At 35.4% G+C, this 72,089-nt stretch overlaps 2 protein-coding genes across 2 annotated transcripts; one reads left to right on the plus strand and one right to left on the minus strand.

Annotated features, from left to right (window-relative positions):
* Positions 1-27,955: 27,955 nt before the first annotated feature.
* LOC149564239 (U-box domain-containing protein 33-like) lies at positions 27,956-31,087 on the minus strand. The gene is made up of 5 exons (XM_089828314.1): positions 30,921-31,087; positions 30,391-30,531; positions 29,644-30,192; positions 28,754-29,524; positions 27,956-28,607 (listed from the first exon to the last, which is right to left on the minus strand). The coding sequence occupies exons 1-5, from the start codon at positions 31,047-31,049 to the stop codon at positions 28,395-28,397; spliced, it is 1,803 nt and encodes a 600-aa protein (XP_089684440.1). The 5' UTR covers positions 31,050-31,087; the 3' UTR covers positions 27,956-28,394.
* A 44-nt stretch (positions 31,088-31,131) lies between these two features.
* On the plus strand, positions 31,132-39,220 carry LOC149564240 (putative 12-oxophytodienoate reductase 11). Its single transcript, XM_089828315.1, has 4 exons — positions 31,132-31,195; positions 32,179-32,358; positions 32,441-32,871; positions 39,098-39,220. The coding sequence occupies exons 1-4, from the start codon at positions 31,132-31,134 to the stop codon at positions 39,218-39,220; spliced, it is 798 nt and encodes a 265-aa protein (XP_089684441.1).
* Positions 39,221-72,089: the final 32,869 nt, after the last annotated feature.

The raw sequence follows: 72,089 nt of genomic DNA on the forward strand, positions 1-72,089 counted from the left end.
CTATTAGGAATGATGAAATGGTAAGTTCACTTGAGCATAACCATTTATCGGATCTTCTTCAGCTAGGACATGTCTTTGTATTGGTTGCACCAAAGGGGAATGATGAGAAATTAGATTATTGGTTAGTACATTGTGTAAGAGGTAAAAAAAAGCTTTCACAACTGATCATAGACAATGATGGATTCACATATCCTACTAGTTCAGTTGTTGTTGTTGGAACATGGCTACGGATATACATGCTTAGAAGGAACAAAATTCTTGCATTCAAAGACTATCAGAAGCATAAATTAATTTCCATATATTCATCTCTTATTATAGAAACAAATGTGAAGTTGTTGAAGCATCAAGGAAGACCAAAGTAAAATTTTTTTTTACTATTACTAATGTTGATCATGAAGCCATATTGGAGACCCTAAAATAGAGAGAGGACCCTACAGGAACACTTGACTAGGTATATTTACTTCTTATGTTCTTTTGTTCATAATGATTTGGTGAATTGATGATTATCTTGTTTAATACAATAAGTTACTAATATTTTTTATGATATTGGAATGTAGGTACATCATGAAGAGTAGTCATACATGAAGATAGACAAGTAAATAAGGAGTAGAATGAAACAAATTCTATTCTATTTTTGACACTATGATTTTTGATAGTTGTGTATTGATGTAATAATGATGAAACACTTGAGATATTGTAAATGTAAACTTGTTGATTTAATGTAAGAAACAAAGATGATTTTATTTAATTCAATTTATGTAGAGGGACCTAAAAAATGATGATTTTAATACGTACCAACACCAAACTTGCACTGTGCCCAATGCCAAAAACTTGAGAGAGCTAAAAAATAATGTTTTTACTTAATACTAACCCAAGTGACACCCTTGTTCCAATCATGGAGAGCCTCCATTGTTCGCGGCCACCTTATACAAAAAATTCTCCAAGGTGGTCTAGGTGCATTTCAAGGTCAATCTTCTGAGGGTTGTAACTTAGAGCTTATTGGGGCTATCAATGAAACATTGGATGCTACAAGATGTTCATGCCAAGGTATACAATAATCTATATTAGTTCTAAGAGATCACATTCCATTTGGATTTGGCACAATCATTTCATTTGATATCAAAACTTGTAGTGTGCCTCAGTTTATAGGTGCATCATAGCGTAACTTTGAAATTGCTGATCTTGGAATTGAATTATCAGTGCCATTAGCTCTAGATGGATGGGTGAACCTTAGTTACACCCTTGTTTTTGCCATAGAGATCCTCCATCATTTGTTGCCACCCATATCGAAGAGTCTCCAAGGTGCTTTAAGTGTGTTTCAAGGTTGATCTTCTAAGGGTCGTAACTCAAAGCTTGTGGTGGCTATTGATGGAACATTGAATGCTATAGGATACTCATGTCAAGGCATACATAACCTATCTAATTTTTGAGATATTGCATTTTATTTGGATTTAGCACAACAATCTCGCTCGATGCCAAAACTCATAGTGTGCCTCAGTTATAGGTGCATCACAACGTAACTTTGAAGCTACTAATCTTGGCATTGAATCATTAGTTCCATTAGCTCTGGATGGGTGAGTGAACCCTAGTGACACCCTTGATCTATCCACGAAGAGCCTCCATTATTCCTATCCACCCTATATTGAAGAGTCTCCAAAGGGCTCTAAGTGCATTTCAATGTCGATCTTCTAAGGATCATACCTTAGAGCTCATGGAGGCTATCGATGAAATTTTGAATGATACAAGATGGTCATTTGGGGCCTACAATAACCTAACTCATTTTGGAGAGATCAGATTCTATTTGGATTCGGTACAATGATCTTATTCAAAGCCAAAACTCATAGTGTGCCTCAATTCATAGGTACATCATAGTGTAAATTTTAAACTACTGGTCTTGGCTTCAAATCATCAATGTCACAGCTCTAGATAGGTGGTTAAACCCCAGTGACACCCTTTTTCTAGCTAAAAAGAGCCTCCATCATTCATGACAACCCCATACCAAAGAGTCTCCAAGGTGCTCTAAGTGCATTTTGAGGTTGATCTTTCGAGGGTCATAACTCGAAGCTCATGGGGGCTATCAATGAAACATTGAATGCTATAGGATGGTCATGTTGAGGCCTACAATAATATATCTCATTTTGAGAGATCACATTCAATTTGGAATTGGCACAATGATCTCCCTCAATGCCAAAACTTGCAGTGTGCCTTAGTTCATAGGTGCATCACATCGTAGCTTTGAAACTATTGATCTTTGCATTGAAAAATCGGTACCATTAGCCCTAAATATGTAGGTGAACCCTAGTGAAACCCTTGTTCTAGCCACAAAGAGCCTCCATCATTTGCGGCCACCCTATACCGAAGAGTCTCCAATTTGCTCTAAGTGTGTTTTGAGGTCAATCTTCTAAGGGTCATAACTCGAAGCTCATAGTGGATATCAATGAAACATTGAATGCTATAGGATGGTCATGCTGAGGTGTATAATAACCTATCTCATTTTTGAGATATCACATTCCATTTGGATTTGGCATAGTGATCTCACTCGATGCCAAAACTTATAGTGTGCCTTAGTTCATAGTGTATCACTATGTACCTTTGAAACTGCCAACCTTGGGATCAAATCATTAGTGCCATTAGCTTCGGATGGGTAGATGAACCCTGTTGAAATTCACTTTCTGGCCATAGAGAGCCTCCATTGTTCATGGCCACCACATACTAAAGAATCTCCAAGGTGCTCTAAGTGCATTTCGAGGTCAACCTTATGAGGGTTGTACCTTAGAGCTTGTGGGGGATATTGATGAAAATAAAATGCTAAAGGATGTTCATGTCAAGGCTTACAATAACCTATCTCATTTTTGAGAGATCAAATTTTTTTGGATTTGGCAAAGTGATCTCGTTCGATGCCAAAACTCATAGTGTGCCTTAGTTGATAGGTGCATCACTATGTAACTTTGAACTTGCTAATCTTGGCATCAAATCATCGATGTCATTAGCTCTAGATGGGTGGGTTAACCCTATTGACATGCTTGTTCTAGCCATGGAGAGCTTCCATCATTCACGGGCACCTCATATCGAAGAGTTTCCAAGGTGCTCTAAGTGCATTTCAAGGTCGATCTTCCAAGGGTTGTAACACAGAGCTCGTGGGGGCTATCGATGAAATGTAAAATACTACAAAATGTTCATGCCAAGGCCTACAATAAGCTATCTCATTTCTAAGAGATCACATTCCTTTTATTCAGCATAGTGATCTTGCTTGATGCCAAAATTCACAGTGTGCCTTAGTTCATAGGTGCATCACTGTATAACATTGAAACTCCTAAAATTGGCATCAAATCATCAATGCCATTAGCTTCAAATGGGTGGCTAAACCCTTGTGACACTCTTGTTCTAACTATAGAGAGTCTCCATCATTCGTGGCCACCCCATACCTAAGAGTCTCCAAGGTTCTCTAAGTGTGTTTCGAGGTCAATATTTTGAGGGTCATAACTCGGATCTAGTGGGGCTATAAATGAAATGTCAAATTCTATAGAATGGTCATGCTGAGGCTTATAATAACCTATCTCATTTTGAAGAGATCACATTCTATTTGGATTCAACACTATGATCTCGTTCAATGCCAAAACTCAAAGTGTGCCTCAATTCATAGGTGCATCACTACGTAACTTTGAAATCTTTGATCTTGGCATCAAATCATTAGTACCATTAGCTTCAAATGGGTGGATAAACCATAGTGATAGTCTTTTTTTGACTACAGAGAGCCTCCATCATTCGCAGCCACCCTATATCGAAGAGTCTCCAAAGTGCTCTAAGTGCATTTCGAGGTCTATCTTCTGAGGGTCGTAACTTGGAGCATGTGGGGGATATTGATGAAATGTAAAATTCTATAAGACATTCATGGTAAGGCCTATAATAACCTTTCTCATTTTCAAGGTTCTCTAAGTGTGTTTATGGATGAACCATAGTGAAATCTTAAGGGATTGTAGAGATCACTTCAAATTAAACATATATGATAGCATTTCAAATTAAAAATTATATTAAAACTTGATAATAAAGGTTGTTAAAATATTATTCACAAATTATTGCATTTGAATTGAATATAATAAACATGATGAAAATGAATGATATTCCATAAAGATGAATAATACACATGATCCAACATAAATTGAACAATACTATACTAAATTAATATGTATATCATTGTGCACATAAATGATTTAAATATATATATCAAAATACATGTATCCATAGACAAATTACACAAATATATATCAAAGTTCATGTAACCATAGACAAATTACAAAAATATATATCATAATACATAAATCCATATACAAAATGTGGTTGATCATTGTTTTGATCTAATTGAAAAGATCATTGTTGAGAAAGATTATTGAAAGAAGGAGATTGTTGAAGAAGAATATACGGTTCAATCATTGTTTTGTCATTGATGTCAAACCTACTATTTGCTAGTAAGATAACTACTTATAATATTCATGTACTATCACTTATTTGATTGATGAAGAGGATTTGATCAAAATATGTAACAATAGAACTTAGAGGAAAGGTTGAGTTATGATTACATAATGAAGTACAAGGATCAATTAAGACAATGATGACATGATGTATTAATAATCTACTTAAGGTTACAAAGGCTAGTTACACTTAGAAAGTTTAGAAGAACAAGTTACACAAATTTTGTCTACCAAGCTTGACCAAGTGGATAGTAGGTGTGAAGCAAAGTCAGTACAAGCCGAATAGAAAATTAGTTGGAGTCGAGTAAAAGTTCATTCTAATGTATGCCGAGCAAAATAGTTGATGCCAAGTAAAGTTTAGCTAATTTTGAGCACTAGTAAACTTTAGTAGGTGCCAAGTAATTTCACAGTGGATACTGAGCAATGCAGTATGTGCTGAGCATAAGAAGGTTGATAATGCTGAGCTATTACATTATTTAAAAGATCAAAGATTTGATGAATCTAAGCTGGCAAGATTATTTTCCTAGATTTTGTGAACTAGGTAGTGTAGAACCAGAATCAGTATGCAAAGAACATTAACAAATAAAGTAAATATTCACAAACCAAAAACTAAAATCACATATATGCTTAGACTAAGAAAGAAAATAAGAAGTGCAAACCTCACGAGAGAAAACACTCCATGCTTTCTTGATTCTGTAGATGTGTCCTTTTGCTGTGGATGTATGCTCAAGATGCTCAAAATTTGCTTCAATGGAGATGGGTAATGGCAAATTGGTAGCTTTGTGAGCTCTCAATTTGACATTATAAGGGTATGCTTGATGGCTTTGGTTCTCAAAATAGCATGGTAACTTTAGCTCAAAGATTGTTGATGAAATGGCTTGGGATGGGATTCAATTTATAGGCTAAGGGGTAGAGAGATGGAGGGCTTAGATGCAAGGATGGATGAAGGCTTAAGGAGGGCTAAGATGCACTCAAAGGGGAGCACATGGATTGTGCTTGTTTAGCACCAATGGGAAGGTGACACTTGTCACAAGGAGGATGAGTGTGAGAGGGTAGGGTTAAGGGTTGGTTAAGGGCATGATGAGTGGGGTTGAGTATGTAAGAGGGATGTAAGAGGAATGAGTGTGGAAGAGGGAAGAGTGTGGAAGATGGGTGTAAGAGTCATGAGTGGGCTTGTAAGAGTCTTTATATTTTGTAAGAGCACTCATGACTTAGTGGTTGGGTATTTTTGAGGGGAGACTTTGGTTTGGATTAGGAAAGTCTTAAACTTGTTTAAGGAATGTGACAACATTAGGGGGTGGATTAGGCTTGGGTTTAGGATTAGATTAGGGATGTTAGAGATGTGCAAGTGGATGGCATTAATGAGGGTGGGTGAGTTAGTGGCTAAGCTTGGTTAGTATGGGTGGATGGGGTGGATTAGGCTAAATGGAGGATTAGAGATAGGTTAGGGTTTTTTTGAATTTGAGGATTTCATTTATCAAATAGATTTATTTAATAAATGGGGATTTTTGGAATTAGATAGGAGAAAAGGATTTAATTGATAAATAATAGATTATTTGATTTATCAATTAGGACTATAGATGATTAATTAAATTAATCAACTAGGGGATGACAAAGGATTAATTAAATAAGAATTTAATTAATGATGCCTTTAGAGATGGCTAAATTAGATTACCAAAGTAGTGTAATCAAATTTAGGTGTCTACAGGTAGAAGTTAAGGTTGATGAATTGGTGACATAGAATTTGAGGTAAACCATTTTAAGGTAAATTCAAAGTGCATTCCAAGAAAATTTTCTAGAAGAGATATGAGATATGGGGTAGATACATTATATCCTACCTAATCCATTTGAACCCCAAATTTGGATGATGAAAAATGAGTGGCAAAATACCTTAATTTCTTATTTATAGGAATGTCTAGTCATGAAGAAAAGTTGTCATGTTCAAGAACCTAAGGGAGACAAGGGGTCAAGGGTTTTTCTTCATCAAGTGACCTAAGAGAAGATTTTGCTATGACATGTTAAGCAAGAAGGCTTAAGGTGATGAATGCTTGAAGGGTGAACAAGCTATCGGAGCTACAAAGTATGAAGGCCAAAAAAAATTGAGGATTGAATAGAGATCTATAATCTACAAGAGAAGTTGTAAGTTGCATCGGATCAAAGCTCTACTATTACTCTCTAACAATTGTATCAGTTTAGGGTAAATCCTTTGGATTAAGGTTGATCTAACAATAATTTGTAAATTCTTTAACTAGGTGGCATTCCAATTGAATGGCCTAAAGTCCTATAACAATTCTCACTTCTAACATGGTGATTGAAATCCTTTAACCGGTTCACATTTAACAGTGTGTATTATAACCTTTAATAGGGTTGGCCTTTTATAGGGCATCACTTCAGAAGAGTAAAAAAGAGTAGCATGTTATTGGTGGTTTTTTTTTAAAAATTGGGTTTCCACATAAGTCATTAAGTCAAGTATATTGATGAATCTGTTATGTTTCATGCTTTACATTTCTGCAAGTTGATTTGATAGTAACCTACAAGTTTTTAGTGATTGCATAATCTTATGGATGCATGCATGAGTATAAATGTTTTATGGGTTCACTAAATTGTGAAAAGTTTTATTTATACATCTAGGCCTTGGATAACTGATTCACCACCCCATTTATTCCAAAGTATTCCAATAACCATTAGAATGTGTATAATATCAATATTTCTATATACAATGTGGCATATGCCATCCCAAAATGTCTCATGATGCATCTTATGACAACTATACTATCCTATGCATCTAGTGGATGATCAAAATCTAGCCTCTTCACTACACTAGGTGGATTAGATGCCTCCTACATAAACAAAAAAGGAAAACCGACAGTTAGACTACTAAATTTATATGATTCTATGTATCTAACATTGAATTACTCAAATGCATGATGATCTTTTTTTTAATGAAGATTTATAGTATTAAAATTTCATCATAAATACCTCTCTCATTCACCTCCTACACTAGTCAAGAGTCCTCTCATATGTCCTTGGTAGTGCTTGAACCTCATTGATTGTTGCTTGTGTATGTTCAAGTATGTTTGTTAGATGAATCTACAACTTAAAAAATAACATTATAATTCATATCATGCTAAATTTATAACATATAGTCAATAATTCAAACTATAATTTACCTATATCGACTAGTCCTCTAGATATAATGGCTGTATCAGCAAAGATACAAAACTCTGGCATCCCACCTCCTGTACACTAGGTGTTTCCTATGAGATACAAAATACTAGTTGTTAATATCATGGAAATTATTTTTGAATTTATTTATGAAAATAAGGAAAATAAAAAGTAAATGATACTTATACATACGATGGGGCTCTCACTTGTGAATGGAAATGCTAGAGGGTCTGTGATTTGGAATTTTCCTAGACTCATCACCAATAGCCATGATCTGTACAATAAAGAATGTAATTAAATTTCATTACAAAAATTTTACAAGAACGCATCGATATTTAATCACTTCAAAAGCACCTAATTACTTTTCCCTTGTTAATGGGTTATTCCTCGCCCCCCACACTCTGCACCCCACTGACAAGTGATACTTGCAAGAGAAAAGAAAGACTAGAAACCATATATATGCTCCAATATAAAATAGGGAAAATAATGAGAACACAACATAATGTACAATAGATGTCTCAAGGCCAAATGAAATATCCTTGAGAGCATGGCATCATTAACTTGTCTAAACTCCCCCTCATTCATCAACTAAACATGAATGAAGATCATATATATGTGCAAGTCAATATGGGTTAAAATTACTCTATTGTAAAGATTAATTTTAAATTGCATGTCATAACAAAAAAATGTATACACGTGTTGACACAGAAGGATTCCATGCCTTTGCATTCCCCTCCTCTCTCATGTTAGGGTGTGTAGCCTTTGCACACACATCCTCAAATACAAACTAATAATAAAAAAAGATCACCTATGGTACCAAGACAAATATTCTTGCACGTTATGCAAGTATAGGGCACACAAATATATGATGAGCTCGTCGATGATGAACTTGCCCTAGTATCATCAACATAGGGAGGCAACCCTAACCTAGCCTAGGATATCAATAGGATACTCAATCTATGGATGGCTCTAATAGTCTAAGAGCTACCCTCTACAATGATATCAGGATGCTACATTAGAGGATAGGGGGAGACATTAGTAGGGGGAAAAAGGTGCTAGCTTTCTTCTATTGGGAAAAGGGTCTATTTTGAGGAGCTTCTCTTCCTACACCCATTTTAGGCCTCATGCTCCAATAGTTCACCTTGAGGTGCAACACAAATTTAGCATAATTTTTTTTAATGAAATAGAATGGAACCTCTAAATTGTTTTGTGGAGGGATGTCAAAAACAATCCACCAATGATATGAAATGCTTGCACACTAGCCTCATTTGTCTACCATTTAATTGATAATTTGGGCTTTGTGCATTCTACTTGTTTACCAATTTTTGAGTTGACAAAAAGGCTAACTATATCATCTTTAGTTATATATTTAGGGCTGCAACCTCATCATAGTCCAACCCATCATCAAACATGGCATGCATTTTCTCAAGCGAATGAAGAACAATATTTTGTTCATTTGTAAGTGTTTCAATAATATCCACTTTTGGTGTTTATCATGGATAACATGGGAGCCAATGTTAGTATATTTTTATATGTGGTTCATAAAACCCTCAGTTTGGTAAGATTTTTAAAAATCAAATCTTCAATTCGAGGAGGGTGTAGGGTGTCATTTGGTGGATGGTATTGAGGGGGGTACTAGATCATTTAGTGGAGGGTTATGAGGAAGATTATTTCCTGCCTTAGTATCATGATTTGGGTCAGCCATACCTATTAATTTGCAAAACATTATTTCTATTAAAAATAACCTAAATTTCAACAATTTCTATTAAATAAACCTATATTTTAACAAATTCTATTTAAATAACTAATTTATAATAATATTTATTCAAAATATTAAGAATGAAAACTTACCTTTGTTTGATACCCATTTGGAAATCCAATACTTGAATGGATCTCAACAATAAAACAAAAGAAATGCAATGCAAAATAGCTCTCAATTTTTTTTTTAAATCAATGTTGCAAGTTTTGGGTATCTGATTTTATATCATATAGCCAATATGATATCAGGTACTTGATATGAAATCAGATACCCAATTATTGATTAGATACCTGAAAAGGCTTGGTCCAAACTTTTTAGCCTTGGTATCAGGATGGGTGGAAAAAAGTCAAAGTAGATTTTGAAATGCTTTTAAACATTTTCATACTCCACTTTTTCCACATCGCCACTTTTTGGCTCACCATGATCCTGCACATACCTATAGGTGCTACCAATTAGTTGTTGTAGGAGACATTTTTCCTCTTGTCAAACTTGGACTCATCAGTATCAGTTCAAATCATTCTCTCTAGCATGCAGTTACTCTTTGGTGATTTACTATTTCTTTCAATGTTGGATTTCAATTTTGGTTCTTGATTATATTTTTTGAGCAATTTAGTTATCTCCTCTTCAAGGTTGCTAGAATCACTCATATCACGGTGTGCAACAAAATGGGGCAATTCAATAGCAAGGTCTTGATCATTATTTTATTATTTTATTTTCTATCTATAAGTTAGTTAGGTGTAACCCTTGCATATAAAAATATATAATCATATATATTTACATGGTGCACTTGGAAAATATCACTTGTTTGGAGGTTACCGAGTGTCCTTTCCACTATGATTTCCATTGGGTTTCATGTGTGATGCTAGAGAAATCCTTGCATGTTTGTCTTGAGTAAGTCCTATGCAATGATGATGACAAATCCTTGATGTTCATGGTAACCGTGGAAAGTCCTTGATAATGCTAACTTAAATTAAGTTCTCAACTACACAGTGGTCCTCCTCATAGAGAACCCCACTCCCTAAGATTCAAATGGATTCCATCTCATTTTTCCATTTCACAAAAAATAAACTAAAAAAAAGTTTATTTTTATCCTTATCGATATTATCCTATCAACATCTATCCTACATCCTTATCCTATCTTGACTCATATCCAAAAAACCCCAGAATAATCATAAAAAAGTTTCAAAAATTTCACCCATTTGTACACTACATCCTAAAGGTTCAATTTAAATGAGAAATCCCCCATTAATCCCAAATGTCCTCCATCATATCATACAAATCTATCTAAATTATAGAAATGGTCTATTGGCACACATTTTGAGATGTTGTTTGGCCTTTTTTTCTCTCCCAGGTAGCCTTTCCAAGGGGGAATCACATTATACAATCTTTCTTCGAGACTAGGGAAATCTAGTTACTTTAAAAATCTTCTTCATGTCATCTATTATTTAATAAAGTCTACAAAATAGTATTGTTCCAACACTTATATCAAAGAGGGACAAAATAGAGACACCTAAATATGATCACGTAAATGTTGGAAAAATTTATTCAATTGTATATTATCATTGATGATTACAAAAATGTTATTATTAACTGAGAAATATAGAGTTTGTAGTATTAACCTTGTATATCTCAATATTAACTAAACAATATAGAGTTTGTAGTATTAACCTTGTATATCTCAGTATTAATGAAGTAGTTTGGTAATGTAGGCTTTCTAGTTTTAACTAGGTAGTTGTTTAATGATAGAGTACCTACTTGAGGTATTGACCTAGTGATCAAGCACCAAAGGAGATTAGTATTGACTGAGTGGTCAAGAAATGAAGATTTTATAGTGTCAGCCAAGTGATCAGTTCTAGTGTTGACCGAGTGATAGTAGATTGAAATTGTAAAATATTTTATTATTTGAAGCTAACTATTTGGATGTTTATTGATGTTTTAAAATGGTATTCATGATGAATTTTCCTAGCTTATGATATATAAGAAAGGTCAAGTAGTGAGGATAAAGTGCATCAAGAAGAATATGAAAAGGATGGATACATTAGAGACAATAGTCCACCAAGATAACTAAGAGGCGGGGGGGGGGGTGAATCAGTTATCTGACAATTAAAGATTTATCTTCTTTAAATAAAATTAACCATTCAACCAAAGTAAGCAACCATAATAAGATGCACATAAACAATTACACCAGATATGTTGACTATGGAAGCCCTTGATCAGAGGGAAAACCCTGGTGGGAATGATGCCCACAAGATGATGTACTAATATAAATATTCCTTGATAGAATATGGACCTTGTGGGGAGTTTAGTACAACATTTAGTACATATGAGTCCCTGTTAGGAGATTTTTGAATCCTTGTTAGGAGATTCCAACCTTGCTAGGAGTTGTACTAACCATATTATGAGTTGTGGTACAATGTATCCAAGAAGAGCCCACTTCCCAAACATGCAATTTCAATTATAAGAAAAACTCATTGCTCAAAAATGCAATTTACTATTCTATTCTTCTTTCCTTTGTTCTTTCAACCAAAAAAATTACTATTAGACCTTGTTAACCAGTTCATGAACCTCATATCCAAATATCAAACCTTGGATCACTTAGCAAAACCTTGGCAATTAAGTTTTCTTCACTTTCACTCTGCTCTGTTCAACTTTGCATTATTCTCTTTCTATTGCTTAAAATCACTTCTTCATGTCATCTATGTCTCCTACATGATAAAGGAAAATGTTCTCCTTTATACCGAGTCCATAAAACAATTTCCTAAGTCAACTATTAGACCTTGTCAATTAATCATTATAGGACCACATTAAGAACACATTACAATTAGAGATAACATTAATCTTCAGCCTTGCAACTTAAATATCTTTCCATACATGTAATATTATGATAAGAAAACTTATCCATTCAATTACCAACATGTCTTCTTCACATCCTCAACCTCAATTCTTGGAATAATAATTTTGCTAAGAGAACATGCCTCTGTAAACTCCATCTCAAAACAAACATCATCAAAAATTATATAACTTCTTCCAAACTTATTATTTCTTCATCCGACATTAATTTCATATACTGGATACTCAAAAATATCTTCCATAACCTCACATATTTAGAATACTCAAGTAGTTATCCATACCAACTTGATCTTTTGTCGTTCTTCTATTAGATACTATAGAAGATTTCTATGTTGACATCAATAAAATATTCAGTCATGAATCTAACATATCATCATAGTACTAGACATATCTACAATACTCCCCCATATGAATATCATCATCATTCATACTTCCAACAATCTCCCCCTTTTGTATTGATGGCAACATAGATGAAAAAAATGTAGTTCCAAGAATAACAACAAAACTTTTAATCTTCTTTTTCAATTCCTCTTCATCAATCATTCTCCCCTATTGATATACCTCAATGTGCTTTCTATCAAACTATCATTCCAGGCCAAGTACTTCTTCAAACATGTTTTACCTTTTTTTGCTTGTCTTTGCTTCTCCCCATGATGTTCTTCCTCATGATCTTCTCTCATGATGTTTTCCCTCATGATGTTTTTTCATGCCAAACTTCTCTCCCATTGACATCAATGTCAAAGGTTTCAACAACCATCAAATTTTGTAACAACTAATTCTTGCTTAGCTCAAGTTCAAAAGACACTATTCAAAACAATATCCAACAAGAGTCTTAGATGTCTTTGTCCATCACAGATACTCCCCTATACAAGAAGCATCAACATTCAGTCAAACAATAATTGTGCTCTATTACACTGGACTAATGCACTCTTGCATCATCTACTCTAATCTAAGAAGGGGCATAACCCCTAGCACACCTAAAAAATACTCAAAAGTCTCTTGAGAAGAGGCTTAGTGAATATATCTGAAATCCGCTCTTTAGTGCTCACATACTCTAATATATTTTCATTTTCTACAATTTTCTCTCTCAACATGTGATACTTAATAGAAATGTGCTTAGTCTTCGAATGCAACAATAGATTCTTAGACATATTTATCATGCTTGTGTTGTCACAATGTATGACAACATGTTCATCGATTTTTATGCTTATATCCTTTAGTGTTTGCTTTATCCAAACCAATTGACTGCAATTTTTTGTTGGTGCAACATATTTTGCCTCTATTGTACTTTGTGATGTGAAATCCTACTTCTTTCTTAGCCAAGAAACCAATCTTCCTCTGCGAAAGAAGGATCTACCATTAGAGTTCTTTTTGACATCCATACTACCTACCTAATCAACATCAGTATAAGCACTTAGAGTAAAATCATTAGATCTATCATACCACAATCCAAACTTTGATGTTCCTTTTAGATATGTAAATATCTTTTTGATAGCTACATAATATGCTTCTTGGGGATCAGCTTGAAATCTGGTAAAAATTCCAACTGCATTTGCTATATCAAGCCTTATGTGAGTTAGATATTGCAATCCTTAATCATAGATTTGTACTTTCTCTGTTCAATCGTAGGTGTCTCATCCTTTGTAGATAACTTTTGTCCAATTACGATAGGTGTTCCAATGGGTTTGCATGTTTCCAAACCAAACCTTTTCAGTAAATTCTTTAAGTACTTAGTCTAAGAAATAAAGATTCCTTCTTTATTTTATACAATCTATAATCCTAGAAAATATTTCATTGCTCCTATCATACTCATTTCAAAGTCTTTCTTCATCTCTTCAACTAATTTGTCACTTACATCATTATTTCTTCCAAATATGATATCATCAACAAATATTACCAAAATCATCAAACCATAAACAATTTATTTCCAATATAGATTATTATCTTCCATACCTTTTCTATATACAAGCTTTGTCAAATACTTATCTAACCTTGTATACAAGGTTCTAGGTGCTTGCTTCAAGCCATACAATGCTTTCTTCAGTTTGCATACTATGTACTTGTCATCTGTCAAAGGACAACCTTCAAGTTTTTCTGTGTACACTTCTTCTTCAAGTTCTCCATTCAGAAATGCTGACTTGACATCCATCTTATACACTTTGATTTTTATTTTTTTTGTGTTGCATAGGCTAATAATAATCTTATTTCTTCTATTCTAGCCACTAGAGAATAGGTCTGATCATAGTCTATTCCTTCTTGATGTGATAACCTTTTCATACCAATCTTGGTTTGTTCCTTACAACTTCACCTTGTTCAATCATCTTGTTCCTAAATACCCATTTAGTTCCTATCACATTCTTGTCAATTGGTCTAGGGACCAATTCCCATGTCTCATTCTTTACTATCTGATCCAATTCCTCTTTCATAGCTTGTTTTCAATAATCATCTTTACATGCTTCATCTACATTCTTAGGTTCAACTTGAGATATCATACATAGTTCTTCATTGACTTTGCTTCTTGTCATCACACCTTTATCTTTACTTTTGATGATTTTCTTGGATGGGTGATTCTTTATCATATTCTTTCCCAAAGTAGGAGTTTCTATCTCAACTCTTGGTTCTACTAAAAGTTCTAAGCTTTGTTCCTACTTTGACTCTCCTTCATTTTGTAAATCATTGTTAGTCTCAAGAAATACCTCATCATTCCTTGGCTTAGTATCAACATCATCATTTGAGTTGTAATCAACTATTCTCTCTTGTATCACGAATTTCTCATTGATTATCACCTTTTCACTTTCTATAATAGTATTATTTCTCATATTATAACATCTGTAAGCCTCTTTTTTCAATGAATAACCAAGAAACATACCTTCATCACTTATAGCATCAAACTTACCGATATCATCATTTCTTTTGATATAACACTTCTAAAAAAAATGAAATATTGAACTATAGGTGAGTGACCAAACTATAGTTCATAAGGGGTCTTGTTTGCATCTTTCTTGACTTGCACTATTCATAGTGTAGACTATTATAGTCACAACTTCTCTAAAATATCTTGGATACATCATTCTCAGCTAACATAGCTCTTGTTGCTTCTGTAACTAACTTGTTGCTTCTCTCTGCAATGTCATTCTACTCAGGGGTTCTCGTAACTGGTAACTATCTTTTGATTCCATTTTCTTCACAAAACATGTTAAACTCATTTGAAGTAAATTCTCCTCCTCTATCTAATCTTAAATATTTAATCTTCACACCAGATTCATTCTCAACTATATTATTGAATATCTTGAACTTATCAAATACCATAGATTTCTCTTTAAAAAATGCAACCCACATCATTCTAGAAAAATCATCAACCAAAATCATAAAATACCCTTCACCATAGAATCCTTTAGTTTTCATAGGATTATAGAGATCTATATGTACAATCTCCAATTTTTTTGTAGTAGTAAACTTCTTGTAGGGAAAAGATGTTTTTTTATGCTTTGCTAACACACATTCTTTCCAAATTGTGTTAGTAGGCTTTACAATCTTTGGAAAATCTCTAACTGCAAATATACTACTAGTCTTCACAATACTATCAAAGTTTATATGACAAAATCTTTTATGCCATAACCAACTGCCGTCTACCTTTGCAACCAAACATGTCACTACAGTAGGATTCAACTGAAATATATTACTCTAGATCTAGTTCATGTATCAATTACATTTCCATATTTGTCTTTGATCATGCATGTCTTTTTTGTGAACTATAGTTGATAACCTTTGTCTACTAGTTGTCCAACACTCAAATGATTGTGCTTCAAACTATTAACAAAATATAAAGCCTTAGTATTAGTTTTACCATCAAGAGTTATAGATCCAATACCTTTAACTTGGCATGTTGCATTATTTCCAACTCTGACAATGCCTCCATCTTGACTTTTGAAGTCAACAAACTTGTTCATAACACCAATCATATGATGTGAAAAACCACCATCAATTATCCAATCAGATTTCTTTTCAACGTATGATACCAATTTCACTTTTTCTAAACTTTCTCCTTTAATTGCCGCAAATCCTATTTCATCATAACCAACACTTACTAGTTGTTCATCAGAATCATTTTCTTCATTTGCATACAAACACTCTTTGTCTTTTCTAGGTTTGTAATTTCCTTTATACTTTTTATCTTTTAGGAAACTTAAATGCATAATGGCCATATTCATTACAAGTCCAACATTTAAATATTTTCCTACCTCATTTTTCTCTTCTTATTGGAAAGGCTAATCTTTCAAACTTTTTGTCCTCCTCAGATCTACTGCTACTAGAAAAGTCTCTAGCATTTGTGCTTCTTGATAAACTAGGCCAAATGCTTAACACACTAAAAGATATTTTAGTTCTAGTCAATTCTTTAGATTGTCTAAGCTCATTCTCAACTACTTTAAGTCTTCCAAGCAATGTTTCCTTTATGAAATCTTTGGTACAAGATATCAACAACTATATCATTTGAACTACTAGCTTCAATGGTGGTGTTAAGCTCTTCAATATCTTCCATATAACCTCATAATCTTATTTGGTTCCTCCTTGAGATCTAATACCTATAGTAATTTCTAATATTCAGCCTACAAATATTCTTACAAATTCATCTTCCATCATTTTAGCATCTTGAAATGCACAAATCCAACTTTGTAGCCTCAATTTCTTAGAATGGTCATCACCTTCAAAACTATTTTCCAAAGCTTTCCAAATCAAATGAGAAGTAGCAAGTGTTTTTACCTAATTGTATTCAATTTTAGGAAGTGCAGTCAATAATGCTTCTCTAGCTCTCATGACATACATAAAAATATCTCTTTTTGAAGTTTCCAAATCCTTTTCAACAATGATTGTCTTTGCTGATTTTGTCAAGATCCAATATCTCAGATCCATACACAATAGATGTATCTTCATCTTTTCTTTCTATATGTCATAATTTGTTCCATCAAACTTTAGACTATCTTTCTTGAACACGCTCACCAAGGATCTCCCAAAGTTAAACTTTATCTTCAAGGACCTAAGGCTTTGATACCAATTGTTACACACAATAGTCCACCAAGATAAGTGAGAGAGGTGGGTAGGTGGGGGTGGTTAATCAATTATCTGACAAGTAAAACATTTATCTTCTTTAAACAAACTTAACCATTCAACCAAAGTAAACACCAACCATAACAAGATGCACATAGATAATTACAATAGATATATTGACTAGGGAAACCCTTGATTAGAGGAAAAACCTCAGTGGGAAATATGCCCACAAGATGATGTACTAATATAAATATTCCTTTTTGGATGATGGACCCTATTAGGAGTCTATTACAAAATTTGGTACATATGAGTCCCTATTAGGAGACTTTGAATCCTTGTTAGGAGATTCCAACCCTATTAGGATTTGTACCAATCCTATTAGAAGTTGTGGTACAATGTATCCAAGAAGAGTGCATTGCCCAAACATGCAATTTCAATTATAAGAAGAGCTCACTACTCAAACATGCAATTTACTATTATGTCCTTGTTTGCTTTGTTCTATCAACTAAAATAATCACTGTCAGACCTTGTAGACCAGGTCATGAACCTCAGATCCAAATATCAAACCTTGGATCACTCAGAGAAACCTCGGTAATGAAGTTTCCTTCACTTTTGTTCTCCTCTATTCAACTTTGCATTTTTCTCTCTCTATTGCTTATAATCACTTCTTCACATCATCTATGTCTGCTACATGATAAAGGAAAATGTTCTTCCTTTATACCAAGTCCATAAAACAATTCCCTAAGTCGATTGTTAAACCTTTTTAATTAACCATTATAGGACCACATTAAGAACATGTTACACTTAGTGATAACATTAATCTTCTACCTTGCAAATTAAATATCTTTCCATATACATAATATTATGAGAAGAAAACTTAGCCATGTCATCACCAACATGGCTTCTTCACATCCTCAACCTCAATCCTCAAAATAATAATTCTGTAAAGAGATATAACAAGTTTATCAAAACATGCCTTTGTAAACTCTATCTTAGAACAAACATCACCAATACTTACATAACTTCTTCTAGACTTATCATTTCTTCATTTGGCATTAACTACATATACTAGATACTCAGAAGTATCTCCCATAACCTCAGATAATTAGAATACTCAACCCCAACTTGATCTTTTGTCAGATACCACAAAAGACTACTGTGTTAACATCATTGATAAACTCAGCCATCAATGTAACATATCATCATAGTAACATATCTACAATACTCCCCCATAGGAATATCATCAGAATTCATGCTTCCAACAATATATGTGAGAGAAAGAAAAGGAAAAAGCATGAAAGTGTGGAAGATAAGCTTCAAAGAAACATCTAATTAGGAAGGAACTAGAGGTCAAGCCAGAATAGAGATGTGAATATACAAAGATAGTTGCTTCATAAATCAAGTCAAATTGTTTTTTCTCTCTAACCATTGTAACAATAAAGAAATCTCTTAACAAAATTGACTTAACAATCATTCGGTAAATCCTCTAACAAGGTGACATTTCAAGATTGAAGTATTTGAAGACCTCTAACCAAGCCACTCATAACAGGGTGATCTAAATCCTCTAATAGGGTCATACTTAATAGTATCTTTTGTAATCTTTGAGGGTATATGCAAGATCATGGTGTGCCAAAAAGTGACGATCTGAAAAAATCTATAGTTCTGAAATATCTCAAACCATTTCAAAATCTATTCCAATTTTTTTCCCACCCACCCTAATACTAAATGAAAATAATTAATATCTTTATAAGGTCTACTATATCTTTTGATACCAAACCTATATGGTCAACTTTAAAAAACATCCTAAAAATGTGTTTCTGGCCTATTTTTATATGATTTTTACTTCAAACATGTAGCTGACGACTTTTTTTGCACCAACATGTGATGAAATGAAAAGGGTTTCTTAAGAATATTCTTATCTTCCCATAAATGTAAGGTTTATCAAATTATAAGTTAAGTAAGTAATTATTACTTATTTTCTAATGGAGTTACGTATAAAGTGTTGACTGACACACTACTTGAAAAACAACTATAACTTCCAAATGGAACAACATTTTTTAAATCCAAAAGATGCATCACATTCTATGTTTCTTCTACTATAAGGGAAAAAAATGAAAAATTGAATTTTGTAGAGTTTTGAATTAGTTAAGGTGGTCAGACATGAGATTTTTTTATTCCAAAAATACTAAAGCCAAAAATTAATTATTAATTATTTATTTAGAATAAAAATATCCAAAACTATGTCTCACATTTAGGCATGAGTCTACTACTTATATCTAGAATATTATTAAAAAATATTATCATTTGATTTTGATTAAGGTGGTTAGACATATGTTTACTTCTTATTTTTGTTCTGAAATTTTTGTAATATTGTATTAAAATTCAAAATTTTGACCAATCAATTTTTTTTTTTTTTGAGATAAGTCCTAATAGTAAAGAAACTAGATTCAATTTGCTAGAGATTCTTTTCTCTCAACTTTTTGATATAAAGTTAATAACAAGTAAAAAATTGCACGTAAAGTTGACAACCTTGATTTTTTGATTTTGTATTGCCACTTAAGAGCATAGTTTGGTTGAAAATGATATTGCACATACCCTTGATAGGGTTGGCTCGTAATAGAACTCACTTTAGAAGAGTGAAAATTATTGTGACTAGTTACAAGATGGTCTTTACCGAATTGGGTTTCCATGATAAATCTTGTTGTGATCTGTGTTCATGTTATTTTATTATGTTTTATGTTTCTACAACTAAGTTACTAAAGGAGAGTAGGGGATGTGGGAGAGAGATAGAGTGAGGGAGAGTAGGCAGTGGGAGAGGGAGTGGGAGAGGGAGAGTGAGAGAGAGGGGGGAGGGGGGGTATTATTATAGTGTTAACTAAGCTATCTAGTATTGCATGCTTAGTGGAAGTTTTTATTGGTATCTAAGGGACAAGGATTTTTTTTTGGTGGTAACTAGTTCACCACTCCCCTCTCAATTACTCCTCTTACATTTCCAAAAATTTGTATTAGAGCAGTTGGTACTTGTAGGAAAAGGTTTTAGATATCTAAGATAAAGATCAAGATATCTTATAAAAGGGAGATTTGTAAACCTGACAGAGAAAAATTTTCAGCATGGCAGGAGTTGATAAAGCTTCATATATCAAGCATTAGTGATGTTCATTTATTCTGACTGGAGAACCAATATGTGCCACCACCCAAGCCTATGATTGTGGAGCAAACAAAAGAATAAAAGGATTACAATATTATGATGATTGATATTGCATCCTCTTTAAACTATTCTAAAATTTATAAAGTCAAACATTATCCTACTACATTTTACACATGGAAAAAGTTGAATAAAGTCTTTTGGAATGACAAAAATGTGCAAAGAGCTAAGGAAATTTTTTTAAAAGGAAAGTTTAATTGATTAAAAATGAAAGAAGGTGAGAACATTTTTGAATATAGTGAAAGGATAAAAGATTGTGTAAGTGCAATCAAAGTTGCAGGAAGTAAAATACATGATGATACAGTAATCAACAAGGTTCTAAGAACTCTTCTTCCTATTTATGCAATTAGAATTTCATCTATTCAAGAGATGAAATGCAATCCAACACGTGACTTAACTATAGATACTCTTGTGGGAAGATTGACCTTTTTTTAATATGAATAATCACTTTCTATTAATAAACTAATATACTTACATATTCACAAAAAAGGGGTGCGAGGATTCAAGATCACCCTGTGAGAGTACACATGACAAAAGCTAGAAATAACAACTATTCACCAAAAAAATATAAAATAAAATCCCTCAGGCCACAAGAGAAGTGCCAACCAAAGGGAGATCATCATGATCATTATAACCCCAAAAATCCCTAGGATTAGCAAGTGGACTAGGAATAGTCCAGTCATCAGCAACATCTTCGTCAACACCTTTCTCTTTGTATTTCTCCTCTACCCATGGTGGAGAAATAACTAGATCTAGGCAGGCGAAAGAACACTAAGAGCCAAGAGGAGTAATAGGAGGGGGAGCCACAGGAGCCAGGGACTAGCCAAAACCTTGGTGAGCTAGAAAAGTCGAGCGACACTACCAACTAGCATTGCCATCACTAGGAAAGTGGTGACCAAGAGCCTTCAAGCATAGTGGATGTGAATGACAAGAAGAAGAGTTGTAACCCCAATGGTAGCCCTAGAATGAAGTGTGATCATCTAAAGAATTACATGGAAATTTATCAATCATGCAAGGTGCATTACCCCAATGATTGAGCAATTTTTGGAGGTGGGCCACTTCTAGTGCCACCTTGTTGGTCTAGACCTAGATCTGCAAGATGACATTATTACAAATACATGCTTTAGTGTACATAGCAACATTGATATGAAGAAATATGTGAGTGAAAAGACCAACATTCCTATCTTTCTAGTTGTAACCAAAAAATCCATCCTAAAAGTATTCTAGATCTAGGTAAATTGATGATGAATCCTTGGGGAATCACCCAGAAGAATCATGTGCCAAGAAAAGGGTTATGGCCTATAAGGATTAATAAAATCATGAATCTAGTGCCAATAATTATGAGGAAACCTATAGAACCAAAAAAATCCAAAAATGACTCAAGATGTCTACAAAAGCAAATCAAGGATTAGGAACACCAAGATGCTTGAGTCATGGCCCAAGAGGAAGCCCTTGAAACAATAGGAACCAGGAAAAATGGGAAATATCAAGCTCAGTGATAGTGTCCTAAATAGTATCAAATCGAACCATCCAATGATGAGGAGAAGACTGAAGATGTCATCATTGGTTGAGACTATCAACCATAGGGAGATGAGGAGAAAGTCATCAATATCCTAAGCTAGGTTTATAATTGGTGAAGGGCATGACAAGATACCATTTCTAGTCTTTCCACCAAGGTCGCATAGAATGGATTCCAAACTTGTGAAGCAAGTGATCAGGAATGGCAGAAAACAACAAATCAAAAGTCTACTGATCTAGATGAGCAAGACAAAATTGGACCTATATATCCCTTGAAGATCTATGATTCATAGCGACCCTAGAAAATATGTCCGTAAGAGTCTTGATGCTCCATTTGAAAAAATTCAAAGCACTAACACCTTGAGTCTTTGCTAGAGGAATAACCTGAATGGAAAATAGTGAAGACCACTAAAGGTTTTGTTGATTCAAAGAAAGCCCATCATGAAACCCATCACCATCCTAGTGAAGCCATGGATTCATAGCTTCCAAAGCTTTCCAAATGCTATTGATAACAAAATAACCTTGGTAATGAATAGGTTTCCACATAATGAGAAGGGTCTGAAGACCAATCCTCTTCCACGTAGGTCTGTTGACAAGAAATCTAGAAGAGATACAGTGTTGCACCAACACTTTCCAAGCTTCATCACTAGTGAGATCACAAATAATCCATTTAGCATAAAGAGAAAGTCATTTCTTTTGAGTTGACAAAAGATCAAGACCTCCAAACTCTTTAGGAAGACAAAAAAAATCCCAAGAAATCGTGTAATGATGATCTTAACTAGAATTCCAAAGAAAGTAATAGAGCAAGTGTTCCAACTTGAGGTAGGAGGCTTTAGAGGGAGCCGAACAAGAGGAGTAGTACACATGTGTAGTAGTCAATACCTTCAAGCAATTTTGGAATTTTCCTACAAGAGAAAGGGGTGTGGTAAGCCAACAATCAAGAATTTTCTTAATTTGCATGAGTACAACATTCCACAAATCCATTGGAGAAGCTTGAAAGGAAAAGGGGTGCCTAAAATTTAGAAGATCTCCTTATGAGTGACCCATTTCCACTCAAATTGAGCAAGCCAAGGCAACACCAGAAGAAAGGATTGCCTATAACAGATCGTCTTGTGACATTGAATAGTTGAATGAGAAGCTTGACATAAGGTATCCAAGCATTGCAAGGCATTAGTGATATTGTCCTCGTCTTCCAGAAGTGTGAGAAAAGAATCATGAACAAAATGACCATTGACAAGTTGGGAAGAAGATTCAAGAAAAGAGATGCCACACAACTAACCAAAAGAAATAGAGTGGGCAAGAAGGTAACCAAAACCTTTAGTAGTGAGTTGATACAAAGCTGAAGCCAGAGGGAAACCTTGGTAGATAGATAAAAAATGCATGAAGGCTTTAGATTGAGAGTTTTTAATGGTAATACAAGCATTATCATCACCAAAAAGCATCTACATAGATTGGAGAAAACTAGGGCTGAAGTCCATAGCCTAGAGCATAGCCAAAATGAAGGATCATTCAATTCAATCATAAGCTTTGGAAAAATAAATTTTAAAAAATAGAGTATGTTGGTACATGATATCACAAAGGAGGATAACAAGGTTATAATAGAGTATCACTTCTATGTTAGCGATGATCGTACTCATTCACTAGAATTTTTGCAAGGATGCTTTAAAATTTTCTATGATAGTAAGGGAAAGAGATGTAAGATACAAAACAACATATAATATGGTCAAAAGATTGAAACTTATAATTCAAGGATGCAAGGATTCTTGCTACAAGTGTTGTGTAACATTTTTGAAATTTCATTGAAGTTGGCTATGCAAAGAGAGAGCATGAAGGTGCATAAGCATGTGTAAAAAGATTTGTTACATGAGAGGAATTGTAATACAAATGTGGCATGGTGTTAATAGATACATAATTTATCATGCTATGGTGTAACTCTACAATGGAACAAGGTAATGCATGTAAGCCTATGGTTTATCAGTATTTTTGGTTGATATGTGAATCTAACCTTAAAAATAATCTAAATTGTTGTAAACTTAGAAGATCAAATGAAATGGATTCATTTAGTAGTTGAAATGTAGTTCACCATTATCTATTTATTCTAGACGATGGTATATTTTTTCCTCTTTTTGTATGAAAATTATTCTGGAGAAATGTGAATCAAAAGAATGGACTGGCCAAGGCCATAGTATGCCTTTCAATTGTTTGATACATATCAACTTCGTAGAGTACTATAATTGAACAAGATTGAAGCATTAGAGTATTTTGACTATGTATCTGACCTAGTTGAACTAGGTAATTCATCTATTTATTGCTTAGGTAAGATCAACTTTAAACTCATTTTATTAAAATTTATGTTGATTTTGGTATTAATGTATCCTTCTATAAAATAAATGTAGTTATTGCACATGAGAAAAATGAAAAAGTGAACAAATTATCTTTCATCATTGCATTGAGGCCAAATAGAAATTCACAACTATAGTAATTGATAGAGACGTTATTGATGTAGTATCCTCCCCTGATTTGAACTTTGACTTGTAGAAATTTAACTTAAGGAATATTGTCAAACACTTTGTATGCAAACTCATAAAGCTGATTTCCTCAATAAATTGCTTTCCAATGAGTAGATTTACGAACAACTATGAAGTGACATTAAAATGCATAATACACATCATAACATTTTCACAAACACTTAGCACACATTCAACAGTATATGAAAAATCTAGAAACCCTTTCAATCTGCTGATAAAAGGGTGATTTTTAAATGTAGATGTGCACTTACAGCTGCCTTAAAGGCTACAACAACTATTTAGACTTGTATTCAACAATTATTAAATGCAAAGTATCAAAATTTGACCGAAGAAACCTGGAATTAGTTGCCGTAGTATTTTGTAGATGTAGTCGGCAGCCCTCCAAACTTCTAATTAGCCAGAAAAACAAGTAAACTTGATACCAACTCTGTTCACGCCGTACTGTAGCAAAATACTGTTCATGCCGACTGTAGCAAAATACTGTTCATGCAGCACTATAGCAATAAGTAACTTCAGATCTGCACCTCAAACCCTTGTAAATTTCTTTATGCGAACACCCCAAATGAAACCCAGTGTGTTTCCTGAAGTGAAAACACCATTGATCCTCCTGACTGTGTCTTCCAACAGCGAAGAGAATGCTAGCAAAGAGGGATTCCGTCCTCCAAGCCCGATAATCAGATATCTAGCAACATAACATTAATCTTCATCCAAGCATACAAAAAAAAGCTCTTCCATTTCTTTTATAGTGTTCTCACAAGAGCTCAATCCTTTGTTTTCTCAATGTGGGATAAAACATAACTCCCTTTATGTACCTTATGTCTCGAATGTGTTATAAAAATAAAGGGAACTCTTTTAATTTAAATATTTCCCATAAACTATAGTCTATGCATTAATAAAGTTAAATATTTAAATTTAACTTTATAAAATGGCTTTATCAATGCATAACAAATCTTATCAATGATAAATAAGTTTTCCTGTCGATTTTAAACAATTACCATCGACATACCACTGTGACTGAATGTTCGGCCATGTCCAAGATGACTTACTATAAATAGTAAGTATGCCCAAAGTTGCCCCAGAACCCCTCAAAAAGATCTGCAACTGAAACTGTCTAGGCCAAATGGCCTCTAAGACCCTTTAATGTCCTAGTTAGCCTATGGGATTGTGGGGAAATAGGCTAACGACAACATCATGCTATGAATGCTAGAAAGGGGACATTACAATTGAGTACTCAATAGGATCCATTATTTGGAAAAGGACATGGCTCAAAAGTTAACTTATGAAAAAAATTGTAGTGTAGCTTTTTGTGGACTTTGAGACCTTCTAAACTCATTTTATTATAATTCAATTTGATTTTGATATTAACTTGTCTTTTTATAAGATGCAAACACCCTGCCAAAATTTCTAATGCATGGTTATTTGCAAAGTACTTGGCAACACATAGACATATTCTTCATTAATCTAACCTTTTTGTTATGAAATATTCAATTGATGTACTAGACCTCTTAATAGGAATTTGTGGAAAGTTTAAAAATTTGACCATAAGACAATATTTGACACATAAAGGGTTAGAATTGATAAAAGATACACTAATTTTGATAATACATACACACATACATGTATGCATATATGTATGCATGTAGATATATAGGGAAAAATATTGTAATGCAATATTTTTGAATATATAAATAGTCATGAAGTACTCTATGTGCATATTTGGAGGCTAAATTTTGTTATATAAATGGTAAAGAGTTGTAATGAGCATATTTAGATGCCAAATTTTGTATGCATAAATAATAATGAGTTTTCAAGTTCATATCAGATGCCAAATTTTCTAGATAAAAATTGTCATGTCATTGATTTACAAATATTAAGAACCTCAATTCTATATATGCTAATGTGTACCATTTAATTATAAATACTTCACAATTGAACGTGTATGAATTTCCCCCATTCTATTCATCAAGAACAATGGAATCTGAAAACTTATTTGACGAGCTTTCTTTCAAATCCTTCACACCCATTCTTGAGTCCAAGGGTTACATATTTCAATAAAGATTTTGAGGCACCATGCTGAACATGCATAACCTAGCTTTTCTTCTAAAGTTTCAAATATTATGTGTGGTCAGTGAAAATTTCTGTGAGGGTCATAGAGTGTAGCTTTACACCTACCAAATGCATTATTGATATCCATTGCATGCATATTCTTGCAATCATCACAATCTACAGGACGATGTCTCTTTAAAGTTTTTTGTCAAACTGATTAAGAACTCATTCTACAATCTGATGTTTTGCATACATGTCTAACATAATTCCATGAGCACAAGATTTGCATCGTCATCAATTGCATTCTATCAAATATTTATAGATAAATCAACTTTAAGCATTTTCATGATTCTTATATAGTGCAAGATCTATTTTCTTTGGATCTTTGGTGAAGTGGTTTGTGTATACCTTGCCACTTTAGATAAAGCAATTGTTTAGTGCTTTAGATAATTGTTACCAAATCACCTAAATAATATCTAACAAGCTTTGTAAGCTAACTTTGACAGTTTCTATTCCTTTGTAATTGTTTAGTAATTGCACATTCTTATTATCTATTAAGGGGAGTTTAAAACCTTCGATTAATGATTCAAACACTTTAATATGTTAACTTAATGATGACTTTGACATAAAGTTTTTTTTTAAAATCACTTTTTTAAAAAAATAGCATAACAAGAATAGGTAGTTAATGTGCTCAAAGATGAATGTGCTCAAAGATCAAAAGGTCCATCAAAGGAAAATTAGTAAAAATATGTATTAAGGGTTTCTATTAGAGAGCATGCTGGATAAAATTTTAAGATGATATATTTGTAAAAGTAAATTGAGATTTTGTGAAAGTTGAAAAGAAAATTAGTTCAAAGATTTGTGAGGTTTGAGATTGGTGGTTGCAAAACCACAAAGAAATATCGTTGACCTAGTCAACAGAATGATGAACATTACATTTTTGGCTCTCACTCTTTATCTTATCAATGTAAAGGTACTACAATAGGATAAGGTCAAAACTCACCATTTGCAACATGTTTGTTTACACTAGAGGGAATAACATGTATGTAGTGTAGTCTAGAGAATCTTGGAGATAGTTCACAAGAAATTTTGTTGCAGGTTTATAGAAAGGTTGTTCCATCTCAAAGTGCCGCTGAAGTTAGAGATGTTTTTTAAGGTGTTGTTAAAACTAAGCAGAGCCAAAACATTAAAAATTTTATCATTCAAATTTGAACAAGTTTGAAGAAGACAATTGAAATTGGTACCTTGTCACATATCTTGTCTAAAATCCTCCCCAAGCATGCTATATGTACTGTAGACTTGACAAAGATGAAGATTGAAGCAGGTTTTTCAAGATTTTGTAATAACTCCTCCAACACTCGCCCATCCTTTCTAACTAGTATGAAAAATATTATTTCAAGGGGTTTATTTTTTTATGCACACTTCCAAGAGTCCAGCTCTATAGAGCTGTAAAATGTTCTTAGATGAGAGAAGACCCATCCGAATGCTATGGTGGAATGGTGCTTACATGTGATTGAGCCAAAGCTGAGATGGTAGTTGCTTCCGTGTATTTAACAAGAGCAACAATAGCCAACAAAAGTACGAACAGAACTTCAAAATAGAACTCTAGTCAAAATAAGACGGTTCTTTCCTTACTTTTCTCAAACAGAATTTGAGCACTATTTTTATGCACAATAATTACAATTTGTTATCGAATGGTTGCATGGATTGCTAAATCCCAACGCCATCTCACATGGATCTGCAAATATGAACGGCCAGAGCAAAGGCTAGGAAAGAGGGATATAAATATGTAAACTAATTTTTCTATTTTATTCATCCACATGCATCGAATGCATAAAATTATTACCCTTTTCTCGCCACTGCCTGATGGCGGATCTGAGAGAATGGTTTGGGATGAGCTTCTTATCAACTTTCGCATTTGTAAGAGGTGATGTGTCATGGCCGCTGCTGAACCATCCCTCGATTGCCTCCTTTTCGTATGTAAAACCATCCGATGCCACGTAGGGATCCTGCATAAGCTCCTGCAGATTGAATCAAAACCTTAATTTTCAGTTCGCAATCAATCTAAGAGTCAAAGACTCGAATAATTGAATTGAGTTACAAGCGCGAAAAAATCTTATTTTGGATACTCAAATGTCATGAAATTCTGAAAAAAAATTGGTCTTGCCTTAAAAATTGGACAGACGAAGAAGGTCGGGATGAATGGCTCTTGAGCACATTGCACCAACGGTTGGCCCCGTTCCAGTGGCCTGCAGGGTTTCGATGCCACGACTGCAATGTTCCGAAGATCATCCAAAGATTTCATGACGCCTGGTTCAAGGCCGGTCCTCTTGTTTATGTCTGATTCGGTACAATATAAGGCGAAATAAGCCAATTCAGCGGTCTCGACCAATGGCCATTCCCCGGCACTCCGATCCAAAATCTTTTTCAATTTACCGCTGAAAAAGGCGCGTTTCATCTCTCTCACAAGCCCAAACGCCGGTTTCCCGGTGAGAATCTGAAGAATGACAACTCCCATACTGTAAACGTCGGATTTTTTGGAGAATTCACCGCTTCTCAGGTATTCAGGATCCATGTAAGAGAACGTTCCTCTTACCTCCGTTTCTTTGCGTAAATATTCTTCTGAAAGAATTCGAGCAATGCCAAAATCGCTGATCTTGCTTAAATAATTCTCGTCCAGCAAAATATTTTGTGGCTTAAGATCGCGGTGGACGATTGGATCTGGCTTTGAACTGTGTAAATATCTCAAGGCTGAGCACATTTCTGTAGCAATGCGAATTCTAGCGTGCCAGGGGAGCGGCGGAGTTCCGTCTTTGCAGCTGAGGCGATCTGCGAGGCTTCCGTTGCACATGTATTCGTAGACTACACATCCTCGCTCAGAGCAGGTGCCTACTATGCGTACCAAATGCGGATGCCAAATGTCTCTTAAAAGATCCATCTGTGAGAAGAAAATGGCAAAAGTGAGTGCTATTATTGATGGATTTAACTAATCAGAACAAGATCACAAGCGATTTATGTCAATTTTCCTGCTGGCATTTATATATTTAATGTGTATACCTCGTGTTGGAACTCCTGCCTGCTACTTAAACCCTCCTCCCGCATAATTTTCACGGCGACGCTTTTCCCTTGGATTTCCCCTCTGTACACCACGCCGTAGCTTCCTTCTCCGAGTTTGAAGCCCTCGGAGAAATCGAAGGTAGCGGCTTTCATTTCGTCCCAGGAGAATTCGCGGAATATCAGGTTATAATCGGAGGAAGAGGCCGAGGTCGGGGTTTCGACTCCCGACCTTGGATTCAGGTAATCTTTGAGCTGCCTGATTGCGCCAGAGTCCTTCTCTTGCAGACTTTGCAGGTTTTGTTCCTCCAAAGCGATGAACTTTCGTCGAGCTCCTTCCAGCTCTTGCAGTTTTTTACGTCGCTCTCGCGAAGCCTCATTAACTCCTGCTTCCAACGATCTCAATTTTTTGTCTATTTTCTCACATTCATCCACCACTTCATCTCGTTCTTTCGCGATGACTTCGTACTGGTGCTTCGAAATTCTCAAGAGCGAGCTTGCATCTTCCCTCTGTTTGGTTGCTTCTTTGAAGGATATTTCGGAAGCTTTATACTGCTAAATATGGGAGAAAGGTAAATTATTTTCTTCGCATCTTAAGCGATTCTTTGTACTGATAAATTAAAATACAGGAGGACGGTGAAATTATTTCCTTCGCATCTTAATTTGTTGTTTATACTTTAACTAGAGTAGGAAGGGTCAATTATTTTCCTTCAATCTTAAACATTAAGAAAAAAAATTTAATCTGCATACTCTGCGGAATGATTTTGCAAATTCCCCTTCTGCTTCTCTACGTTTCTCCGTCTCCAATTGCGCTACTCTCCTAGATTTCCGTGCCTCCTGCAACTTTTCTTGTAAGCCAACCATCAGGTTTTCAACACTCGAATTCCCTACCTGCATTTATAAGAATCGCATCTTATAAATTCTATTGTATGATATTTAGGACTGAGTTCCATATCTGTTTTGAGTAAACTATATTTAGGACTGAGTTCCATATCTGTTTTGAGTAAACTATCTTTCATGAGCTTTAAATACGACTAATAAATTTGTTCGTTTGATGCGATGATCTATTCCAGAGGCTGCGACCTCTGTAACAATGTAATCGATCTTCAATATCAATAAAGATTCGTTTGTGTGTGTTTTTTGCGTTTTCAAATAATTCAACATCTTTAAAACAAACGTCAATATTTAGCTAACTCTTTGATTTCTGCTGCTAAGGAAATGAAAGAACAAACTATCAAGGATTAACTGATCATTAAAAGCCGTTAGTTGAAAGGACATACTTGATGAGATCCTTCATTTGTATGAAGCGATGACAAATTTCCACAAGCTTCAGACTTTATGTTCGTCTCACAGCAAGCTTCATGATCCTGAATTTGTTCCTCGTCATGTCTCTGTGTAAAAACAGTCATTACATGGAGTGATGATTTGCGAGTGACAGGGACATTTACCTGTTGAACATAAGCAGAGCTGCAATCTCTATTTATCAAAGCGATGGATGGTGTGCCGCAGGAAGAATTTAAATCCCGTTGGTCTTTTGGAGTGAATGAAAGCGAAGGTCGGTCTTGGAAGGAAGAGGGGCTCAAAGTTTTGATCCTTTCTGATCCTTTCCCTTTCCCCTGCCTGTTGTCCATTGGATTCTGACCTGCTACAACAAATCCACACGAACAAATTTGTGCATAAACATTGTTGATTTAACTAACAATTAATTAATGTTGTTCGACTTTTACAATTCATACTGATTTCCTTGAATTTGATAGTGAAGTTTTTAAAAATATAGTTTCTAGTTAATAAAATTAAAAAATCGTAACTTTTTATTATCATCTATATATTTGATTTTTTATTTTTTTCCTCTCTAGTTACGCCGAGAGGCGTTCTTTACGCCGAGAGGCGTTCTATACAATGGCAGCACAAATGCCCAGCACGGGAATATGCCAAGATTCCTTGTCAATAAAAAAGAATTGGGAGCAGTTACAAAATTCCAAATTAAATATTAAAAAAGAATTCCCGAAATAATAGCTGGCCGAAATAATAGGCCCGAAAAAGTAGGGCCCGAAAAAGTAGGACCTGAAAAAATAGGGCTCGAAAAAATAGGGGCGAAATAATTTCAATATGATTTTGCATGCACATTCATGCTTATTTTTTGCGAGGAGTGGGGGAATTTGAAACAAATTTGTGGAATGTGAAGAGACGTCTGTTGGGGGATATGAGGAGCCTCTCAGAAGTTATAAAACCAAGGCTCCTCATTTCATTTTCATTTTATGCTTTTGCAGGAAGGAAGAGGTGGAGGTTATTGGAGGATTAGATTGGAGTTTTTGAATAAGAGTAAATTGAAGTTTTGGAGTAACATTTTTGCAGGTGAGATTTCTATTTTTTATTTACATTTTCATTTAGATTTAGATGTAGATGTAAATTGAAATTCAAAATTAGTTATAATATTCTACTTTGATTTAGATTTCAATTTTAATTAATTTCAATTTGGTTGGCTCTCCTCCACAACAAACAGTGTATTGTGTATTTAATGGGTGCATTGGAATGCAGATTATCAGCCTAATGGCCAATCTCCAGTTTCCTCCACAAGCAAACCAATCTCTGGAAAGATCCCTCTTCCGAGCCGAAAGGATGTGGCAGATTTCTCTCCTCCTCGGCCTCTGAAAACAGAGGAAATTCCCAATATAGTTGCTGATTTTCGAAATGCTGCCAGGAATGCAATAGATGCAGGTATGTTTTTTTATTCTGATCTATCTTGGTTTGAAGAAGAGAATGTTCCTTTTGTTGACATAATCAGTCCTTTTACGAACAGGGTTTGACGGTGTTCAAATCCATGGGGCGCATGGGTACCTTGTGGACCAGTTCATGAAGGACGGCGTGAATGATCGAACAGATGGCTATGGCGAAACATTGGAGAATCATTGTAGATTTGCACTTGAAGTTGTGGAAGCAGTGGTGGAGGAAATCGGAGCAGAGCATGTGAGAATTTGGCTTTCTCCATTTTCGAATCATGCAGAAGCGTATGACTCAAATCCAGAGGCACTAGGACTTCACATGGCGGAGGCTCTGAATAAATATAAGATATTGTACGCTCATTTCTTTGAGCCCAGGATTGATAATTCGCAGACGACGATAGCGAGTGAAAAGAGCCTGATTCCCATAAGAACAGCATTCAAGGGAACATTTTTGGCTACAAGGGGTTATGATCGGGATGATGGTAACGAAGCTATTTCCAATGGCAAGGCAGATTTGATTGCTTATGGCCGACTATTCTTGGTAACTGATATTTCTATTGTATATTCCCGTGCCCAACACGGGAAGTTTTAATCTATACAGTTTATTTTGTGCATTTAGTGCACAAAATAAAGAATGCATATGCAATCAATTTTTTTATCAATCTTTATGATAGCTTTTTTTTTTAAATAGAAAATAAAAAATAGAAAATAGAAATTATTCTTTTATGTATGTAGAAAAAAATTAGAAAGATTTTATGTATGTAAAAAATTAAAAGAATGCTATATACATCTAATTTTTTTGAAAAGAATTCTATTTACATCTAGATATTTTGATTGAAATAACCATAATGTAAAAACAAAATATAAAATAGAAATGTTAATATATGTATGTAGAAAAAATTAGAAAGATTGCATGCATCTAAAAAAATTCTATTTACATCTAGATTTTTTTAGAATGGAAAAAAATGGATAATAGAAATAATAGTTGCATGTTTGTAGAAATAAATTACAAAAACATGTATCTAGAAATTAAAAAGATTCTATATGTGTCTAATTTTTAGATTTTACTTTATTCTAAACTAATTATTGATGGATATATATTTTAAAAATATTTATGTAGTTTAAAGTTTAGATTTTAATTAATTTGTATGCAAATAGGAAAAAGAATAAATATTTTATATATATGTAGATTAATTTCTATTTTTAAAATTTACAAGTAAATGAGTACTTTATTCATTTAAAGTAAACAAGTTTTTAAGTAATATATTTTTATTTTAGAAATATATTAATCATAATGTTCATTTATTATTACTTATTTAATATACTTACTCTCAAATCTAAGACAATAGAAATGATATTTTATTAACTTTGAAATAGGGAAGTGTTAAGCAAGTTCGTTTACAAAAATACCAAAAATATATTTGGTCTTTGATCAAATTGGAGTTAATATTAGAAATATAAATATGATCATTAACAATTAAGCTAAATTCAGTTCAAAACAATAATATTATTTAAATTTAAATAAATTTTTTTGAAAAGAATTCTATTTACATTTACATATTTTGATTGAAATAACCATAATGTAAAAACAAAATATAAAATAGAAATGTTAATATATGTATGTAGAAAAAATTAGAAAGATTGCATGCATCTAAAAAATTCTATTTACATCTAGATTTTTTTAGAATGGAAAAAAATGGATAATAGAAATATCAATTGCATGTTTGTAGAAATAAATTAGAAAAACATGTATATAGAAATTAAAAAGATTCTATATGTGTCTAATTTTTAGATTTTACTTTATTCTAAACTATTTATTGATGGATATATATTTTAAAAATATTTATGTAGTTTAAAGTTTAGATTTTAATTAATTTGTATGCAAATAGGAAAAAGAATAAATATTTTATATATATGTAGATTAATTTCTATTTTTAAAATTTACAAGTAAATAAGTACTTTATTCATTTAAAGTAAACAAGTTTTTAAGTAATATATTTTTATTTTAGAAATATATTAATCATAATGTTCATTTATTATTACTTATTTAATATACTTACTCTCAAATCTAAGACAATAGAAATGATATTTTATTAACTTTGAAATAGGGAAGGGTTAAGCAAGTTCGTTTACAAAAAGACCAAAAATATATTTGGTCTTTGATCAAATTGGAGTTAATATTAGAAATATAAATATGATCATTAACAATTAAGCTAAATTCAATTCAAAACAATAATATTATTTAAATTTAAATAAAATAAGCCATGTTTACTTTGAAACATCAAACAACTAATTAACTAATACAATAATTAAAATAAATGAATCTATTATGACATAGAAAAATATTTTCGAAGTATAATTTCTTTGTTTTTGAATCAATATGAGTTTTTTTTTCTACTTGAAAAGATAAACCATAAGCATAACTCTAATCTAAACCTTAACCATAACTCTAACAATAACCATAACCATAACTCTATCCCTAACCTTAACCATAGCTCAAACCCTAACCCTAATTCCAACCCTAACTCTAATGCTAACCCTAACCCTAATTCTATCCCTAAGGTTAACATTAACTATAATGGTAACTTTGTCCCTAACCATATATCTATGTATGACTATAACATTTTACATTACAATATCCCAAAAATAAAAAATATTTTTTTAATCTATATTAAACTCCTTATATTAAATTTTTAAAAATATTTTGAAGCATAATTTTATAGTAACTTCATACAACTCTAATTAAAAATTAATTAACAATTTTATAGTAACCTTATCAAAATAAAAAATAAAAAGTAAATATTTTTCCTATTGCGCCGCGACTGCCACTAGCTTATATATACCTCTATATATATTACGCCGAGAGTAATCGTTCTCGAGGCACCTATTTTTATTTTCATTAATCCCAACTTCGTTTAAAATAACTTTGGGATTAAATAAAAATAGGCGCCTCGAGAACGATTACTCTCGGCGTAATATATATAGAGGTATATATAAGCTAGTGATAATAGAATTGTATCAGATTTAAACATAGAAAATATATTAAGGGTGTATTTTAGACAAAGATAATATGTTTTAGGAATAAATTTGTTTCTACAAAAATATTTGATGATTAATATTTTCTATTTCCAACAATCAAATGTAATTTTTTTTTAATTTATATTTTTTTCTTCTAAAGTTTAGATGTGAAAATTTTAAGTTCAAAAGTCATTAAAAATAATTTAAATTAATTTTGTTGAAGTTGATGAAAGATCAATCTTACAACGCTCAAGAATCACTTGCATGCAAACACAGAGAGAAGCAAAAACTATGGAGGTTGGAACTCCTAGATAAATAGATGAAACTTTTTTTATGAGCAAAAAGTGAAACTGTTATTTATCAAAAGTGAATGAATAATTACAAAGAGATCAATCCTTATCAAGGAGATCAAAACCCTAAAAGATAAAACTTAGTTTACATTATAATAATTAATAAAATGATTAATTATTGGATGCCTAAAGTTTAGCTTAGTAGAATATAGTTAATTAGGAAACATCTAATTACTCTAACACCCCTCTTTAAGATAAACTTAAGAAGTAGTTAAAAACAAACGTCATTGGTTTATCTCTCTGAGGCAAGGTTCTGGGTGGTCCCTAGTTTCTCGTCATGCTACTCTTGCTGCATCTGGTTGGCCTATTATTGGATCTGATTCGAAATGTTTATTCCCCTACCTGGATTCAACAATTTCACCACTCAGGCTAGAGGGTGAGGAAAAAGAAAAAGAAGTTAGTGTTGTTGATGGGTGGGCTCCTGTTGTGCCACCCTCCAACCTCACTAATGCTTGGGGATTTCATGATCATCAAGATCCTCCTCCTTTGATTATCAATGAGCTTAATAGTACTGGCTCTAGATTCATGACTTTTTTGAGCCTTTTAGGTTGGAGCCTTTTTTCTTGGCATATGGTTCTTTTGGGTGATTCTCCTAGAATCCATTCCAAGTTTTCCTAGATTTGGCATCCTTTGAGGATGTAGATTCTTTTCACTCTTTGGAATGATAGAAATGTAGTCTTATTCACTCGCAACTTTCTTGATATAAATGTTTATATGTACACTAAGGCTTGCATATGTAATAATGTATTGATGTAGATTCAAGTATGAATAAACAAGGTGGCCCACCTATAGGAGTTCTCAATCACTGGGGCAATTAGCTTGTATGATTGACTAGGTTCCACCTAATTCTACCTCAGTAGATCAAACAATACCTCATGGCTATTGTTGGAGCCACAGCTCTTTGGCTTACCACTCTTAAACGCCTTGGGCCCAGGCCCCTCGCCACTCTCCTAGTGATGGTTGGGATGTCACACACCCCTTGTCCACCTCTTTGCGGTGAGGTTTTGGGTGGTCCCTAGTTGCTCCTCATGCTACTTGTACGGCCTCTGGTTGGCCTATTGATGGATCTGACCCTAAGTGGTTATTCCTCGGCTTGGATTTGGCAATTTTGCCACCTAAGCTAGAGGGTGAGGAAAAAGAAAAAGACACTGCTGTTGTTGATGGGTGTGTTCCTCCTGAGCCACCCTCCAACCTTGTTGATGCTTGGGATTTTCATGATCATCAAGATCCTCCTCCCTCAGCTAGCATTTCTTTAGCCACTTGAGGGCATTTTATTTTATTTTTTTAATAGTTGTATGTTTTATGGATTTGCCAAGTGAACTCTTGTAGGATGATCTTGTATTCCCAACCCAATGTTTTGTGACTATTTAACATTAGTATTTAGTTAATAGCAAAGAGACTATTCATTTTAAAAAAAAAAAAAAAAACAAGAGTAGGGGTTTGCCTCAATAGCCTGTACTATTCTTTCTAAGGGCCTGCTATTAGTATTGTAGGGTAGGGCATGCATTAATAGCCTATTATTGCAGGGAACCCCTTCTAGATTATTTTAGGGGGCCATTAGAATAGTAGGATGTAATGATATTCATAATACATTTAGGGTCCATTTGGATCGCAGATTTGAGTAGAAATTAGAATTTGAAATCCTAAAAAATTCCTAATCCACTGTACAAGTCTACAAAATAGGAATTGGAATTCAGGGAAATGTGGATTTGGTATCCCCATTTGACCACCAAAATAGGAATTCTGTCTCCCCTCACAATGCTTGTTATTTAGAATTCTTGTTTTAATTCCCATTTTTTGAAAATAAGGATTTCAACTAAAGTGAAATTTAATCTGATTTGACATCCGGATGCCCATTTGGGAGCACCTATTTTTGCACATATTTCTGAAAGATAATTGAATTGTAACCAAGAGAGTGAGGCATTTCAAGAATGCATCTACTTCGAGCACCTTTTGAATGCTATTTGTAAAAATTAGCAGGCAAGGCTTGAAGAAATTAGAAAGATTATTGCAAAAATTTGTACGAATTTAATTTTTTTTAATTGGGGGAAATTTTCAGCTATTGTTGGACCTCATATGTTTTGATTAAATAAAATAACTAGTACTACACATATCTAATTTCTTTTGTCTTCTTTTAACTTTTTCTTGGATTTTTATTTTGTAATGAACATCGACATTCTTGGCATGTGTGGAGTTGGAAGCACCATGAACAGGTCTTTGAACAAATTGGAGATATGAATCACCTTTTTAATGTAACTTTTGTATTCATTTTTTGAACCATATATTCATATTTTGAACCAAATAGGCTTGGAATAACAAATTCTGAATATCAAATGTTTTTGGGTTTGAACCAAACAATCCCTAAATAAATTCCACAAACCATAACATGGATTTCAAGATCGAGAATCCCAAATCAAGGATTTTAGATTCTAATTCCTAAATCTTAATCCAACAACCAAATGAGCTCTTAGAGTGCATATGGTAATGGGAATACAAGTGGAATATGCATATCTAAATTCTTAAAATTTTGAATTCTTTGTTTGGATGGACCAAATTAGAATTGGAATAGGAATAAAATAGGAATTCATATTCCAATTTTGGTCCAAAAATGAGCATTTACAATTCCACCTAAATTGGTGGTTCCAGTTTTATTTATTTTATAAGACATAAATTTCTTGGTCATGAATTTCCCATCAAATTCTAGCTTAACCAGAGAATAGAAATATCTACTCGCATTTTCTTTTCTAGAATAACTATTTCTATTCCCATATTTATATTCCCATAGCCAAATGAACCCTTAGCAAATAAAATCGGGTAAAGAAGAGTATGTATATGAATAAATATAAGAATGGATACTTTTAATATATTATTGCATATGTGATTTTCATTTATTAGTTCCTGCCTATGGCAGGATACTAATGTATCTGTTTACATACAATTTTCCCCATTAGACTTGGTCAAGCAACCAATTGGATTTGTTTATTAAATTTCACATGATCTCAACATTATAAATAATCATTAATTGATATTTTTAATAAATAAAAAATCACATTTTTCTCATTTATTATTGGTTTGAGCAAACAAAAATTTCATTTTCTACAAAAATAATATTAAATTTTGAACACTATAATAATAATGAATATTTAGAAAAATTTAGAACATTTCTTTTGGAGATTCTAGAAATTTCTTATAACATTGGTTTCGGGGATTCTAGATATTTCTTATAACATTGTCTTTAGTGTTGATTTCTAGAAGTTGCTAAGTTTGCTCTCAGTGGCAGTTTGTCGAAGTTTCTTACAATAGATAACTCATTTGATTGCTAGGTGAATTATTTGACGCTTATTTTATACATATTTCTGCAAATAGATGGACCCTCTTGTAATGGATTTTCTTCAACTAGACACAACACTGCAATGGAAAATGGCGACAAATGGCTTGTACTTTTCTTTCAAGATCTCTACTATGTCTATGGCATCTGTGAGGAGTTGATCTAGTTCTACTTCCACCTCTTCTTCATAATTTTGTGCTGGTATGTTTACAACAATACTAACGTAAACAATTTTACACCATAGAATCCAAAAATCAAAATCCATTATCATTTTAAATTATACAAATCTCATTGAAGTAAAACATGAAAATGAGTTAGGATTATGTGTACCTTTGCAGTTCAGTAAAAAATGAAACATATGGGTATACTTTTAATCCAATTGCTTCAAAATCCAACTGGGTATTATTTATCTTTCAACATTTTAAATCATATTTTATGATCTTTCATCAAATTTATGAAGCTTGTGCATCAATATTTCCAATTTATATAGTGAAATTTAGAAATGAAGCTCAACTTTCTCTTGTTAAGTATAGGAACATTGATACAAATAATTTTACACCTCATTGAGTGCATGTTGTCCCAATAGCTAGTTTAGGGACTAAAATACAATTCTCAAAGGAATTTATTATTAAAATAGGGTTTGGAAATTGTCATTCTATAGAGCTGCACAACTTGTGACAACAATCTTTTTGGGATGACTTCCACACAACACTAAGATGCAACATAAACACCAACCCCTTGCTCATCTGTACAAGAAGTTCATTCCATGGCATTCATATATTAATTAACTAGACTCCCTTTTCAACAAAATTGATTGTTTTGGGCTGTGAGAAGGGCTACATGAAAATTGTGTAAGCATTCAATTGAAGGTTGTGAACAAGTTACTCTACCTCTTGACCATTGATAATGGTGTTGAGGAAAGCATTGTAAGCCAAGGTGTTGGAGGGAGCGTTACTTCTTTGCATTACTTCCATGCTTCTAATACTCATGTTCCCTTCATTTTCCCACCGACAATATCACACTTGATCTTCTCTTTGCACTAATCAAAGAACTGTTGTGCCTTCTCTTTTTGGATGTTGTAGGTATACATGGTACTCAAAAGATAGTTGAGAGTAATAACATCCTGAATGCACCCATACTTTTCTATTATCTCAAATGTCATGATGGTCTCATCAATCTAAACCCCACCTTCACATAGGTCCTAGACACATAGGAAAAGGTTTTCGTAAACAAAATCCCCTCTCCCTTCATGACCTTAATTTAGTACCATAATATATCAAAAAAAACATCCTCCCCCAACAAATCCACCACCAAATCCATGCATAAGGGGTGTTCTTTTTGTCCTAAAGCTTCCAGCTTGCCCACTTGAAAGACCCAAGCACATCCATACTAGCACAAAACAAAAATGAATGGCTTCCCACTTAATTGCTTCCACATTTTGCATACATGACTACCAGGGCATTTGCAACTACAACCTTGAAGAAGCTCAATCCACACCCATATTCTAAATATCCTCTAGAGCCTTTAGTCTATACTCTTGTACATGAAAGTCATTTGTCTGTACCTCTTCTACAAAATCTATTTTTTTCTCCTCTACATCTATTTTTTTAAAAACTAATATAAGGTGGTATCTGTGTTGTGAAACTAAACTATAGAATCAGAGATAGTAACTATATAATGGGAGATAGCAACTATGGTTATATAATTAGATTTTAAAAATATATGCATTTCGTAGCTTTGATAAAAAGAAAAAGGGAAAAAAGCAAATCTCAAAGAAATCTAATTCATTTTTTTGGAGTGCAACACTACCTAAAAAGAAAGTCATTTCATCTGTCATGGCAATAAAAGATCTTTCAGATCTGAGAGTTCACTTTTTGTGAACAAGCAAGCTGTCATTGAAAAAAAAGGAAAAAACATAATATGCAATGCATTTATTATATGACATAAGTCAAAGGTCAACCGAAAGCCAATTTATAGGTAACAAGTAGGATTCTTATAAATCAAAACATTTTCCTTGGATTAGAAATATATAGGCTAGTATATAAGACTAGAAATTTATAATCAAATGTAGAGGATAAAATCACTATGATCCTCCAAATTATCAAAGTCAATTGAGCCTTAATTCTAGCCTATTAAAAGTGGTGCATATTGAATGTACACCTCAATTTAAAATATTTTCAATATAACTAAAAATTTAAATCCATTTGACTATATAATAAATAATGTTGACATAAATTCGACTTCTCTCTCTTCCTAATTCTTCCTATCTTTATCTTTACCTCATGTCATCTCCTCACCAAATCTCTCTTCCTCCTCTCTTGCTCACTCACCAACCAATTTTGTTTTTTTCCCCTTACCTCTCCAACTTCATCCCTACTTTTACCTTCTCCAAATCATCCAAACTCTAGCAGGAATTTCGACCCTTTGCGTCCCTTTGTTTTAATTTTGTATTCTACGATGAATTTTATAAATACCCTTGTAAGACGTATAGACAAATGGTACTGACCATTACGTAGAGAAGCTGCTTTCGAGTGTTGTATACGCTTTCCTTTACAAATAATTGAAACCTCGCAGAAGTCGATCGCATGCCTGAAGACATAATCGGCTTTTCCAGGTCCTTGCATCTTCATCTTTCTGTACAAATTTCAGCAAGTTTAGCCCCTTTGTAACGTGTGGTCATAAACGTAAAAGAATATTGAAGAATGGTTTACATACTTGGAAATTGCGCCACCGCCTGACGATGTGCCCATCACAAGCTTCGTGAAACGCTGCTCTGAAACCACTTCGACAATGCCTCTGGAAACATCAGTCTTCTCAACTATCATAGCTTCCCCTTTTACCTGGCATAGAGAGCGGTATTTCAGACATTTCTTTCCGAAAAGACTTTATCTTTTAAAATGATAAAGAAAGGGAGCAAGATTCAAACCCCAGCTTGGGAGCAAATCTCCAAGTAAAATTCCATGCACTCGGCTAACTTTTTCTCTTCACATTCCTTATGCAGATTTAATATATCCTCATCTACCTGGCTAACATGAATATTTCCAACTGCAATACAAAGGTATCGATTTTATGAGCGAATGATGGAAAAGACACAAATTTCAAACGAAATTTAGTCAAATATTTACCCGGCGTCGGAATGACGCGAATTGGAACCCGAACATGAAGTAAAATTAAAGAATCCGCTAATCTGTTGTAGAGAGTCCATTTGAGAGCAGAGACACTTTCTAAAAGGTCTTTTCCTACAGCAACGCCAATTTTCTCGCCTGCCAGAGAATTTTCCCGATCTTCCACAAATTCTAGGTTTTGAGGCTCTGTAGCACCCTGCTGCAATTGGCTTACCACAGAAGCTTTCATAATGGAAGTGCGTTAAATAATTGAACGAAATGAAAGGACGGGGAAATTTTCATAGTCTTGTTAGATCGCCTTAACAGGACCCTCGGCATCTTCTGGCCTGCAATCCTCATATTATAAACAATATTCTTCAAGATAAACCTGCTCTTTCTTGTCTGTTTATGTTAATTGCCCGTTTTCCCAGATTTGACGACGGCAGAATAAAATCCTTACGATCTGAATAATACCGGTATTATCCTTTCCCGCGTTCAGAAGGCCTGTCACCGTCACAATCGAGAAAGTCGAAGAGGTAGCAATGGAGAATATTTTAGGAATATTCAACCTTAAATTAAAGTTCCCGAATATAAAACCCTGTTTTTGTCTTTCGAGATAGGATATGCTGTGGCCCCGATCCGCACATGATTATTTTAAGCTTCCGGAGGGCATTATTCTTTGTTAAATTGTCCAAATTAAAACTTTTGTAGTCTACCTTAGTAGATGCATCTTAACAAGAAAAAGATTTCAAGTCATAGATAAATGTGATGATAAGGTAAGGGGTGATAAGGTAAGAGGTGAAGTTTTTACACACTTAAAATTCGTATTAAGAATGGTGAATATCATTTAAATTTTTTTTGAAACAATTCCAGTTTCACATTTATGTGTGATTAAAGAATAAATTGTATGTGCAAATATTATTTTATTATCAAATAATTGTTAACAAACTTTTATAAGTAAATTATATTGATAAAGATAATTTTCCATACATTGTAGACATTTTCTTATATGAGATTAGGGAAGCTATATTGAACGATCGATAGTTGATATCATCTCTAGAGAGTGGATGACCATGGAAGATACCTTTCAATCATTCATTGATTTCCCTTAGCAGTCCTTGAATTGATTAGTATGTGTATAAAAGTGGTGCAATTTTTTGTTTTAGTGTGCAAAGTTGAAATCAGTGACTGATTTGAATTCTCCTTCCATCTATGTGTCGTCACTAGTTTATCCCAATGTCAAAAAATCTTAAACTTTTTGGCTAGATGCTATCATTCAAAAGACCGATTACGATGTTTCTAGATTTTCTATGGATTTTTTAGAGTGGATATTCTAGACGCTATTTTGTGCATATATGTTGAAAGCCGTTGGTTGCCCCTTGAGCCATTGCCCACCGACCTATTAGAGACATTAAAATTGGTAGGTGAGTTCAAATTTGAAATGAGAGGGAAAAATTTTGAGACAAGAAAAGAGGGAAGAATGTTCATTCATTCCATATGGGTACAAAGACCAGTTGAAGAGAGCAAAGCTTTCAGAGAGAAGAAGGAAGGTTCAGGAAATCAGGAAGTAGATTAGAGTTTGCAACAACACAGGTCTTGATCTCTTTTTGTTCTTTGTATGTTCATTTTGTTTGTCTAGTTGAATTAGTGATTGCACCAGGCTTTATTGTATGCAACCTTCTAGTGTTGTAAGTTTATATTACAAATAGAAGTTGTCGGTTAAAGTATTTTGATTCTAGTTGAAGACATATTCTCCTAGATTTGTAATAGTTGAATCATTTTTTTGAATAGAAAGAAAGCAAGCAGTCATATTAGTCGATCTAGTCTTTTAGCTTATTGTTGTCTTCTTTCTATCAATTTCACATTGTGAGAAGAACAAAGTTGCAAGTTTTTGGTTCTTATCTCTGTGTTTTTATGGTGGAAGAAACCAGACTATGGGTTGGTCACCAAGCAACTTGGTATCCTTGTTAATCAAGTTCTCAACTCTAACTTAGTTCTAGTGCTAACCAAGTTCTTCCCATGTATACCAAACCATTTAGCATTAGTCTTGACTGAGCTTATTGGGTCACTATATTTTTCAAGCTCACTTGGTCCCTTCCTTGACCAAGTTGATTGCACTCACTCGGTCCCTATGTCAACTGAGCTCACTTATGAGCCCATTACTGCTAAGATCTTTCCTTTGGAGACCAAGTCACTTGGGTCCCATTGTTTGCAAGAGACTCAACATTTCTTGTCACTCGGCTCCTTAAGGTGCCAAAGAATTCAGCATTCATTGTTTCACTTGATTACCAAGAAACAACACTATTTTAAAGAGGTTCGAATATAAATGACATGAAGAAGACTACTTAAAGTAACATGGTTGCCCTAGTTTTGAGTAGAAGAGGAGAGAATGGACTAGGTGACGCCCCCTCAATAAGGTGGTGGGGAAATAAAACAAGGCATGATGGCTTCTTGAAAATGTTGCAATAAGTCGAGGGGGATAAGAGGACACAAAAGAAGGAAAAACATGTAAAAAGGGGAAGAAATGACAGGAAGAAGAAGGGCGATGGGCAATAACAGGTTGTTGGAGGAGTCGTAGAGGTAGCTAGGGGGGGGGGGGGGGGGGTATAAGGGGTTGGAAGAGGGCTAGAAAGGTTTATTTGCTTGCATATAAATGAGGACATATTGCTGCTAGGTGCTCTGAGTTGGACTTTACGATGGCAACAATCAAACAATCTGAGCATCAATTAGATGTGGTGCAGTGAGTATGAGTGCAGTAGATGCCTAATCATTTGGTAGGGTCAAACACTTCTCTATATATTTTTATTTTTGAGTAGCTTAAAGCATTCTTGCGAAAGAAAAAATGCAATCCCACAGACTCAGTTCTAGTAAGATCACATGCAGGATCAGTCGGATCATGATCCCACAAAAATAGCTAGGAGTAGGGACAAAATTGAATTACTAGGTAGGTTTGGCAGGATCACAAATTTAGGGAAAAAACATTATACGAGAATGAGGGTCTATAGGTGGGATCATATATTTGCTAGGGAAAGCACAAATTTGTTCGTAGGGATGCAATCCTATAGCAGGGATGAGGTCAACAGGATCGGGATTAGGTTGACTAGGGAAAGAAAAAGCAAAACACGATCTCATAGAAACATGGGTCTGTGGGATTGCCAGGGTAAGCATGCATGGGAATGTAGGTAGGAATGCAAGTTAAATGGGTTGAGGGTAGGAAAGGTCAAAGGGTAATCCCATGGGAACATATCTCTGTAGGATCAGGATGTGCATAGGCTCACAAGAACATGTTCATGGGAACACAAGTTAAGGGAAAATAATAGAAAAATAGGAGTTTGGGTAAGATAAGGGGTGCAAAGCTAGGGTAGGTAAATTATGGAAATGAATACTAATGGGTGATTGGATTTTGGGTGTGCAATAATCATTGGATGCCTTGGTGTCCTGCGTGTGATAAGTAGTTGTACTACACACAGGAGATCAGTTAATGACTATAGATTGGGTGAAGATCGAGATCATTGGTCTTGGATACTTGGCGAGGCTGTCCCACATGCGAACATATATGGCCATGGTTACAGCTTTGTGCGAGCAGTGGCACAATGAGATAGCCACCTTCCACCTACCTACAACAGAGATGACAGTGACATTAGAGGATGTGTACCAGATCCTCCAATTAATAGTATGGGGGACACCAGTGATGGCGATGAGAGAGATGACCCCAAAGGCAGCAGTGCAAGGATTGGCTGGGCTAGGCATGCCATACCGGATTCAAAGGGGATAGTTCGCACATCTCAACATATATATATATAAAATAAAAACTAACTTAATAAGAGCATTCACACAACTAAATAAGTTAACACTTAAGGTAGGACAAAGGTTATCACCACAAAAGGAAGAAAAAAAAGAATGGTAGGCTCCTTATGGTATAACACATGATGAAGTGGATGTGTCCCTGATGGGAGAGGATGTATGCTCACGTGCTCAAGCTTCCAAAGGATGGGAGTTTTCACCAAGTGTGGTGGATGGATGAGGGTTTCAAACAATGGAGGTATAGAGGGATTTCAACATTATGATGGTATTTTGGTACTTTTTAGGCTCTTAAAATAACATTATAACTTTACATGAAAGGTGGATGTTATTTATGAAGGGAGAGGGTTTCATTTATAGGCCAAGGGGTAGAGAGATGGATGGTTAAGATGTAAGGATGACAAAATAGTGAGGGAGGGTCAAGATGTACTCAAAAGGGAGCACATGGAGCGTGCTTTTTTAGAGCCAATAGGTAAGTGACACTTGTCACAAGGAGGATGAATGTGAGAGGATAGGATAAGGGTTGGTCAAGGGAGTAAAGAGGGAGGTTGAGTATGTAAGAGGGATGTAAGAGTCATAAAGGGGGATGTAAGAGTCATAAATGTTGGAGGGTGAGGGGAGGAGATATTTTGATTTTAGCTTGGGTTAGGAAATCTTAACACTTGCTTAAAGTTGTGCACATGTTTAGGAGGGGGATTAGGATTAGCTTAGAAAGGGGGTTAGGAGGGTAAATAGATTAGCTTTGATGGGATGGGTTAGTTAGGTGACTAAGTGAAGTTAGTATGGGTGAATGGGTTGGATGAAGAGTAAAATTTGGTCTTAGGAATGTTTTAGGGATTTAGATATTTTATTAAATGATTTATTTAATAAAATGAGGGTATGGAATTAAATTAAATAGATTTGAGAATTTATTTAATTTAATAGAGGAATAGGGATTTAATTGATAAATTGATTTTGGGTTATCATTTGATTTCATCAATTAGACTATAGTTAATTAAATAAATTAATTAACTAGGGGATGATGATTAATTAATTGAATAGTAAATATTTAATTAATAATGTCCTAGGAGATGACTAAATACGATTACCTATTTGCGTAATTAGGTTTAGGTGTCTACATTTTGCCCCTCTTTGACATAGTGTTGAAACAACACTATTTCAAAGAAGTTTGAATATAAATGATGCAAAGAAGACTACTTAAAGTAACATGGTTGCCCTAGTTTTGAGTAGAATAGGAGAGAATGGACTAGATGATGCTGCCTCAAGAAGGTGGCAGGGAAAGAAAATGAGGCATGACAGCTTCTTGAAAAAGTTGCAGTAAGCCGGAGGGGATAAGAGGAAATAGAAAAGGAAAAATAGGTAAAAAGGGGAAGAAATGACAGTAGAAAGAAGGGTAGTGGTCAATAGGAGGTTTCTAGAGGAGTTGTAGAGGCACCTAGGGCATTGAGCGGGCCTATAAGGGGCTAGAAGAGGGCTATAAAAATTTATTTTCTTGGATACAGATGAGGAAATATTGCTGCCAGGTGCTCTGAGTTGGACTTTATGATGGTGGTGATTGGATGACCTAAGCATCGATTGGATGTGGTGCAACAAGTATGAGTGCGGTGGACACCCGATCGTTCAGTAGGGTCAAAAACTTCTCTATGATTTTTTTATTTTTTAGTAGCTTAGAGCATTCTCGTAAAAGAAAAAATGCAATCCTACAGACTTGGTTCTGGCAGGATTGCATTCAGGATCAGTGAGCTCATGATCCTGCAAAATAAGCTAGGAGTAGGGACAAAATTGGCTTACTAAGCAGGTTTGGCAGATCATGAATTTGGAGAAGAAACATTATGCAGGAATGAGGGTCTATAAGCGAGATTGTGGACCTGCTAGGGAAAGCACGAATTTGTTCGCAGGGACACAATCTTGTGGTAGGGATGAGGTCAACACAGGATTGAGATTCGGTTGACTAGGGAAAGAAAAGTCAAAACACATTCTCGTAGAAACATCGGTCCACAGGATCACCAAGGTAAGTGTGTGTGGGAATGTAGGTGGGAACTTGGGTTAAATGGGTTGAGGTTGGGAAAGGTCAAAGGGCAATCCCATAGAACTGTATCTTCACAGGATCACAATGTGCATAGGCTCATGGGAATGCATTCATGAGAATGCAGGTTGAGGGAAGAAAGAAAAAAAAATAGGGGTTTGGGTAAGTTAAGGGGTGGGAAGCTAGGGTAGGTAAATTATGGAAATGAATATTGATGGGTGATTGATTTTTGGGTGTACAATGGTTAATGGATGCCTTGGTGCTGTGTGAGCGATGAGCAGCCATGCTACGTGTAGGAGATTAGCTGACGGCCACAAATTGGGAGAGGATCAAGGGCATTGGTCTTAGATACTTGGCAAGGTTGCCCCACATGTAGAAATATATGGCCATGGTTAAAACTTTGTGCAATTGTGGTACAGTGAGACATCTGCCTTCCACCTAGCTATAGGAGAGATGACAATGATGTTAGAGGATGTGTACCAAATCCTCTAATTACCAGTATGAGGGACACTAGTGATGGCAATGAGGGAGATGAACCCAGAGGTAGTAGTGTAGGGATTGGTTAGGCCAGGCATGTCATACCAGATTTAGAGGGGATAATTTGTACTAGATGAGCATTTGGATTGAGTGGCCCTAGAGAGACAAATTTACTTCTACATGTGTAGGCTGGTATCAAGATACATTGCCCTAGATACAGGGGGGACCGGAGTGACATTTGTGTTGATCCCCGTTATTATGCGGATAGTGTATGCAGAAGTCCCCACTACATGGGGATCATTCATGCTGGTAGAGTTGTATCAAGATTTACATCAGATTGTGTATCAGAGAGCCGACCAACAAGGAAGGAGTATAGGGTTCCCTACCTTATTGCAGGCATAGGCTAGGGAGCATATTACAGTATTTAGGCCTATTGGTTGGTGTGAAAGGTAGGAAGAGAAGCCAATGACATATAACTGGGGGGAGCCATTGACATATCATTATATAGAGGATGTAGACTACTAGAGAGTCCAGATTGATGAGATTACGATAGTGGTATGGAGACCCTATATGGGTTTAGGGCCATTGGTGGAGGAGGGACAACAGCTACCATATACTATATCCCCTTTCTTCATTTTTGGACAGTGGGAGTACATTACTGAGTAGTACAAACTGAATAGGGCCCTACGGTAGTTAGGATGGCAATAGGTGGCTCCAGGAGAGCCAAACTAGTATCAGTGAGTGACTCGTGAGCCAGTGTTAATGTATAGGCTAGCACTGTGGAAAGAGGGATTGCTTTGAGCCTAGTTGGAGTTAAAGCCATAATAGTGGGCTTGGTTTGGTAGGGCAGTAGATGTAGGCTCCACATAGGAGTATTGTGATTGGTTCTAGTAGCCGAGACTAGTAGGCTGAGCACATGTGACCAGGGTAGCAGTGGTGGTAGTAGAGTTAGCTTGGGTAGCAAGGTAGGTGAGATACATAGTGAGAGAGCTACGTCAGTGGGCAGAGGCCATTGCATAGGAGGAGGGGCTAATGTGACAGAGGCAAAGGGTAGAGAGGTAAGAGGAGAGAGGGGTGCAACTAGAGAGAGAAGACGAGAGAGGGGCAGAGCAAGAGAAAGGAGGGGAGAGGACAATAGAGGACATGAGACCACAAGGGGAGGGGGAGCAGAGGCCATAGAGGTCAGTAAGGGGTGGTGTAGGAGGGTCATCTATGGGGGGAGGGGATGATGGATTGGTCTCTTGATGCACATCACTACATTAGAGTCATGATGCCACTAGCTAGCTGTTGCAAGATACTCAATAGGAGAGAGATCAACTTAGGATAGAGTGAGATCAGGTATGATAGGAGCAAGATGTGGCATAGGGACAGGCTAATAGGGTAGGAATAGAGGCGGGGATACTTTAAATGGAGGTTAGGTGGATGGAGGGGAGGCTAGATGTGGTTAGTCTAGAGAGGTAAGCAATACAGGGGAGATTAGATGCCATGCAGTAGGAATGGGATAGACTGGTGGTGGAGGTGGTGACCCTACAAGTATAGATGGTGGTGGGTGGATGGATGGAGGAGTTGAGGAGACTATGGGCAAAGGTGGAGGATTTGAGGGAGAAGGAAGGATTCTATTGAGGGAGGTACCATGCAGTGGTCCTAGCAGACTAGATAGAGCACTACAGATGGCCAACATGGTTAGGGATACCTGGGACCCATACAAGGATGAAGGAAGCAAGGAGAGTGGATGGATTACTAGGGGCTCATAGAGGACAAGTGCATCTCAGCATACAAAGTATAGTCATAGGATAGGATAGAGCCATAAGGGAGACATGGGGATGAGTAGGAGGAGGGATGAGACAAAGAGATTAGGGATAGGAGGAGGACTGATGAGGCTTCCACCTCCACCACCAGTACCACCAGGGACAGGTAGGGACACAGAGGAGGATCTCGAGGAGGAGGCGATGGATCAGGGAAACTAGTGATATGCTAGGTACACTTGTATGATTAGCATTTTGTTGGATGTATTAGTAGATTTGAGATATATATATTTTTGTGTGGGCAAAAACTCATTGTAGCTATATGTATGATATGGATACTGTATATTTGGAATTTGATGGACTGTATTCATTTATCCTTTGTGGAGGATACACACACACACACACACACACACACACACACACACACACACACACACACACACATATTGAGTAGATCATTCTTTGGGGCAGTATATGTGTATGGACTTATGATTGCATGAGTATAGTTATAGTGTGAGTTTTATATATGTTTCAATGTAGATGAGAGACTTATATGTTTGATATTTAGGATGTGATACTAGATGAGAGATATGATATTGCTGATGGTTTGTGATGTAGGATGTGATGTGTGATGAGAGATATGATTTTACTAATAGTTTGTGATGCAAGGTGTGATTTTTGAGGATATATATGATATTGTTGATATTTTGTGATGCAGGATGTGATGGATTTTGAGGATGAGGCTAGTATTGGTAACACAGGATGTGATTTTCTATGATAGTGCAAATATGATGTGATATGTTTTGATGATGTGATTTTTCTTATGATAGTACGGATGTGATGTGATTTTTGATGATGTGATTTTCTTATGATAGTGTAGATGTGATGTGATATGTTTTGATGATGTGATTTGCTATGATAGTATTGATATGATATTTTGTTGGTGTAAATAAGTATTCACTATTTAAACTTACTTAAGTTTACTTAGGTTAATACATTATTTTATTATTTTTCATTATTTTATTATTTTATTTGTGAGACATTAGGAGTTTGTGTGCCTTTGTGAGTTGTCATGTTGACAGCACAGGAGTACACAAGTCTATTTTAGCACATGGTGTCTACAACACTAATTTTCATGTCACACCCTTGTAGGCTTATCCTCTCAACATCGCACATACTTTCGTGCTTAATGGAGGATAACCCATATCTGGTGGACATGTGCTTGGTTGTTAACATATCGCGTAGTTGATTATGAGGCATTCTACATGCATCTTAGAGGCCTTTATATATAGGCACTCTTAGTGTACTCTGAACATGGAATATTGAATATATCATCATTGTAATCATACTCTCTTTTTCTGGTCTATAGTTGTGCTTGTGTTTGAGTTCTTAGTTCCTAGGTGGATTTTTCCCTTAGGAAAATTCTTACATTGTATTAGAGCTTGGCGATTTTCTCATCACATAGCCATTTGAGACCATGCTTGCTTCAACACCTTAGCCTGAATCCAGAGTACTACAAAAATTAGGAGCATTTAGAGTTAGATCTAACCTCGCCATTGCATCCAAAATACTAAATCAGTGAAAATCAACTATAAAGTTGGCTACCTTGGCCCAAAGTTGACTGTGAGGCAATTTTTTAAATAAATTCAAACCCGAAGGCCCTAGTTTGTAGTTTGGGTATGGTCATTTTTGGTAGATTTAATTAATTTCAAATTTGCATTATTTTATTTTCTCTATGATATTTTCATTAGAATTGTTGTGGAAATTTTTTGCCCAGTAGAGAAATATTTTTTGCAGAACTGGGCTGTTAGATCCTGGCTTTGCAATGTGGAGAATTTATTTTATTTGTTTGTAGGGAATTTCATTAAATCCACAGGCATATCTATACTGTGGCCATATCATACAAATCTACAGATTTTGTAGTGGGTACTGCATGAAATCCAGTGGCTGAGACCACACCACACCTCAACCAGTGGCCACACTCCTTTGCTTGCCTTTTTTTTTTTCACAACAAGAGGCTTAAAAACCACTACAAGTTTCAAACTCCCACTGAATGTGGGATTAAAAGGTTGGAATCTTGGTAAATGCATATTAAATTCAGCTCAAAAAATAGTAAATCTAGCATAGTTTCAAACAATCTCTAAAAATTGCATTACATTTCCCAGCATTGTAGTCTTTTTCCTCCTGCACGTTTGGTGTTCCGTCTGCCTATAGCTCATACTTTCAGGCACATTTTTTTCTATTTGTCAGCTCACTATCAGAGGAATCTTTGGCAATGCTTTTTTGAATATTCAAGCCTCAACTAAAATTGCCACCCATGACTGTCTTCTACCACGCAGACACTACAGTATAGTCATGAACTACTGCCACATATACTTTGGCTGCCTACTCAAACCTATACACAAGCTGACATGTGTATAGATGTATGCCTTAGCAACTGAAACATCACTTCAATGTATTCACCTTCACATGTCAGCAATAGCTCAACCGAATTGTAATTTTTTTTCCACATGTACTTTTTTGTACTATACAAAAATCCTAGTTAATAGACACATAAGCTCAAGGGGTTTTTTTTTTACTGACATTAACCTTTTACTAGGTTAAATTTGAGCACCATTTGACTATCAAACCTAGTCATTTTAAAACTGCTATGATGACTATTTGACCATCAAATTTAGACTCACAATTTTTGCTCTAGATCCCTCTCCAGATTGCTTTTCACTTTGGTAGCCTGACTTTGCGAGCTCATATCTCAGACATCCAAACTTTGATTTAGGTGCAATTTTTTTGGAATTGGGTAAAATTTCCTTAATTTTCTAGTGGTGGTGTTGTTTTCTTGTTTTGGTGCACAAATTTTGTAGAAATTGCATTTTTTGGTGAATACACCTATATAATCCTACATTTTGCAACTTCAAATGCTCTGTACGAGCACATTTGGTCACTTTTTCAGGTTCTATTTTTTAAAAAAGTGCATTTTTTTTTTCTACTTTCTAGATCTAAAGTTAGATTCTAGGATTGTATGGACCAATTTCTCAATTTTAGAATTAGGCCTTTTTCGGCATTGTAAATCTTTGATTCTTTTTCAAAATCATTGTAAATCTAAGCTATAGTGCTTAAGTGATAGATTTAAGCCTTATAAGGTAGTTTTAAAAGAAAAATTAGAAAGTCCACTTTGTTCATTTTGACAAGTGGCCCATTTTACACTCACTACTTATAAAGTGCCAATACATCTTTATTGCAGGGGTCTTTTGATAGAGTGAAAAGGGGGGGTGTGTATTATGTTTTTGTGTCTCTCTATTGTGCTCTTTTCATTTTTTGCATCATGGGTTTTAAATGTCCTTCTCTAACTTCATGCAACTATTCTACATGGAAAGATATTGCATGGAGTAGAGTAATGGAAAAAGGATTTAGCCTTTATGTTGATGGTATAATTACCAAACCTACTGATGCTAAAGAGCTCATTGATTGGAAAACTCAAGATTGATAGGCTTTAGGAGTTATCAGGAATTGTGTACATGGGGATCTTCTCTTTCACATTAAAAATTGTTCACAATCTAAAGAAGCTTGGGATAAACTTGAGTCATTTTATGGTAAGGTGGATGAAGAAAATGGATTTCACATCGAGGATGATCTACTTCTCTTGGATCCAAATTTTTTTGACACAATTCAAGATTACATCATCAAAGCCAATGAGTATTGGAAACTTCTTAAAGATTGTGGAAATCCCATGAAGGATGACAGGTTGATTCATCACATCTTGAAGAGGCTATCTTTTAAGTATGCTTCCTTTGTTTCAAGTTTTAATACTCATAGGCTGACCATGGGATTTTCTTACCAAAAGCCTTCATTTGATGCATTCATAGAGATGTTGATTGCTGAACAATCTCACTTGATGGATATAGGACTTCTCAAGTCATCAAAGACCAAAGCCTTGGTGGCTGGTCATGAGCACAAATCAAGTCAAGGAGGGAAAAAAAACAAGAAGAAGCAGTGGAAGTAGAAATCAAAATCTGAGACATAATAATCCTCCTCTCAACAAGGCAATTCTTCTTCCAACAAGAAGGGAAGTAATGACAAGAAGGACAAACTCTTTTGTGCATACTGCAAAAATCCAAATCATGATGAGCATCATTGCAAGATAAAAAGAATCGATGAGTTAGAAAATCTAGTTAGGAAGAACAAGATTCAAGTGCTAGGTACTTCCAAGGATTCAACTCCAAACTCTTCAAAGGGTAAAGGGCAAGAACTTATGGCAAACACAAGTTCTTCTTCGGAATGGATACTTGACTCAAGTGCCTCTTACCATATGGGTTCTTCAAAGGGAGACTTTTCTTCATTGAAGTAGTCAAAGGTACCACACATCTTCATTGGAGATGATACTAAAATGGAAGTTGGAGGGAAAGGACATGTGGAAATGGAAAATGGGGAATTCAAAGATGTTCTCTACGTTCCAAACCTTAGCTCCAATCTCCTATCAGTTTACCAAATCACTCACCTTTGAGATGGTCACAAAGTTGAGTTCCTTCCTGATTCAGTGATGTTGTGAAGTCTTAAAGATGATTCATTGTTTGCAGTGGGGAAAGTAAATGATGACAAGAGGCTTTATTCCTTCTCCCACTTTGTTCCTAAGTATCCTTCTGAAGCCTTGTTAACTCACTCTACTTCACACATTAACTTATGGCATGAACGGTTTGGTCACCTTGACTTGTGCTCTCTTCAGCAACTTTTCTCTAAACATATGGTCAAAGGTCTACCAAATATCAACTCTTCTAAGGGAGAGTGTTCATCTTGTTTAGTGGATAGGAATCTCAAGGAGAAGTATGATAAAGGGAAGTCTCCTAGAGCTCTAGTTGTTCTTCAACTAATTCACATGGTTTTAGTAGAACCCTTTGTAGTGACTTCAATCAGCCAAGGCCACTACATACTCACATTTTTTGTTGAATTTTCTAGATTCACTTGGGTCTACTTCCTTGTTCACAAGAATTAAGTGGCTCATATGCTTCAAGACTTTAAGACTCAAGTTGAACATAAGTCAAGGAAAGCCATCAAGGTAATAAGGGTGGACAATGAGAATAGATATGTAAACAAAAGACTTAAGGATTTTTGTATAATTGATGTGATTAATCTTTAGAACTCACCAGCATTTAGTCCACACAAGAAAGATGTTGTAGCTATGAGGATTAGGACTCTCAAAACCATGGCAAGTTGCATGATAAAATCCAAGTCTCTCGATCCTACACTTGAAGTTAAAGCCATTAGCAGTGCTACTCACATAATTAATAGGTCTCCTCATAATGCCTTAGATGGGAAGACTCCTTTTGAGGCATGGTGTGGCAAAAAACTAGTTGTGAGTCACCTTATAGTCTTCAGTTGTCTAGCATGGGCTTACCTATCTTCCAGGAGTTGCAAGGCACTAGCCCCTAGGCCTTGTACCTTCATCGATTATGAAGACAATGCTAAATCTTACAGACTAATGGATCCAAAGACACATGAGATTTTTGTGGAGAAGGATGTTCACTTTGAGGAAAGTTCACCTAGCTTATCCTCTACTCCTCTCCACACATCATACATAGTGGAAACTAATAGTGACACCAGCAATAGTGCTTCAACAGGTTTAGACATGTGGGGTTCTATCAATAGTTGCAGTGAGAGGTCACATCAGTCTAGTCTACATGCTTACATTGCCACAGTGAAAGGTCTAGTATAGCATGGTACATCTAGTCTTCTAGCTCCAGCTTCAATTGACTTGGGAGATAGCCTTGAGGACTTACATCCTCTCATTGATGAAGGTGATGCTTCTATAGTTGTTGCAAGGGCTCACTCTGACCCTCATGTGCATTCTCTACATGATCAATCTTCACAGGTTGGCATGATTGTAGATCCTTATGAACAATAATTAGTAGAGGTCTTTTTGTCAGTTAAGGAGATAGATGGTTCAGTGGAATAGGTTCAATAGACATCCTTTCCTAATTTGCATTCATTCTTTTCAGCACAGTTGGAAGGGGCGACCACCAGCAATAGTACAGGGATACTTGAGCAAGTTTTTAGGGCCACCATACATCTTCATGAATGTAGTTTCTTCCTAAGGGGAGGAACATCATTCATAATTCATGGACTAGCTTCTTCATCGGAGCAGCTTTCACTTGTTAGCATTCTTCTTTTGGAGGGGAGCCTATTCTGTCTCTCTTCCTTCTCTCATCATTCTCTTATGTATATATTGGATGTATGCCATAATGGCGGGGTCTTGATTACTCCATCCATCGATGCATCCTAATTTATCTCTCTTTTTGGGGGAGGGTTTTTCCCATGAGGTTTTCCCTCTTTCTCCACTTTATGAGAGATTTTATTTCATTATTTACATGGGTACCTAACATGGCCTAGTAGTCAAGACCCATTCTGCATCTTCATCCTAGTTTTCGTAAGCTTAAGGGCACTCCCCTAAGTTTCTATTAAGGGGGGGTGTTGGTGTAAATAAGTATTCACTATTTACACTTACTTAAGTTTACTTAGGTTAATGCATTATTTTATTATTTTATTTTGTGAGACACTTAGGAGTTTGTGCACCTTTGTGCGTTGTCATGTCGACAACACAGGAGTATGCAACTCTATTTTACTACATAGTGTCTACAACATTGATTTGCATGTCACACCCTCATAGGCTTATCCTCTCATCATCACACATACTTTTGTGCTTAATGGAGGATAACCCATATCTGGTGAACATGTGGTTGGTTGTTGACATATCATGTAGTTGATTACGAGGCATTCTAGATGTATCTTAGAGGCCTTTATATACATGCACTCCTAGTGTACTCTAAACATGGAATATTGAATATATCATCATTTTGATCATACTCTCTCTTTCTGGTCTATAGTTGTGCTTATGTTTGAGTTCTTAGTTCCTAGGTGAATTTTTCCCTTAGGAAAATTCTTACATGTTTTTATGATGATGAGAAAGTGTATATAGTATTTTAAAATGAACACAAACTAATGATGAATGACAGATTTAAAATGAACACAAACTAAAAAGGGATTACAAATTTAAAATGATCACAAAATAAAGATAAAAGACAGAGTAAAAATGAATCACAAACTAAAGATGAATTTATAGATTTAAAAATGAACACAAACTAAAGATGAATGATAGATTTTTTTAAAAAAATGAACACAAACTACAATTGCACAAGTTTTATGATAAGCTAAAATGAACACAAACTAAAAAATGAATGTGAGACCTATGATAAGCATTTGATGATAACATATGAAAAGGGAGTTAAAATATCGAACAACAGATGAAAGATCTAATGCTAGGATATAAGAGAGATCTAAGGTATGATAAAGGGGTAGATGAACATAAGCTAGGATAATACAACATGCTAAATTCTAGGAGGCAAGGATATAGTAAATACATGTAGGCAAGGATGACAATAATGAGATACAAGACAAACTATAATGGCAGGATAGGATAACCAATACTTGAATTAGGATAATGATCTATGATATAAAAAAGGATCATAAAATATAGAAGATATTGACTCTAAGGAGGATGATGTTGGGAAATTAGTGACCATCAAACTAGTAGTTAGAAGGATAGTAGAGATTAGAGCTAGGATAGTGACTTATGATAAGGATCAAATGATGATGGTGGTGAAATCTTAGCCACAGGGATGAGAAGCTATTTAAGAGTAGGATAATGAAGATAAGTCAATGTTTGATGATAATAAATTTGAATCAAAAGATTATAATAGTGGAAAAAGCTGAAGTTTGAAAGAGATAGGTGATGTAAAGGAAGAGGATACAATGGGTTATGATAGGAAAGGGAAGTAAAGTGACAAGAAAATAGATGTGGGGTGTATGGGAAGCTTGAGAGCGGGGTACTTTGGGAAGAAGTACCACCATCTAGTGTGAGCACTTTATTTGATATAGGAATACTAGGGATCTACCAAGTTTACTAAGAACATCAAGGCCTTTTCCCCAATATTTCATAGGATTGACTCAAACAAGCATGCAAGGATTCCCACAGCATCACACATGAGTCCCAGAGAGATTAGTCTGGGAATGATGCTGGGTGATCCACAAGAACATGATATCACCCAAGTGCATCAATTTATTAGAAATGAAAACATGGTTGAAATATGCAAGGATGATATCTGACTGACTCGCAAGCAGAAAAAGACTGATCAAAACCATGCCCTTAAGTTGCCCCAGTCAAAACACACCATGATATGAAAAGAGCATGGCAACCTTGAGGAGGGAATAACTAAAATCACATGGAAGCAACCAATAAACATATACAAAAACCAAAGACTTAGAAGAGATAACAAAAGTGCAAAAAAGTAACCTTTTGTTAAAGAGATCAGGATGATTGGCTACTAATGGGCTTAAAAATAAGGAAGAAACTCTCAGAAAGGACTTTAAAGATAGGATGTATAGGATATTGATAAAAAGGGACAATGACTTCTTTTCTATAGATGATGGGCTAGGGACATAGCGTGTCACAGTTAGACTTGAACAATATGTACATGCATGACTATATAATGAATGGGGAGTTTGGTACATAGGATAGAATAAAATAGTGGGTATGTATATGAAGGGGGAAAGGTTAGGATGAGGAGATAGTATTGTTATAATATAGTTATTGTTACAGGGGTGTGAGACGTAAATCACAACTATTGTTACAAGGATTATGATACTATTGTATTTACAAGGTTATGATATGATTGTTAGTACAAGGATATGATACACATAATACTACTTTCTGGGTAGGATATATATGGTAAAGTACAAGGAAAACCTAATAAGATACATATGGTAGAGTACAATGGTAGGGTAGATATACTAATGAGAGATATAATAAGGATCTAGGTGGGGTGCTACAAAGTGGTGACAATTGAATGGAAATGTCGTGAGTTGGTTTGGGGGTATGTAAGTGAAACTATGAGGAACACCTTAAAAAAATGAGGAGATGGGTGATGTGATATGGAGTGGTGATGGGGGAGACATATGTCATTGATAGATAATAAAAAGGCTAAGTATGCTTGGTGCCTAATTGCTAGGTTTTTACCAAGGTACCTTTTCAAGGTGCTTGAATTGCCAAGTTTTCACCATTGGACACTTGTTTTTGTTTACCTATTTTCTACTAAGAATTTTGTTTTTAGGCATAGAATTTATTAAGGTGAATGATGTTGGTAAGATCATTCAGGACTTCACCTTCAAGTATATATAGATGATAGGCCCCTAAGCCAAAAGATCCTATGACCACATAAGGACCAAGCCATGTGGGCTCGAACTTGCCTTTCTTTTCTCAGTCAGCCTAAATCTTCATTTTCTCTTTGATGACCATGTCTCTAACATCTATCCCTCAATCTCCCCAAGGTTATCCCTTTGAAAAATCTTTGTCTAGGGTAATATAGCCTTGTCACTTGTCATCCCTCATCACCTTAAGCTAAAGGTTGGGATCCACAAGTGGTCAATCTCATGTCATGCCCATAGGATCATTTGTCTATCCTCAAGTTGACACCAAATACCACCAATCCTACACATAGGAAAACAAAACTCTCACTTTTTGACAACATACCCTTGAAGTCTTCCATCCACAAAAAAGCCAAAAATCTCTAGCCAATCCTCCATAGGTCTATCATGTAGCTTTGACTCTCCCTAGGAAATCTTTCATCAGCCAATCCAAAATCTGCGCTTAATCCAAATCCAACCATGAGCTTCCATGTTCATCCATATGCAAGACCCCATCCCCATCCAACTCATCATCAAAAAATGAAATCCCAACCCTATCATGATGATTTTGGTTGCATTGTCCTTTCTCCCACTACATCCTATTCCAATGATGATGAAAATGTTGTTGACTATGACGGGTATCTTGAGAGCCTTAGATGCCTTCTTCCAACCATCCCCCAAAATCCAAGCATTCCTCCAAACTATCTAGTCATGCCATCTCATATCCCAACTTCTCCTCCATCACCCAATCAACCAAGCTTCCAATCTTCCACTCCAATCACACCAGCTATTCTTGTCAATCCACCACCTCCACCTTTAACACACGAGTCCCCTAGGAATCTCCTAGAGGAAATAAAAGAAAAGCTGCCTCCAAAAATCGATAAGCCATGTCATCTAATCCAACCATGTGAAGTAGTAAGTGATGAAGCTTCCACATCTATAATATCACCTCCATCTCTCATAGCTATCATCCCCATACCATCCATCAAATTTCTTAAAATCCTTCCACTTCCCGCAAGCATCAAAATCCCACCACCTGTCAAATCCCTCCAAATCTTATCCACATCACCTCTAAGCATTTCCCAAATCTCCCATAATGACCCTTATGCATCCATCTTCTACTCACCCATCTCCACTACCGAATCTCCCATCTATCCATCTGCTGCCTTTGAAGAATCCATCCCTTCACCTCCTATCACACAATCCAATCCAATCCAATCCTATCAAAATCCTACCCAAGAGCATGTTGACATCCTCCAAAGCATAAATGAAGATATCATCGTACCATGTCTTCCAGCCATAGTGCAGTCACCATCCCCTCCATCTCCAAAACCTCAAGCCATACCTCCTCTACTGCAAGATATCTTTTCATCCCATCAGCTAAATCAAGATCCTATCCTACCATCTCCTCCACTCCATGCTTCCATCTTACCACCTATCCAAGCTATTCCACCATCTATAATCTACCCTCTTGGTTCACTTACATTCATCCATGGTGGCCCCCTCTTAGTAGAAGAATTAAGAACATTATCTCCCTGTTGCTGTACATCTAATAAAGCACTTCTACCATTTTCTACAAGCAAAAAGTTTATTTAGCTCGTTCAAATGCTCAATCGATGGCATTATCAAGGTCAAGGTTTAGGACCAAAAGAGCAAGGAATCAGAAATCCTATTATTGCACAAAAGAATCTAGGATTTCATGGTCTTGGATATGTATCCAAAGGCTCACCATCTAAAAGTGTTCATACACACCATCCCCAAACCAAGCCTATCTCCATGCCCACCATGCTAGCCTCCCATCACTCCTTCAAGAAATCTTATGTCATCCCCCCTCCACCATCTTTGCAACCCAAAATAACCTACCATATCCCCTCTTCATCCGCTAAATCCATTTTGGGTCCCCATGTCCCAAAATCTACCATCCTCCATCCTCCTATTAGCCATCATAAAAATCCTATTCCCTCCATTCCTATGCAAGATCAACAAAGGCACATATGAGGGAACATCATCCATCATCATTTCCCTACACGCTCTTCCATATCCTCTCCATCTCACAAAGCTTCTCCTAACCATCTTCCCAAAGCTTACCACAACAATGTGAATGCCAACTTCAAAATGCATAAAGCTAAAAATCCACATCCCTAGAGGAAATCATATGTCTATTCTAAAAGACATACTCTAAAAGGGAAAAATCTAATCAAAGAATGCAAAACAATGCAAAAGCCTATGAAAAGAAAATCCAAAACCATGTGGATCCCAAAGAAAAAAGTTGAAACCCAATGCATAATGGCATCGACCATTGCTAATCCCCCATCCAGTGATTCATGTCCCCCATCTCCTAACTCCATCTTGGGTGCCTATATCCCCAAGCACACTTCCACAAATCCTCCATCAAGCTCGCATCTACCATCTATCCCCTATATGCTCTTTTCACACCCATCCCAGCATGTGCCAATGTTGATCCTACAAGCATCCCCATCTCATGCTCCTTTCTAGCCTTTTCATCCTTCCATCTCCTACCATCAATCCCATCTAATCCGATTTATTGCATAAATCACACATCCAATGTACCAATAGCTAGCAACAAAATTGAACATTCCAACAGCCACTGAAAAATCCCAAAAAAGCCAAAAATAGATAAAGAAAGCCAAAATCATTCCAGCTAAGTCCAAAGTCAAAAAGTCAAAAAAAATAAAGAAAAATAAAGCATCCACTGGTGAAAACTTGGCAATTCAAGCGCCTTGGACAAGTACCATGATGAAAACTTGGCAAATAAGCATCATGCGTAATCTAGCCATCCCTAGCTTAGCCTATCATCCTCATGCTTTTGGTCACATCTTGCCATCTAACTCCATCTTCCAATTTATCCACCTATCTTTCATCCTCTAGCTTTTATCTATCACTATCCACTTATCTTCTGCAACCTCACCCCATCATCCTAGCTACCATCCATCTCCCTAGCGCCTTCAGCTTTTCCATCGTAAGACCTCCTTCCACATGTCATCTTCTGACTAGGGGCACTATATTCCTTGGAGATCTTGTCTTATCCATCCTCCCTTGTCATTGGTATCTCGCTCTACTCTATACTCATGCAAATCCAATGTCATCCTCTCACTAGCCATTCACTCTAGCGCCATCTATCAGCTCAGCTACCACCAACCTTAGCATTTCCCCATCCTTGGTTGCACATCTATCATCATCATTGGATGCATCCTGCCAAATCCATATCTTTCACTATCACCTCATCTTTAGCTTTTGCATCTTGCACCAACTTGAGCCATCCCACTATCTTATCATCTGGAGCTCCTGTACAGCTTGTAAATAATCTTGTATCCAACGCTTGTATCATACCTTGTATCATAGCTTGTATATCCAATATTGTCCAAAATAACTTGTACATTTGTACCATATCTTGGTCCATCAGCTTGTACATCCTCTTTAGCTTAGTACCATTGTATCTATCCAGCTTTCATGTCAGTTCATCCTTGATCAACATCTTGCACACATCGCACAAATCTTGGTTAGCTATTCCAATGCATCCTTTAGCTAGATCTCCTATCACCAAAGTGTTATCCTTCTTAGTTCAGATTGCCAGATGCACCACTCATCCAAATCCACCAGCTTAGGTGCTCTCCGATAGATCCTTGCAGGATTTAGCTTTCCTCATGTCTGATCTTGGTCCGTTAGTACCTCGTCCTACCCATCTCATTGGCAAACGGTTCTCTTTTGGATTTTCGCTTTCTTTTGATTTGGAATCTTCCCTTTTGGGTCTTGAAGTATCTTTTCCAAGAAATATTTTTGTTCCCTCATCAAGGTTGCCATGATCTTTCATATCATGGTATGCTACAAATGGGGCACTCTAAGCGTACAGTTTTATCAAGTCTTTCGTTTGTTTCTTTTTTGCTTGTGGGTTACCCAGTGTCAGTTCCATGCTATTTCCTCCGAGTTTCATGTGTGATGCCGAGGCAATCCTTGTGTGTTTGTTTTGAGTCAGTCCATCAGTCCTCTAGACAGTTGGTGACATGGCCTTGATGTTCTTGGTAACCTTGGCAATTAACCAACAGTCCTATATCAAATCTAGTGCTCAATTACATGGTGGTACTTCTCTTTGAAGTATCCCCCTACTCAAAAAGCTTCAATGGAATCCCTTCATCTCCATTATCCCCCATCCATATCCAACATTTGTCTCTCCTACCCCAGCTTATGCATCAGTATCTCTTTGAATCAATCTTCACTTTTAGCTTTAGGGATCCACAATCATAGTCTTAGGGATCCACCAATCCAATCAATCCACCAAGCGTCATCTTTCGAGATCCACAATCCTTGTCCTAGGAATCTCTAAAACCCATCTCTTGCCAATCTAGCTCTTTGAAATACTATTACATCAACTTTATCATCCCATCATCCATCTCCCTATCTTGGATTCCTTTTTATAGCGCTTTGCTCCTTCATCCTCCCCCCAATCTTGAAAGTCTTAAGCTTATTTACTCTTGTGCCTTTGATTTTTCCCTTTATCATGCTCCCATAGTGAGAGTTTGAGCTAACTAAACCTCTTCTCTTAAGCCACTCTTTGTCCTCCCACTCACCAAGATTCTTGTACTTTTCAAGAAGTCATTGAGCCTTGCTTTCTCTCCCCGCCGCCTTCTTGAGGGGGCATCTCACAGTCCATTCTCTCCTCTTCTGCTCTAGCCTTGGGCATCTTATTTTCTTATCTTTGATGCCATGCCACTTGCTACATCACATCAAAGAGGGGAAAAATGTAGACACCTAAAAATCCTTTAAAAAATAAAGAATTTTTATTTTCTAAAAAGTTTTTGATGACATCATCATTTATTAATTATTTATTTATTTAATTTATTTATTTATTTTTATGCCATTAAATTCCTTTTATCTTAATTAAAAATATTTAATTAAGGAATCCCTCCCAAAAATGTTTAAATCTTATTTAAACATTATTTCCTTATTTATTAATTATTTAATTAATAAATTGACCAAAAATCCCAAAATAAATAAATTATTTATTTTTTGCCCAAAACTTGGCCAATTTCCTTAAGACCACTAACCTCTTCCAAAATCTTCTAATCCTTCTTTAATTTTGATTAAAGGCTAATCCCATCATTTCCTACCCCTAATCCCAACTCAAAATATTTAATTAAGATTAAATATTAATCCTCATGTTTATTAAAAATATTTTGATAAATATCTCCTCAACCCAAACCCTTGAAATAAATAAAACTTTATTTATTTCTTAAAAACCTTATTTATCCTCATCCTAAGAAGTTCTAGACTCTTCTAGAAAGTCTTCATCCTCATCCAAAGCCTAGACTTTTCTAGAAGATGTCAATCCTTATCTTTGACCCTAATCCTAATCCCCCCGTTTAACCTTGTTACATTCCCTAAACATGGGTTAAGATTTGCTAACCCAAGCCAAAGTTAACAAATATCTCCTCCTTCACCCACCTTGATTAAATGCCATCCACTTGCCCATCTCTAACAAGCTTAATCTAATCTTAACCCAAGCCTAATCCAAGCCTTAATCATTTGCACATTCCTAAGTCAAGCTTAAGACTTTCTTAATCCAACACAAGTCAAAATATCTCAATTCTCTCACAAATATCCCAACCATAAAACTTTATGAAGTCCACAAAGCCATAAATGACTCTTACAAGCCCATTCATTTCTCTTACAAGCCATTTTGAGGGTCTTTATGAGCTTTGAGCCTCTTTTGTTGACCCCTCAACCCCTCTTTCTCTAACCAATGACCCTATGACGTGTGTCATTCCTTGATTGGCTGTAAGGAAGCACAATCCATGTGCTCTCCTCTCATTCAATCTAAACCTTCCATAAGCTTTCTCCCATCCTTGCATCCTAGCCCTTGATCCCTCAAGCCCTTTGCCTATTTAAGGAATCCTCTCCCAAGCCATTTTAACACAATCTAGAAAGTAAAGCCATAATGCCATTTTGAGAAGCTATTTTTACATCAATTCCATTCACCAAAATCTATCAAAAATCCTCCATTGAAGCCCATTTGAGCATTTGAGCATACATACATAATCAAGCCATCTTAGCTATTAGACACACCTCTACATCAAGTGATCATCCTCATTGAGAGAGCCTATCCATGGCTCATATTCTCATTTGAGGACTTCACTTTGTCTCTTATGAAGTTATGTTAAATTAGTATGCAAATGCTTTTGATTGTTTTAATTTAGTGTTTCTAACATACTAAAGTAGCATATACAATTGGATGGACGTTCCTATTGAAATTGTCCTTGAGGTGATTCTAGTAGACCATGAGGTGGTCATAGGCTTGTTGCCTTTTTTCATCAAGTAGATCAAGTTGAGTAAGTTGAGCCACTCTATAAACTTCAAAGGATATCTGGCCTCATAGAGAAATGTGAAGGGATGGGAGTTCAACCTCAATAGGTGATACTACTTTAGCACCATAAATTAAGGAGTATGGGGTTGTGCCAGTGGATGTATGGAATGAGGTGCAGTATGCCCATAGGGAAGGATTCATTTGTAAATGCCAATCATGGCTAGAATCATTGACAACTTTCTTGAAGATTTTAAGTAGGGTTTTATTAGTTTCCTCCACTTAACTATTACCTCATGGGAAATACAGGCTAGAAAAATAGTGATGGATGTGAAGGGAAGTGCAAAATTCCTCCATTTTAGGTTTTTGAAATTGCCTCCATTGTTAGTAAAAATGGTAGCTGAGATGCCAAAGTGACATAGGTATGTGCGAGATCATGGTCAACCAAACTATGCTCTTAAGTGGCAATAAAAAAATTAGAAAATCAGGGTTATGTCAACTTGATGTGAAGTTTTCTACTTGTTATTAACTTTATATCAAAAAATTGAGAGAAAATAACCTCTAGAAAATTGAATCTAGTTTCTAAACTACTAGGACTTATCTAAAAAAAATAAAAATTGATTGGTCAAAATTTTGAATTTTAAAGCAATATTACAAAAATTTTAGAACAAAAATAAGAAGTAGACGTATGTCTGATCATCTTAATCAAAATCAAATGATGATATTTTTGAATAATATTCTAGATATAAGTAATAGACTCATGCTTGGATGTGACACATATTTTTGGATATATTTATTCTAAATAAATAAATAATTTTTGACTTTAGTATTTTTTGAATAAAAAAGTTCTCATGTCTGACCACCTTAACTAATTCAAAACTCTACAAAATTCAATTTTTTATTTTTTTCCTTATAGTAGAAAAAACATAGAATGTGATGCATCCTTGGATTTTAAAAATGTTGTACCATTTGAAAGTTATAATTGTTTTTCAAGTAGTGTGTTAGTCCACACTTTATACATAACTCCATTAAAAAATAAGTAATAATTACTTACTAAACTCATAATTTGAAAAACCTTACATTTATGGAAAGATAAGAACATTCTTAAGAAACCTTTTTCATTTCATCAAATTTTGGTGAATTTTTTTTTATTAGCTACATATTTGGAGTAAAAATAACATAAAAACATGCCAAAAGCACATTTTTAGGATGTTTTTAAAGTTGACCATATAGGTTTGGTATCAAAAGATATAGTAGATGTTATAAAGATATTAATTATTTTCATTTATTATTAGGATGGGTGGGAAAAAAGTTGGAATAGATTTTGAAATGGTTTGAGATATTTTAGAACTACAGATTTTTCAAGTCACCACTTTTTGGCACACCATGATCCTACACATACCCACATATGATATGATATAGGATAAATTTGGACACTTGAACTCCTATGGTAGTGACAAGGGGAATTGCTTCAACCCACTTAGTGAAATAATTAGTGGCGGTGATTATCCACTTGCGTCCTTCTGAAGAAAGAGGTGCGATAAGACTAACAAGGTCAAACCCCCAATAGAAAAAAGGCCATGGTGGTGCTATAGGTTGGATATCTTGAGCTAGGGCCCAAATTAGATTAGCATGTTGTTGGGGTAAACATCATTTCAAAAATTTACATGCATCATGCTCTAGAGTAGGCCAATAATACCCAACTTGAAGGATTTGCTTAGCTAGAACTATCCTACTTGTGTGAGCACCAAAAAATCTAGTGTGTACCTCCTTGAGAGCCATTGTAGCCTCATTTTGGTCTAGACATCAAGAGATAATATCATGATAACCATAGTTATATAGGGTTTGGGAAATGATAGTATAATGGTAAGCTCTACAAATAAGGTTTTGACATTGGGTTAGTGTGAGATTGGGAGATATGATACCATTTAGTAGGTAAGAATGAATTTCATGGTGCCATAGGGTTTGAGGACCAACCATGATGTATACTCATGTTGACTCATCATTCTCATATGTGGGCTCATGTAGGTGCTCAACCAAGAATTCATATTATGTAGCCTCACATGGTATTTCGAGAAGGGAACCAATAGTGACCATGACATTTGCTACCTTATTTTGTAGTCTAGGTATTTGTGTGAACTGGAGTTGAGTAAAATGTTCCTTTAATTGACCAACCAACTCCTTGTAAGGTAGTAGATTCTCATCCTTTGTCTGATATTCATTCAAGGCTTGTTTGATAATAAGCTAGGAATCACTGTAGACCTATAGCTCCATGATATTCCATTCAATGGCTATTTTGAGCCCTAAAATAAGGGCTTAATACTCTAAGATATTATTGGTATAATGAAACTATAACCTAAAATATTTAGGAATGTAATCTCCTTGAGGTGTGACCAAGATTATGTCACCACCAGAGCCATAGGATGTGTAATATCCATCAAAATATGACTTCCAAGATGGTTATTATTCTATCAAACAAAGGTGTTCATCTAGAAATTCCATAATGAGAGGGTTGTCTGCAACTAAGGGTGCATCTACCAAGTGATCTGCAATAGCTTGGCCTTTGATAGCCTTTCTGTCAACATATTGGATATCAAATTTACTGAGAAGCATGAACCATTTAACTAGGCACCCTATGAGTACTATGAGAGATAACATATATTTTAATGGATCAATTTTGGAGATTAGCTGCACAGTGTGGCTCAACATGTAATGATGTAACTTGAAAGTGGCAAATACCATAGCTAAGCAATCCTTTTCCATTGGTGTATAATTGAGCTCATATCCCACTAGGGTATAACTGATGTAGTAAATAGCCCTTTCCTTTCTTGTATCATCAAGTTGTGCTAGAAGAGCACCTAGCATTGTGGGAGTAGTTGTAGTGTATAATATGAGTGGATGCTCTACAATTGAGGAACCAAAATAGGTGGGTTAGCCAAGTATTACTTCATGAGCTCAAAGTTGTGTTGGCAATTGGGGTCCCATTTGAAGTTTTGATCCTTTTTGAGTAGGTCTGTAAATGGTTGGCATTTATTAGTGAGCTAGGAGATGAATCATTTGACTGATTGGAGTTTCCCCTGAAGTGAGCAAAGGTGTTTGAGTGTCTTACATGGAGCCATATCCATAATGGCCTTGACCTTTTGAGGATCAATCTCAATACCATGCCATGATACAATGAAACCTAGGAGCTTTCTTGAGGTAACATCGAAGACACATTTCTTAAGATTGAGCATGAGATGATATGTAGCCAATCAATCAAACACTTCCTTGAGATGAGATAAGTAATCAAGGGTATTAAGAGATTTGACTAAAATATCATCTACATAATCCTCAAGAGTCTTATGAATTAGGTCATGGAATATGACCATCATGGCACACTGATATGTTGCCTCAGCATTCTTTAGCCCAAATGGCATCATGTTATAAAAAATGTTCCCCAAGGTGTGGTAAATGTCATCTTATGTTGGTCTTTTGCTATCTAAATCTGGTTGTATCTGAAGAAACCATCCATGAGTGATAAGAGCTCATGGCTTGCGGTGAGGTCAAAAATCATGCCTATATTTGGTAATGGGAAATCATCCTTCAGGCAAGCTTTATTGAGATCTTTGAAGTCTATGAAAATTTTGATATCACTAGAAGGTTTTGTAACATGTACCATGTTGAAAATCCATTCGAAATAGTCAATTGGGAAAATGATTTTTTCTTCTAGCAATTTGTCTAGCTCTACTTTAACCAACAAATGAACTTTGGGGTGCATCTTATGGAGCTTTTTCATGATAGGTTTGGCACTTAGATCCATGACCAGATGATGCACTACTAACTTTGGGTCGAACCCCAACATATTTTGACAGGACCATGCAAAATGACCAACATTTTCATGGAGGAATTCAATGAGAAGATCCACCTACTTGGGTGGTAGAGAGGCCATGATATATGTAATATGTGGTATTTTAGTCAGACTAATATTAACTGGTTTAGCTTCCTCTGTCAAGAATGAAGATATGGGAGGCTTGTGCTCCTATGGGGGAAGGATGAAATCTCAATCTTCAGGTGCCTCAAAGAAGTTTTAACCATCAGATACATCCTTTATTTTTATTTCATTTTTTGAGTCATATAATGGTGCCCCATAGGATTTTTCACTAGAGGATGTTTTGCTTTTTCTTTTTTTCTTGTTTTGTTTCCTTTTTTAATTCAATTTTGCGATTGGAGACTTCCTCCCACCCAAAGTAACCTACTGGATCTAGTTTGTAGACATACATTGATGGTGGTGGTAGTCATTTATGTGGTGTTTCTACCACCATGAATTTAAGGATTGGGTGCTCAGTAGAGAATTTGTCAACATGGAAAACACTTGGTTGGTCCCAATCAATGAGTTCAGGGTGAGTGAGTGGTAGGTTTATAAGAGTTAGGGATAACTGGCAGAGCATAGATGCTCCTAAGATAATCTCATCAAGGAAAATATCATTATAGGATTTCTTTTCTACTTCCTTAGGAATGTATTTGACCTCAAAAAGACTATTTTGGATGTTTGTGAAGGCATGGCCTTCTTTTGTAGTGCTCCTAGTTACAGGGAGTCCATAGCCTAAGCCCTACTTTTTATTTTCTGGGTATGCTTCTATAGGCTACCTAATACCTAATTACAGACTTCCTAGACCACCTCCTTGATAATCCCATTGTTTAATGGTGAGGCGATGTGACCATGGGCACTTTTGTTTAAGGTTATCAAGTAACTCTGCACTCTTGGGAGGTGGCTCTTTGTATAGCCATTTGTTAATATCTGGAGCAGTTTCCTTGCCATCAAGGATACCCTTGGTGATGAATGTGGTACGGTCCATCTACCTGAGTTGAGAGGCAGTATCTAGCTTTGGCCCTTGATGTGTTAGGCACCCTTGAGTATGTGGATCAAGTGGTAGAGCACCAATAGCAAAAGCATCTGTGAGACTATATTCACCACATCCTTGGTAGTTGATCTTAACCATGGAAAGAATGGAAGCTGTTAGAGGAAAAAGCTGTGGTGTGGCCAATTTTGATTCTAGGACAATGGTTAGTGTATGAAGCTTTAACCACATTGCAATAAGCAAAGGGTTCAAGATTTGCATGGATGGTTATCTTAGTGCCATTATGCAAAAATTTGATGCACTAATGATATGTGGATTGAATGGTCTTCATGGCATGAATCCATGGGTAGCCAAGGAGGATGTTGTATGGAACGTTAAGATCAACTACGTGAAAAATTGTTTCTTGAGTGGCTAGGTTGACTCTAAGAGGGAGCAAGATTGTTCCTTTAGTGGTGCACTCCAAGTTGTCATATGATTTGATAGTGATTACTTCATTAATTATATCTTTCTTAGTATATCCTGCCTATTTGATAAATTTTAAAGTACATAGATTTAAAGTCGATCCATTATCTATCATGACCCTTTTGACTGCAAAGTCAAAAACCATGACAGTTATGTGAAGTAGAAGGATATGATCATGTTCAACTGTTGGGATGTCAGTTGTTTTGAAGGATAAAGAACATGATGCAAAAAAATAGCCAACCAAGTTGCAGAACTTAGTGGCATTTATGTCAGTGGGGATGTGTGACTCATGGAGAGAACTGCCAAGGATTTGTTGATAAAGTGGGCTTGTTTATAAGAGATCTAGAATGGAAATTTGAGTTGGCATATTTTCAAGGTGTTCCAAGATATTATACTATGGTCCTAATGAAGGTTCTCTAGATGGAGGTGGTCTTGATGATGCAGACACAGGTGGGGCATCTATATTGAGTCAAGCTCAGTGAGTAGTAACTACACATTGGGCATCTAGGCCTTTGATGTTTATAACATTGATAGATGGCTTAACTTGTAATATACAGCTGATAAGGCTCCCATAATCCAAATATGCTGAGGCATAGTTTTGAGACTTATCTCTTCTATCACCTTGTTTATTTGGAGCATTGTTTGGTTTGTTGACAGGAGTGTTTGTAGGTGCTTTTCCTGTGTTTATGTTATGAGGAAAAAAATAATTTTAATATATCATTAATCCTACATTTGGTGAAGCTTGTGCCTCTATTGTGATCTCATTTTGGTCAATAAGATCTTGGACATAATCTTTGAGTTGCATGCACTTAAGGGTGGTATGTCCTTTGACATGATGGAATTTGTAGAACTCATTATCCTTATACCAGGATGCTCTAGACTGATTAGGTTCCAAGGGTTGTGTTTGTAGATATCAAAAAAGATAATGGTTGGCTAGTTTTTCAAATATTGCATCAAGGGGCTCCCCCAATGAGGTGTATGCACATGGTTGTCTCTGAACACATGCTTTAGGTCCAACCAAATGTGTGAT

The sequence above is a fragment of the Cupressus sempervirens genome, chromosome 4 (genome assembly GCF_028749045.1).
Source record: "Cupressus sempervirens isolate cs-2001-9-10 chromosome 4, ASM2874904v1, whole genome shotgun sequence".
NCBI lineage: Eukaryota > Viridiplantae > Streptophyta > Pinopsida > Cupressales > Cupressaceae > Cupressus > Cupressus sempervirens.

Coding starts and splice junctions, on each gene's coding strand:
- LOC149564239 (XM_089828314.1), bottom strand. CDS start 31,049: ATGACTGTTTTTACACAGAGACATGACGAGGAACAAATTCAGGATCAT. Junction 30,193..30,390: donor TTGCAAAATCATTCCGCAGA/GTATGCAGATTA, acceptor CATATTTAGCAG/TATAAAGCTTCCGAAATATC. Junction 29,525..29,643: donor GGCAGGAGTTCCAACACGAG/GTATACACATTA, acceptor TTCTTCTCACAG/ATGGATCTTTTAAGAGACAT.
- LOC149564240 (XM_089828315.1), top strand. CDS start 31,132: ATGGATGGTGTGCCGCAGGAAGAATTTAAATCCCGTTGGTCTTTTGGA. Junction 31,196..32,178: donor TGGAGTGAATGAAAGCGAAG/GTCGGTCTTGGA, acceptor ATTGGAATGCAG/ATTATCAGCCTAATGGCCAA. Junction 32,359..32,440: donor CAGGAATGCAATAGATGCAG/GTATGTTTTTTT, acceptor TTTTACGAACAG/GGTTTGACGGTGTTCAAATC.